Raw genomic sequence first — 69,741 nt, 5'->3', positions numbered from 1 at the left:
GATAGCCTTATTTTATCGGCTCTTTAGCCGATTATGGAACTGTCTAGATCAAAAGCTGGCGCGATTACTGATTATTTTTTTTTTCTAATCAATTGCAGATCAAATTAACTGTATGCTCCTGAACTGAAGTTAAGTAGATCCTTCAGACTTGTCCACGCTGCATAGGGACCAGATTTCTACATCACGTATTGTTAATCCTACAAATTTTTTAGACAGTTTCATATATATTTTTAAGATACAGGGAGTGTTGGTTCAGGAGACTAAAGTTGTTTAGGCCGTGTTTAGTTCCACTTCATTTTGTCAAATTTTTCAATATTTTCTGTCACATCGAATCTTTAAACGCATGTATGAAGCATTAAATATAAATAAAAAATAAAACTAATTATACAGTTTAGACGAAATCCACGAGACGAATCTTTTAAGCCTAATTAAATTATGATTGGACACTAATTACTAAATAACAACGAAAAACGCTACAGTTGTATTTTACCAAAAAAAAAAAAAAAAGTCTCATCTACACTGGGCCTTAGTTCCTGTACGTTCGGATGCTACCTGTGCGTTTGTTTCCGGCCGGCCGTACCATTGTCCCGTCGCACGCACGCTCCAAACCCACGCGCAGCGTTCGGCGAGCCGACGCGTCGGCGACTCGGCGCGCGCCCTGGCCCACTAGGTCTGCGTCGCGGCATGCAAAGCGGCATCCGGCGGCCACTGGTCCCACATGTCATTCACTAGTCATTCAAACGTTGGGAACCACGCCCGTCAGTTCCACCCACCCGCATTTCATCCCCGCTCCTGCGCAGGTTCATCTCCCTCCCCTCCCCTCCCCCCTCCCGGATCCCCCATCCTTTCCGCTGATTCTCGGCGAGAATCGGTCGATTTTATCTAGGGTTTGTGCGCAGAGAAGGAGCTCAGTGAGGAATCGAAGGCGGCACCCGGTCCATCTCCGCTAAATCGCAGGTTCGTGGCATATGCATGGCGATTTTTTCCTCTACATGTGGATTGCGATGGGTGTGCGGGGCATGTGACCTAGGATTTTGCTTTTTTTTTGCTCATATGCGTGCGGGATTTGCCGCATTGGTACAGCGAGACCCCTTCGTCTGGGCTGCACGGCGAGCGTCGGGTGGTGTGGGAGGTGGATCCGGTTCAGAGGAAGGTTCAACTAGCAGCTGGTGATCTCCGTCCAGCAGAATCAAGGTGAGTTTGCGAAAACCACCCATTATGATGCGATTTTTTCCTTTTTTGCAGTGCTTGGCACGGTAGGGTTTCAAATTTACCGGCCATCCCCATGCGATTTTTCGTGATGTCCTGTGTTCTGGTTTATTTTTTTTCACAACTGCATCCCTATGTGATTTTTTGCTCTATGGGGGGCATTTTTTTCGGTTGGATTTGTGCAATCAGGTAGGGGGGGCGGGGGTCACATTATTGTAGGTCATCACGATTTTTGTCCACATAAAACTGGTGCTACACCTACACTGTATGGTAAGAACACGCCCAAAGCAAATTTGGAATATGTAGGAGTTCAGGATGGCGTCACTGGTGTTGATGACTTCAGAAGTTTGGCTGTCGGCGTCGTCCGAGCTTGTGCCGCTGGAGCTTGCCTGCCCGTCCGGGCTGCTAATTCTAGGCGCCAGCTGTTCGCTGCTTGCTTGTGGAATGCAGGGTATCGTGTAATAGTACTTGTACTAGTAGCCTAGTGTCCATGACTTCAGAAGTTCTAGAGTAGCGTCATGCAGGTGTTATTCAGTGCACTACAGTGGTGTAGGCAGGATGTTGATTTTCAGAAGATTAGATGGCTTTGGGCTTCCAGTAAATGATACATAACAATAGTACCAAAATGTACATGAACTTGCCAACATATATAAAGCACAACACTGAATGGTGAGCACAGATCACTGAATACAACTGTAGGCCGCTAATTTGTGTCCATTTTTCACATAGAAATAAGTGAAAACTAATATAGCTAATTAGTATGTAGGAGAAACACAGTTATAGATTAGCACTTAGGTTTATTAGAACCATACAAAAGTTAATGGCCTGAGCAGTCCGGTGGGATTAAAATACATGAACTTATGCCTAATTTTATTGTGTTAGTGTCCATCTGCTGAACACTTAAGTTGAAAAGAAAATCCATAACATATATAACCAATTGACAATCTGATATCCAATCACCTTTCTGTCCCAGGACAAATTGTGCTAAACAATGCTTTTCATAGATGATTGAGTTGCCTGAAATGGCAGCTCATGGATGTCAGCTTGCAGTGTACTGAAATTTTCACATACCTGTGCTCTGAATTTGCTTTGTTCAAACCTATATATTAGCCCAATCAAAATACCAGATCTGATGTAAGCATTATATTTTGCCTATATTTCTTCTTTTGTGCACGTGCCTGTTGTAGCTTGTGTGGTAGGGTACTGCTTTACTGACATTTAGTCCTTCCATATATATCTCTGGCTGAAATGGAGTCCATTTGACAAGCATTTGAGCAGCAGCAGAAGCACTGTCTTTTTACCAGTCCTGTGTCCTAACCAAAATGGATTTCGGCAACAACGGCATATTGTCCAGAACTCTAGATCAGGCAGCTCAGGGATCTCAGGGAACACTGGTGTGTACAAATGGGTATAATGTAAGGTCATTAGTTGTGGAGGCATTAAACACAAGGTGAATCTTACATTGTTCTGGTAGAGCGAAGTAATATGCTGTTGAATCCTTGCACTTTAGGACTCCAAATGAGCCAAAGTACTTTAAAGGGTGTTTCGGACATGGTTGATGATTGAGCATAACCAACCTGAAATTTGTGGGAGAATGATGCTTATAAGTTTGCATCTTCATTTTGTTCTGAACCCAACTCATTGCATCTTCATTTTGTTCTGAACCCAACTCAGTTCATTCTTGAGATAAAGATTTTAGCCGCCCTTCCTAGAGCAGAGTGTTAGGATAGAACTATTGGACTAATGCAGTTGAGGCATAGTCCTAAAGTTAGAATCAGTGCATATAACACGTTAAATGGTGTGCGGCTTGATGAAGTTTGATATGTGATAAGCTCAGCTAGGTTCCCTTTGAGCCAAACAAGCATGCAAAATTCAAGAAGAAACTTCTCCAGACAGTGATTCAGCCTAGGATTAATAAGCTGGATTTAGATGCAATCTAATATCCAACAATCTGAATAATTCTTGCACGAAAGAGCGTGTGAAAAATCCTGTCTGCATTAGACTTTTTAATATTGTGATGTGAATCACACAATGTGGATTTACTTAGCAGTCAGGGGTGCAGTGAAGGGATGTTGTAGAGCTAAGAGAAGAGTATTGCATCCATCACATTTAGGAAAGCCACACCCCCCCCCCCCCCCCCCCCCCCCCCCAACACACACCCCCCCCGCGTGCCTCGTCGAGCACCATGCATCATGTACTGGCAAATAAAGGCTGAAGCAACCCAGGTGATTTGCAGTGTTCCTGCTTGGCGTGCTGACATGCATGTGGTTGTGGCTGGGGATATATGCTGATATTTTTTATTTACACCATTTTTTTTCTTTCTGATATTGTTTTCTATAGGAGGAATTACATGTAATTTTTCCTGGAGCTAATCTGGTTCTTATGCTATTCATTTAGAATTTATTTTTTTAATGCTCATGATTAAAGCAATCGTGCGTCTTAATGGGTATGCTAGCTTGTTAAAAATTAAAAGTTTTGATTAATTTCATTAGGCAAAACAATGATTAGTTTTGCATTTTTCTTAGGAAAAAAAATGCACCCTGTGCCCCCTATGTCAATTTCATAGATGAGTGAGTTGCCTGAAATCGCAGCCTATGGATGGCAGCGTGCAGTGTACTAAAATTTCACATACCCAGTTCATACTCTGAATTGGCATACTTTTGCTTTGTTTCACTTGCAGGCTTCTAGGTGACGGCCGTGTTGCACCTCACCCTGACCACCTTCTGCCTTGCAGCCCCCTATCACGTACCTTGCAGTGGTGCCCCTGTCCCGTGGCATGAGCGCAGCCCTGTCGTTGACCGCAGATTTCAGGTGAGTTTTCAACTGAACCTACTTTTGTTGTTATGCATGCATTGATTTTCTGTATTACGGATGTGTTCATGGGTATGGGAGGGGGGCCTGGGGAGACGGTTGATTTGTTGCCAGCAACGAGGCATTCTAAGGAAGGGCAGGCCTGGTGTAGTGGTGAGAGCTGTCTCACTAAGTCACCAGGTCGTGGGTTCGAAGCAGCCTCTCCGCAGATTTTGCGGTGGGAAGGCTTGCCTCAGTTTTTCCCTTCCCTAGACCCCACTCATGTGGGAGCCTCCGGCATTGGGTCTGCCCTTTTTTTTTAACGAGGCATTCTAAGCCCATTTAAGATTAGTATACTGGTTTTTGACACCGCAGTTTGTATTCATTTATGCTCCAGCTTTCACTTGTGCTCGCATCCCAGATGTAAATTAGAATCTTGCTGCTCCGTAGTGCAGCGTTTTATATTACAGTGTAAATTAGAATCTTGGAGGCTTATGATTTTTTTCCTGACAATTTTTTTTCTAGCTACAGACTATGGCTTGCGCAAAGAGGGGGCACTGGTGGTGGTTCTACTAGCGGGGCACATGGGGTATGCTGAAGCATCATTTTCTTCTTTTTGTCTTTTTTTATTAAATGTATGCAATCTTATATCATTACTGGGGGATTTGCATGACATAGATAATTTTATTTCACACAGGGCATCTGCAGCAATGTCTTCAAAGGTATGCAAATAATAGATATAACTTATACTAGTGTGGAGTAGAAAATTATAGATCTGCTTGTTTCTTTTCTTTTTTTTGTGATCATTGTGTAATGCTGCTGTTATGGCAAGTAGAGCCGGAGCCGGCCCAGGGGCCCATGCGGTACTGTAGCGACGCGGTACTGTAGCACGTGATTAGATTATATTAGATTGTTTGGTTTGTTAGGAAAGAGATATGTGGTTTGGTTTGTTAGGAAAGATATATGTTAGATTGATTCGGTTAGGATATTTCCTTAGGGGTCAAGTCAGTCATCTCTATAAAAGAGAACCTTGTATCAGTTATAGTCAAGCAGAAAGCAACAATTAAGTTGCTGGCTTCCCCTGGGAGCCAGCCGTTCCTGCCCTCTCTCCCTCGCGTGAACAGTACCCGCGGGTACTGTAGCTCCGTCGCCGCCTCTCCCTCTCAATCCTAGCAGCCACATAACAGCTGCATTATTCATAGGGCGAAAATACTAATATGCAGTATGCAGCTTATACTAGTATGGAGTAGAAAATTATAACTTTGCATATTAGGCAACAATATTGTTTTCATTTAGGCAATAATAGGGTCTTGCATTAGGCAATAATACAGTTTACATTCAGGCAAATAATAGATGTATGCATTTGGAAACAACAGTCTCTCCCTCATATGGATCAACCTCTCCCTTTTTTCCCTATCCTTTCTCTGCCACCACCCCCGTCAGTTCTGGGATGGCGATAAGAGGACCTTTGTCGTCCCATCGAGCAATGGATCCATCACCACCCACCCTATAGCCAAGCACCAGGCACAATAGTTAGGCAACAGTTAGGAGATGAGATTTATGGGTCTTTGGCTGTTAGCTGGCTTTTTTTTCACTCAGGTCTCTTGTGTCTATCTACACACCCCTCACTCACACACAGAGGCTGGAGGTTGAAGAAGAGAAGATCAGAGCACACACGCATATCAACACACGTGAAATGGAGCTGCTGAACTGAGGCTGCATCTATGCCTCTACTGGTTTTTAGTCAAAAGTACATGACAGAGAAAGGAGTGGGGCATTTTTGTTCAGTCAATAATCATTGTTGCTGACAGATCATTTTTTTTCATTTTTTTCTGCTGTTATGCTGATCATTTTTGTTCAGTCATTAAACTAGTCTGCCTTTTGTACAAAACTAGTTTTTTGACGTCATCACCTTGCCTCTGTTTTGATCTGTATTTTTGCTCGTTACACAAACAGGTGCGATGCATAAAAAATAAAAACAAAGCTGTGTATTTTTTTTTTTTTGCAAATAAACCAGGGGTAGGGGTGGGAGTGGGAGTGGGGCTGTGGGTTGCAAATGAACATAAACACTACTTGCTTATATGTATGATGCTATTAGCTTCTGTTCTTTGCAAGTTTCAGTACTCTGTCAGTAGCTATCTCTGAAGGTCATTCTATTCTGCTCCATTGAAGACGTTGATTCTCCATTTGTTTGGGGTTCTCCCACATTTGGAGCAGTGCCTAGTTACTGTTGATCGTTGATTCTTGAATTGGCTGTGGTGTTAGGTTTTATGGAGGTGTCAATAATCAGCATTTAGAGCAATTAAATGTACATTTGCATTGATTAGTTACTGAACTTCATTGGGAATAAGCAACTAAATGTACTCTGACCAGGCAATATTCTGGCAAGATCAAGGCAAAATAATTCAAAACATTAGGCAATTTTTACATCATTCTTTCTCTAATCTCTATTTGTTTTTCTGTTCTTAGATTGCAGGTTAGTTTCGCTTCTCTGCTTTTCCCACAAATTTCCAGTGGGTTAGTTCCCCTTCTCTGCTTTTCCCACATATTTCCTGTGGTTATGTATCCATCTGGGCAACAAACTTAGAACTAAACATATTTTTGTTAAAATTATCAGCCTATCTTCCCTGGTGAAAGTGTTGTGGAACAGCTTGTTGAGATAATAAAAGTACTTGGTTGTTCTGCGGACTGCACTATATTAGTTCTAAAGAAATGTGCTAAATAGTGTTTTTCTATTTCCATGTATTGAATGGATTTGCTTTTTGCTGACAGGTTCTTGGTACTCCAACACGTGAGGAAATCCAATGTATGAATCGAAACTACACCGTGTTTGGATTTCCTCAGATCAAAGCTCACCCATGGCAAAAGGTATGTGAAATTTTTTTATCACATTACACTCACCCTGCATCGCATTGCATTGCATTTTTGTCTGAACTTGGGCATTCTGCTGCCTGTCCCTGCAGTTCACGATCATCCTGCTGCTGAGGCACATGGTGACGGTCAGAACGGCCAACCAGTTCGCCTTCAGCCTCCTCATAGTGAGTAGTCCTGCTCTACCCGAATGAATGAATGAATGCTTCTTCAATTCGCACGGCAATCTGAATTTCTTCCTTGGCTTGGAATGGAAGGTATACTTGCTGCGGGCGAGCAGGATCTTGCTTCCGTTTCTACGTTGTCATGAGGCTATACTTGCTGCGGGCGAGCGGGATCTTGCTTCTGTTTCTACGTTGTCATGAGGCTCATCTCCGTGATCCAGCAGGGACAGAGGCAGTACCACCTGCAGCTGCTCCAGGTTAGTCCATCGATTGCCACTTCTGAATAAATATCTTTGGGGGGCTATTCTGCTGGAGGAAAGCAGTGGTCAGGAACAGCAGCAGCAGCAAGAGCATGTCATCCTAGTTCGTTGAGGAACAAGGCATTTCATCTAGTGAACATGAATGCATATATTTCTACAGCTTTCTGATCACGTTACTGATGGTACTTGTTTACGATTAGGCAATAATCTTCTATGAATTAGGCAATAAGGCAATAATATGATTTAATATAGGCAATAATCTTCTATGAATTAGGCAAAGTGCTATCTCAATTAGGCAAAACCACTATCTTAATCAAGTAAAAGACATGCTACTACTTAGGCAAAGTACTCTTGAACATGCATGTTTATCCACACTAATAATTTTAGGACTGACTTGATATGAATCCTAATATTGTTTAATCAGTACCTACAAACTTGAATCTAGTATTTATTTAACGGCATTTTTGGTATTTGCCATGATCACGTTACTGATGGTCCTTCTTTTTCCTTTTTTTCTACTGTTATGATGATCCTTTCTGGTCAACCATTGAACTAGTCTGCCTTTTGTACAAAAACTAGCTATTGACATCATCACCCTGCCTCTGTTTGATACTATTTATTTTTGTAAATAAACCGGGGGTTGGGGGTTGGGGTTGGGGCTCTGGGTTGCAAATGAACACAGATACTATACTTGCTTTTTCAGAATACAAAAATTGCCTAATTAGGAAGACATTGTTGCCTAATGAATGACACTTAAATTGCCTAGGAAAATTGAATCAACTACAACATTAGTAGCAGTAACCTGCTCATCACCAATAGAAGCTCTAGGAACATAAGCATCCTTTTTTTATCTCCTAAAAAAAGGGTAGACCTAGTGCCGGAGGCTCTCACATGAGTGGGGTCTGGGGAAAGAAAAAACCGAGGGCAAGCCTTCTCCCCGCAAAATCTACGGAGAGGCTGCTTCGAACCCACGACCTAGTGACTCAGTGAGACAGCTCTCACCACTGCACCAGGCCTGCCCTTCCTTTTTTTTTATCTCCTACCAGCAAGAAATTTTTGACACATGTTATCTTTTTTTAACATGCAGAAATGCAGACCATGTACAGAGAAGCAAGATGCGAGCCAATATAGAGAATATGTGCAAATGTGTGGGATTAGCGCCCTGATCGCTTGGCTTATAAGCCGTACTTTTTCGGCCAACGAATAATATTTTTCTATCATAATAAATCAGCCAACAATACTTTTAGCCATGGCTTATCAGCCAAGCGAATAGAGCATAGATGTATAGGGTTATGTTTTTTGAAAAACTGCAGATGCAAATGTATTCTTTTGGTGAGATGTGTTCTTTTTTCTAAAAACATTGCCTTTTTGTGAACGTGTATATGTAGTACCTAAAAGCATACGTCTGGGTCTTAATTGCCTCTTTTTTGTGAACATATAGATGTGCAAATGTGTGGTCGGTTTCTGGTCCTGGCCACATTCTACCAAAAAAAAACAAACGCTAATTAGTATCCTTGCCCAAAAAGGAATAGAATAATTGCACTTTTACCAAAAAAAAAAAGGAAAGGCTGTGCAAAATTACGGCCGGACGTAATTTAGCCGCTTCCAAAAAAGAGACAGCCACTAACATATCTAGTCGGGCAAAATGAACCCTCTACCCTAGTTGCTTGAATAAGGTATTCCAAGAGCCGTTTACTTAATTTTTTTAGAAATAAGGATAACATTTAAAGCAAATACTTTTATGCCAACAAAAAATGGTTACACTTGCACGCTACCACAGAGACAATTTTTAGAGAGAATCAAAATTGATTTTAGAGGCAGTTTTTGAAACAGCTACCACGCCCCCCATAAAAGTGGATTGTCAGTGGCAGATTTATTATGAATAAGTCAGTTGCCTTTAATTTTTAAAAAAAATACAAAAAGCTAATAAACTGCATTAAAGAAATTAGAAAAAAAATAGAGCGAGGCGCATCAGAATGGTCATAGTGTCTCAAGCCTCAAGTATTATTTTTTATATATTTTAGCAAAAGTGTGTCCATGAGGATTCAATCTCATGACCTCTTGCCTCATGTGAGGCCCTCTTACTACCACACCATACAATCTTGTAATCTTTTTTTTTTTGGTGATTACATAGTACAACACATACCCTCACATCTTGTAACCAATTTTAAGATGCTATCCTTTTGTATTATTAACTCCTACGAAACTTGTATTGAATATTTTGGCCCCAAAGGTCTCAAAAAAGTTTCAGCTATAAATGGTATGTTCGCTTCTCTTATAATTCGTCTTTTTCAGCTTGTTTTTTCAGCTGTAACAGTGTTTTTCTCTCACAACAAATCAGCTAAAACAGTGTTTCGGCTTGTTTTTTCAGCGAAGCGAACAGGGCATTTGACTATAGGACATGTCTTCTGAAGTTGTTAAAAAATTTGAAAATTAAATTTCAATTTTGAGAACTTATTAAAATGTAAATTTAGGCCCTAGACTATCTTAAATAAAAAAAGTCATCAACTACAAAGTTTTAGCATCGAGCTCTACAATTTTGAGATAAAGTTTATCTTCAGTCAACTTCATTTGAAGAAAGTATATGAATTTATTTGTCCGTCACATAATTTTAGGGGCGGTTGACTTTATAGAAATACAACCATCGTGGGAAAAATATAGTAACCATCTTGGGAAAAATAGAAAACGATTGTAAAAAACCATTTATATAATGTAGTAGTGATAACACTCTCGTGGGTTTTTACCGATCAATTAGCAATCTCACCGGTCACAAAATTTTGCCTGGCTAGACTCCAGAGGCAGCGGAGGGATGAGACTGTTGACACGTGGCAGGGGGGGGGGGGGGGGGGGGGGGGTTGAAATGGAGTCACAGTAGAGACGATGGTCATTGGATGACGATGAACCAACGGCCTTTTTTGACTATTCGGATCATGGATGGAAGAGAAGTGGAGTCATACCTAGAGATAATATAATTGTATGCCTTTATGAAGTTTGTACATGAGAAGTTCAAAGTTTGGATTAGAAAGAAATAAGAAAATGAGACTTACATAACAGTTTGAATTAGACAGGAAAGGGGTGAACAGTAACCATGCTTTTATATGACATTTTTTTCTCTATGAAATAGCAGTGTGGTAATGTATTTTGCATGAAGTGGTCGCAGTCATCTAACCCTAGATTCGCCCCTGGACTGGAATGAAAAATATTCACACATATAAAATCTATAATCCCCCAGCTGCAACCTCAACCCTAAACCTCCTCTCCCCCCCCCCCCCCCCCCCCTCCCACCTCTCTACCACCACGTGCTCTCTACCTTTCTCTTTCTCATTATGATGAGTAGGCGACTCCTACCCTTGCACTTTGCTTGTGCTCTTTCCTCTCATGGTGATAGTCGTTATATAGCTCCACACCATGTGACCAGGTTTTCTTTAGGCTCTTCGCCAGCGGTGAGTACCACCACGTACACCCACCTATTTGTCTTATCTTCCCTAAAGGCTTGTTTGTTTACCCTCCAATTTGAGGTGGTTCAAGGGGATTAAGGGGAATATTGACTTGCAAGGGCTTGAATCCCCCTCAATCCCCTCGAATTGGAGACTAATCGAATAAACCTGACATGGGATACAAACACCCAAATCTTAGGATGGCAATCGTTCACTTTCGGACCCGAGACCAAAGGGTTTTTAGATTTGCTGGAAATGAGGCAGGTGCAATTCTACACCCCATGGGGCTATAGCCTCGGGGCTTTGAATCGGATTAGGGTGAAGACAAGTTTTGATTTTGAAAAAGTCCCTTCTACCTCTTTAAACTATTGTCATAGTCTGATTTTCTTCCTCAAACTCCAAAAGTACACATTTTACCCCCCACCTGGAACTCTTAAACCGTTCAAATTACATCATTGCCTTGGGTTGAAGTGGTTTCGAAGGTTGTTTTATTTGGATTTTGTGTACCCCAACCTATCTTCATATTATTATTTTTAAAAAAATTGAAAGCGTAAAGACATTTTCTGTTGTTTAAAAACCTTAAGTATTTACCGACTTTTTAATAACTAAAAAAGAGACAAAACTACCTTAAAACCACTCCAAAGTAGGGTAGGGAGATAATTTGAACAGTTTAGAGAATTCAATTTTTTTTCAAAAATTTTGAAAGCATAAAGACATTTTCTGTTGATACAAGTCTTGGATAAGAATCTACAACGCACTAGAACATTCTTGTTGACGATTCTTTACTACGACAGCATCTAGCCTATCTAGGGTTCCTCGAATAATGCGATATCTCACACCGGGTAAATCCTTAACCCTTCCTCCTCTTACTAATACTACAGAATGTTCTTGTAAATTATGGCCAATACCAGGTATATAAGCAATGATTTCAAATCCAGAGGTTAATCGTACTCTGGCAACTTTACATAAGGCAAAGTTGGGTTTTTTGGGGTTGATAGTGGAAAAGTCGACAGATAAGTCATCCTTACTGTCCCTCTACAGAACCGTACATGAGATTTTCACCTCATACGGCTCCTCGTTCAATTCTTTCGAAGGGATCTTTTTCCTCATTTGAGAGTCTCCGCCCTTCTTCCACTCCGTCCCGAAGACCAACTAAGACCAATTGAGTCACGTTTTCATGTTCTAATTGAACACTTTCTATTTATGATTAAAGGAGAAGATTGTTCTTTTACCAAACATATGCAGATCAAATCACGTCTTATAATAACAAGAAATCTTTCTCGGTATCAATCCCCTTGTCCCTCATTCTTTGAGAATCAGAAGGATCCTTTCGAGTTTCCATTTCTTCATTTTGAATCTAGGCTCTTCTATCTTCGACTTATTTTTTGGCTTTATTCTTTATTTATTTCATTTCGATTTTTCCCTTTTCCTCTATCCCTATCCTCTAGGTACAACGTTTGCATTAATAGAGAACTTTTCCTATGTATGAATCGATATTATTCCATTTCAATTTCTTCCCGAAACTTCCCAAGAAAAATCCCAAATTGGATCCAAAATTGACGGGTTAATGTGAGCTTATCCATGCGATTAGGCACTCTTCAAATAGGGATCCATTTTCTAACTGGCTTTCGTGCTTTGGTGAGTCGTCCGAGATCCTTTCGATGACCTATGTTGTGCTGAAGGGATATCTATATGATCCGATCGATTGCATAAGACCCGCGGTAGCAATAGAACGGAGAAAGTATACAGAAAAGACAGCTCTTTTCAATTTCAATTATCTATATATTAGTTCGTTTCTATTTCTATATATCTATATATTAGTATTAATATCTATACATTAGTATTAGTTAGTAGTACTATTATATTGTTAGTGATACCGGCTCTGAGTTCTTTCTTCCGTGATGAACTGTCGGCACCAGTCCTATATTTTTTCTCTGTGGACCGAGGAGAAAGGGGGCTCATCAGGAAGAGGATTGTACCATGAGAGAAGCACAGAGGTCAACCCGCTTCAAATATGGAACATGGATTCTGGCAATGCAACGGAGTTGGGTCCTCATATCGATCCGAATGAATCAGTCATTCTACAGAGGTCAATCTTTGCCTATTAGGCAAGAGGATAGCAAGTTCAAAATTCTGTCTCGGTAGGACATGGATTTCTATTACAATGAAATTCATAAATTAGTTAATGGGAGGGCTACCATTATCCTTTTTCTTGTATGTGTTCCTAAGAGAAAGAATGTGTCCATTTCATGTTTCGAGGTCTCAAAAAAGGGTGTGGAAACATATAGAAACTCTTGAATGGAAATTGAAAAGAAATGTAGCCCCAATTCCTTCAGAAATGGTAAGATCTTTGGCGCAAGAAAAAGGGGCGATTCATATCATCTTGACTTAGTTCTGCTTCCCCTCTTTTTTAAGAATACCGAGTCGGGTTCTTCTCCTACCAGTATCGAATAGAACATGTTGAACAAGATCTTCTTCATGGAAACCCACACGATTTAGATCGGGAAAATCGTACAAATTTTATGAAACCATGTGCTATGGCTCGAATCCATAGTCAATCCTATTTTCGATAGGACCGATTGACAATTGAATACAATTTTCCCATTATTTGACTGTCCATAATAGTGCGGAAAGAAAGCCCAGAGGAAGAGTGGCCTGGCCTTGCGTTTCTCGCCCCTTTGCCTTAGGACTCATTAATTCTCTTTCTTGATGGGACGGGGAAGGGATATAACTCAGTGGTAGAGTATCACCTTGACGTGGTGGAAGTCATCAGTTTGAGCCTGGTTATCCTTAAACCTAATGTGAATTTTTCTATTTTTACTTACTCCCCTACCATGATCGAACGGGAATGGATAAGAGGCTTGTGGGATTGACATGATAGGGTAGGGTTGGCTATACTGCTGGTGGCGAACTCCAGGCTAATAATCTGAAGCGCATGGATACAAGTTGTCCTTGAAAGGAAAGAAAATTCCGAATCTGCTTTGTCTACGAATAAGGAGGCTATAAGTAATGCAACTATGAATCCCATGGAGAGTTCGATCCTAGCTCAAGATGAATGCTGGCGGCATGCTTAACACATGCAAGTCGAATGGGAAGTGGTGTTTCCAGTGGCGAACGGGTGAGTAACGCGTAAGAACCTGCCCTTAGGAGGGGAACAACAATTGGAAACCGTTGCTAATACCCCGTAGGCTGTATTTACCGACTTTTTAATAACTCAAAAAGAGACAAAACTACCTTCAAAACCACTCCAAAGTAGTGTAGGGAGATAATTTGAACGGTTTAGAGAATTCAAGGAATAAATGTCTGAGTTTATTTAGAGTTAGAATGAAGAATATCATACTATAACGATAATAATTTAAGAATGTATGATAGAGTTTTTCCTTTTGATTTTGCTCCACCGTGACCACGGGCCACAGCTCTCCAAAATTGAAGTATAGCGATCAATTTAGCCCACTAAAACAACCATGACCGGCCAGCACAAGCAGTTTTCTTTTTTATTTTCAAGAAATATATCAGTTGCAATAGTTTTTTTTGGTGCCCCGGCAACGGTGTTGCCGCATCCACGCCCTAGTCGGCCACGCCCCCAGCCGCCGCCGCACCGTCGCTAGTGCCTCATATGCGTAATAGCTACACCGCTCCACCGGCCCCTCATCCTGCCGATTACATCATCCTCCGGTCCTCCGAAGGTGAGTGCCAATCCCCAACCACAATTCATAAGGTTTGAATTATGTAGCAGCAACAACGGACACAGTTTTGTAACATTGGGTGTACATAATATATTTTTAAAAAAAAATCTTAAGACTATGTCTAATAAATAAATGTTAACAACAATACATATGACATTATTAATAGTTTTTAAAATTTTCATCCTCTACTTTTCAGTGCATTCAAACCGATCTCCTAAATTTCCCCTACTTAATATTGGACTCTGTTCATCAACCCCACTTGTCAGCTTTACATGAAGAAAGAAAGGAGGTAGGGGGAAGGATGAAAGGCTCCTAAGAGTCTAGGAGAGAGAAATGAGAGTCCCTCATCCATTGGGGGCTGGCTGAATAGGGGTCGGTAAGAGAGGGTTTTCATGTGTTTGAGCTCTGAAAATGGAATGAGACCTCAAGTAGGGGCTTGGATGGAGTTGTCCTTATGACTCTATTATTTATGGTGGCTTTTATGGATGTGTGGTCACTATGGTATTACAAATATATATGCATATATTTTTTCTAATACTTATCTATTTCTTAGATATTTTTAGCATACAAGAATATCTAGAGAGTATCCTAGTTTTTGCTACGAAACATGACAAACATGTCTCATGTATACTCATTATTTATCTAGAAAGTTCCACAAATATGCATCGATATCTTTAGCACTAGCATTTGATGTATACTTATCTCCATTAGTCATGTATGATACTATCTTTAAATCTTTTATGCTTTGCCATCTTGGCCTCCTACCCTAGTGACAAGTTCTCCTTCATCTCGTACATTTTTTATGTGAACATCACTCCTTTGGATACACATGATGCTCCTCAAATTTGTTAACAAAAACATGAGATGGCACACTTGATATGTGGATCCATCTGTCAGTCTATAGTCTTTCTATTTTCTTTCTTCTCTCTCCTTAATCGATTCTTCCTACTCCCGATCCATCTGTAGAGGGTGGCAGCTACCTCCTCTCCCCTCGCGGTCGAGCTCGCCCCAATGTTCCATTGGGTGCTCGCCTAGGCGTGCTTATGCGCTAGTCGGAGGGGCACCGCCTTGCCTAAGGGGGTAGACGGAGAATAGGCGGTGTGCCCCAGATCCAGGGCCGTGCTGCTTGATGGAGGGACGACAGGTGGTGGCGGAGGCAGCAAGCGCGCCTGGAGGAGGCTATAGCGGCAGGCTCGGCTAGGAGGAAGGCGCGCTATGGGCGCAACTGGAGGCTACGGGCGGATGATGGGAGGAGGGCGGGCAAAGGCGATGGGCGCGAGGTTGCATAGGCGACGATCGTAGCCTGAAGGAGATAGAGGCAACGCCGGCACGTGAGGAGCGTGAATGAGAGGAGACAGGTACTGCGGGAGGTGGATGGATAAGGTTAGATGGAGTGTTGACTTAGGTCAGGAAGGATAAGGTGTAGTAGGTAAGGTGGACTAGGCCTTTTTTAATACTTCTATTTCTATATAACTTTAAGTTCATAATTTCTTGTTTTTATTTATTTAATAAGATAATAATATATGTAGACGTATAGGACACTAGAGAATGTCTAGGCATGCCAAAGCTCTAGACGGGTCACCTATGGATACTGCCTATCATTTTTTCTAGGATTAATTGGATATATATCATTACAAATATCACGATTTAGAGATATACCATTACTATTTACGAGATTAGAAACGTGTCATTATAATTTCACACATCTCCAAAATACACCACTACTTACCCCTTTCATGCATTTTATTCTAATTTTGTAGACTAAATTGCCTTCGTCTTCTTCGTTTTCCTCCCTTTCCTCTCTCTCGCGTTTTGTACGAGATGCACCACTGCGGCGGCACGCTGACCGGCGTGTGATGTACCCGCACGTGAAGTTGGCCACAAGAAGCTGAGAGAGAGGTAAGGTTAGAAATTTCTGGACTAAATTGCCCTTACCCGCACGCTAACCTTGCTCGACCCTTGCCCGCCGCCTGGACTCGTCTCGCCCGCGGCCGATCTCCTCCATCCGCTCGCCGCGCCGCAACCCGGAGAGGAGACTGCGCTCGGTCGAGCACCACCTGGGGCCCAGCGTCCTCGCGACCATCTCCGGCACGGCGTCCGCCCTCTGCAGCCCCGGTGTCCCTGCGACCGTCGCTGCTGTCCCTACTTCGCCACTCGCCACTTTGGCCGGCGACGAGCACCACCAGGACACTAGGTATTCCCTCCCCTTGGTCCTCCCTTCCTGCTGTGCGAAGCCGTGCGCCCAAACCTTAACGTAATTCATAGGTAAAAAAAATCGTGCGCCCAAACCCTAACATACTATTCGTAATCCGATCTGAATCTAATTACAGGTGTATATGCATGGATATGCCTACTAACTTCGATTGCTTTGCAAAAAATATTGGGTGTACATGTGTACACCCATGTCCTTTACTGGGTCCGCCCCTGTGTAGCAGTAAATCAGGAGATCTCGAGCTCTGTTTGGTGGGAAGGGCCACATATTCTAGATTCGAATTTGCTCCATGCGCATGGTCAGGATTGTCTAGAATCGCATATCTGGCTCTGTATTGTGTTGTTCTCTTGAACTGATGACTAGGTTAAGTTGAACTGACCCATATTTTCAAGACATGAACTGTATATTCTAGTTCCTATCCTGTATCAGCAATATTATAGGAGTACCAGTTTTCTCATTTCTTAACAATTCCATTGGGGCCAAACCTTGTTTCCGAGTCTGATCTAATTAGAAGTGTATACATGTACTATGCCTACTAACTTTGATTGTTTATGTATTATGACTACTTACTAACTCTGATTGTTCAAAAAATATCGGGTGTACATGTTTGCACCCATTCCCTTTAATGGGTCCTCCCTATTGTAGATGACCACAAAACTTGACCATTCTTCTGCGGAGCATCGCCAAGCAAAATCCACAGCGCCATCGTCTTTGACCCCCAAGATCTCAATGTTTGGGGCAAAAGCTGGATTCGTTATACCTAAGAACAAGCTAGCCGGCTCACTCGTAATCCGGAGCACCAGTGCTAAGAATGAAACGCCAGCTGCATCCAGCGAAGATAGCAGCAGACATGTTCAGAGAAAGACAAAGTGGGCGCCTGACCTCGCTTTGGACCCCGTCGTGTGCAAAGGAAGGGTTTTGGCTTACCAGGTATCGTACTATCTCTTATCACTCCCCTCTTTCACCTCCATGGGTTTACGCTTCTAGCCTGCTCTATCTCTTGGCATCCATTGTTATATGCACCACTATCATCTTTTGCATTTTGATTGATGTGATATGTTTAGTTCAACTTGTACCTACTGGTTACATTATGCTACCTTTTCTCAGTAAAAATAATCCTTGGAAATAGCCTGAGACAGTTCTAAATAATTCCATATTACTTCCAGTCAAAAGGATGTCTAACTTGAGTGTCTTTTCTTAAAATCTCTCTTTCTCTTGGTAGCCTGGTACCTGTGTCAATCTACATTAAAAAATTAAGCAAGGATAGTATGCACACATTTTTGTAACCCCTTTAGAAATTTAGGACTTGCTTCATACTTCACTTCCTTTGACTAGAACGGGACTGCTGAACAACTCACTATTGAGTGAGCATTATTTTGGAGGGTAGGCTAAAAAATATCATTATTTTAATACTTTTATTGAAAGGATAAGCCCAGCCTTCCCACTGACTGGACAGAAATGGGCATTTTTCTTGCGATTCTCTCATGTACGATGCTTCGATTGCCAGGTGTCATTAATTCATATTAGTTCATGAACAGACTCGAGTGGAGCAAATTACCAAGCAGCTGAAGTCTGGAACTTTGGATACGTCCGAAATTGATGGTTCAGTGTCTGCTGGAAATGATTTGAATTCTATTGGTTCTGACATCTTGAAAGAGAACGAGGTATTCCCAATTTGAATGCTGTCACCACTACATATGGTCTACACTTTGGCAATTTTTTTGGATGTGAGCCCATAGTGTGTCAAGATAAAACAATTATATGCTCCCATTTGGTAATCATTTTTTACTCTTTTTGCAGCTGGGAAATGTTGAACTATTAGAACTTGAAAGACGAGAACTTATTGGTCAGAGAAGCTATCCTCTTCTCCTGTATTCATGTGCTTCGTTTAATTACTGAAGTGAAAATAAATGTGCCTGAGTCAATGCATCTTGGTGCTAATGGGGCCATGGGGTTCCTTTATCGAGTAGTATCTTTCTTGATAATGCATGTAGTTGCTTGAACAAAAATATGTTAGGTTCTTCTTAATTGTTATTGGCCATGTGAAACATATTTATTTAGTCTCCAAGAAAATCTGTAGTCCTAACTGTGGTGCATATTATCTGTAGGTGAAATACTCCGTTTAAATCCAGGATATAAGACGCCTGAGAACTACAAACCAGTACTTAAGGAGACAAAAGTCCCTCTTCCGGTATGTAAGGTCACTATCTCATCATGCTTATTGCTTGTTTTAACCTTTAGCCATTAATTAGTTGTTTTGCTTGTATGCAAAGATGCCGTTGACCTTTTGGTTCTTTTGCCACTATATTTCTGATACTCCAAGAGTTCCTTGTACTTTTTTTCTGACAAGGGGGATTCCCCCATTTCCATTAAGAAGATAACGGAAATACAAGAGTTTATAATGTTTGCAGACGGGAACAGAAAGCCCCAGAGCAAGACTTACCACCCTTACCGAACTTCCTACTCCCCATTAACCAAGTTACGAGGTAGCAGAAACCTAACCCAGCACAAGTTTGACCTATATGCATATAGGCCCAGCACCATTTGAGACCAGCTACACCACTGGCCAATATTACAGCAGTTATCACAAAAAAGGCTGGACTCCACCTGGGAGCAGCAATTAACAGTATCACAAAACAACTTTTTGATCCCGTCAGTGATGCTGATCATCATCTTCCTCCTGCTAGGAGTAGCAGCTGGTTGTTCCCCGGCGTCTTCTTGCCTACGAGCCTGATGGCGATCTGGAGCATGGTGTTCACTCCATCTTCTAGCGCCTTCCTGTCTTCACCATCATATAGACCTGCCCAGTAACTCATCAGGGCACACGCGTAGCATACAATAGACACAGGATGCTTGATAGCTTTGCCTTCAAAACACACTTGATTACGGGTTTTCCAAATAGCCCAGCAAATTGCTGCTATTCCCAATACATGAAACTTCTCACCCGAAGGAAGCCATTTCTTGGCCCAAAGCCAACAATGATCAAAATTAGTGGGAATGTCCTGAGCCCCTAGACAATGAGCAGTGATGGCCCATACTGCCTTTGCAGTACTACATTGAAATAGCAAGTGAGAAATGGTTTCATCAAGTGAACAAAAGTAACATGTGGGCTCACCCAGCCATTTCCTTTTGATCATATTGTCTTTGGTTAGGATTGCATTATTTGAGATTAACCACAAAAAGATTTTGATCTTGGCTGGTACTCTACTTTTTCCAAATTTTCCTATGATAGGTGCCACATTCACTATCTGAAAGCGCATCATATACCGACTTCACACTAAAACGTCCCTTAGGACCAAATTTCCATGATAAAATGTCATCCCCCTCTCCCAATTCAACCTTTACTACATCATTAAGAATATTTAACCAATCATCTCTCCAACCATCAACCAGCCACCTAGAAAATGTTAATGACTGAGGATTGATCTTAAAGTCATGTACAGAGATGCCCTGCTGTTCTTAATATTTAGCCTTTTGTTAAAATTTGATAGATTTTTTTTAAGTTCTCATCATGTCCCTAGTTAGAGGGGCGTGCAGAACGTTGGGTGATTGTGGGTGGTAGGGTGAACGGATGCCGAACCGAGCACTTGGGATTGGACACGCTGGGGACGGTGGCCAATCTCAAGGCCTGGGGGCTGAGGTAGATGAGGATATCTCCTGGCAGAATTTTGCTTACTTACAATTAATACAACTCCCCTTTTTTGTATATATAGAGAGATTTACTTGACTCCTAACAAAGGTGGCTAATCTTCTCTCTAATCCTAACCCTAATGAGCCTTCCTTACTTCCGATCTGGCCCATAAGGTCTAGCTGACTGCCCATGACATTTACTGTCTGCTGTTGGCCATTGCAGGCAGAAGCACATCCAGGACATAATATTATTGGAGTTCTTCTAGGACCTGAAAGCAGTACCCAGAAGCGACTACATGAAGTATGGTCTATTCTTGGAAATCTTATGATATTATTTTGTTGAAACATCCCTGAGAGCAGTCTCTTTGTTAAACTGTTGGCTTCATTCACACATGGCAGGAAACTGGAGCTGTCATTCGAGTATATGGGACTAAGAAAATCAATGGAGAAAAGGTATATTTTGCTAAGATAATTTTCAGAGCGATTTTTAGATGTCCTGTTCCATTTTGCAGTCCTTTTTGTCATAATTTTTTAGTTATCTTGATGTTCATTCTACAGCACATCATTTTGTTGTGCTGTTGTCCTTATAGTAAATAACTTCTATAGCAACTTCAACAAAATAGACAAATGAAGCACCTTTTTTGTCATGCTCAGAGTGAGATTCGTCATCAAGACATAAATGAAGCACAAGATGCTTATGAAGACCTATACATCAATGTATCGGCTGACTCTTATGATAAAGTAGATGCTGCAGTTGTGTTGATTGAGCTGCTTCTTGCTCCTGTTTCCGTAAGTCCAGCATGCCTTTCTTCCCCCTCAAAATCAGTTTGTTGTCAACTGACCATGGAGTCATTTGGACCTTTTAGGTAAAGTCAACAGCTACTTCAACAACTACTGCTGTTCCTTCAGCAGTTACCTCCAAGGATGCAGTTTCAGCAAATGTGCAACTGGTGCAGAATACCACTTCACAGCCAGATTTACTTCATTACCAATCACACAATCCTCCTTGGCTGCCCACACCCCAGACCAATGCTCCATCAATACCTTCTACGGGGCCTGTTTTGAGTACATTACCTAACAATTCATTGCAGCCACAACCGCCTGCTGGTTCTTTCAGTATGCCTCCATATACAGGTCAACCTCCTCACATGAATAGCATGCCAAGAAATCCATTTCCTGTTCCTGGGCCTCAGCAATCAACACCAAGCAATCAACAACATCCACCTCAATTTCGAGCTAATAACTCCTCAATTGGGCCTTCTTTTGGTCAACCGCCTGGTATTGTAAGCCCACACATGACACCATCTTCCTCAATGCCACCGCCAGTTAGATCTCTTCAAATACCCCATCCATCTTGTGGTTGGCCACCTTTTTCTCCTGTTACGCCGCAATCTCAGAGGCCTTTGCAAGCTTCACCAATTTTTATGGCAATGAGACCTCCTATTTCTGTCTCTCCTGTTGGTGCAACTCCAACACAAGGTCCCATTGCATTGATACCATCAAATATGCCCACCATGTATCGCAGCCAGCATCCACCAGTACCAAATTTCACTGGTTCAGCACCATTGGTTTCCAGGCCTCCTGGCGGAGCTCAATCTTTTCCTACAGCTGCGCCTCAAGGTCCTTCCTCAGTAGCATTTACTGGTGGGGCATCACTGCAGTCACCTTACCCTCCGACACCTGATCAAATGAGAGGGCCACCTCCAGCTTTCTCTCCAGTTGGATCAACTCCTGGCATGGTGCCTCCATCAATTGCATCTTCCGGCGCGCCTGCCCCAGGTCCTGCAAACACAAGCGGCAGTCAGGCACAAATAGCCCCTTTGAGACCTCCACTCCCAGTCACGGGCGATTTTACTTTTCGGCCTGTCGTATCACCAGTACCTACTCCAGACTTTGCAGCATCAAACCATCAAATGGGAATACAAGACAGAACTCACCCTGGACCATTCTTCCATCATAGTAACCAGAACCCCAATCAAGGTTTCCAAAGGCCTTTTGATGGCAGGCCCATGAATATGATGGGTCAGGCTCAGATGCATCCTCCACCTCCACACTTCCATGGAGCCTTCCCCAGGAATCCATCTCCTCTCGAGTTCACTGCGGGGTTCCGGGGGTTCCGGCCAGCAGTACAAGCACCTCAGATGCCAGCGCCATCAAATCCATCGAGTTTCCTGCCTTCCCGGCCATTTCAGTTGAGGCCACCAGCCACAACAGGATATGTCTGGTGCAGGTGGAAACAGGCCGGGTGGCAATCAAATCTACAACCCTTTTGCACCAACGGCAGCTCAGAGGACAGAGGCTGACCCTGAGTATGAGGATCTCATGGCATCAGTTGGCGTGAAGTAAGAGACGACTATCCCTGATGTGCTGGAAGTCGGTCCAAGCTGTGGTGACACAAACACAAAGGCTACTATTGCTTGCCAAGATGTGCGAGTTACTAATCTCCTATGTATCTCTAGATGTTTAGATAGTGAATTCCATCTCCTATGTATCTCTAGATGACTAGATAGTGAATTCCATCAAAGGCGGATGCCTGAAAAAAAAATGAGTGGACGTTGTTTGAGACATGCTGTTGGGTGTCAAGGTTGTTGCTGTTGTGGCATCTCAAAATCTCATGCATGTTACTCCCGGCATCAGTTGATGTTTATTTTATGGAGAGGAATTTGTGAGCCTGTTATTAAAAGAGCTGGAAGAAAATAGAGTTTATAGTGCTTGGTATTATTATATGTATACACATGCAAGAATGGAGTGGAATATGATAGAATTCGGTATGTTTTGTGATGTCCATGTTTTTTTATTATTATTCCATGATGTCCATGTTAAGTGAATGAATCATCATGATAATTTAAAAAAAATGAGTAAATGACTAGCGCATCTGACTTGTATGCAAACTTGCTTGCGTTGTACTGTGACTTAACTTGTTTATACAGGAAGTTAGATCTAGCCAATCACAAACACAAACACGTTAATTCATCCTCTTGCTCAAACACAAACACATTGGCACGCTCGATTTCCAGATCGAGGAGAGGAGAGGCTCGCGAAGTCGCTGAGAAGAGGTGAGAATCGATTCACCGAGCTGAACGTGGTTGTCGTATCAATGGGCTTTATTATCATGCTTTTCAGCCCATGACATGCAAGTGCCCTCAACCAATGCTAACCGTGACCGTGCGCTCCTTCACGATGTCAGAATAAGGACACAAGAAATTAAAGGTGATATATATAATTTAAGTAAAGGTTTTAAACTAATATACTTATTAAAACCCCACTGATGCGCAATATAAATAATAAAAATACAGTAGAATAAAGATTATAGAGTATCTATAAATCAGTATTGTGTTACCAAATGAATAGAGAGAGTAGAGATAATCACTTTTCCTTATTTGTATCTATTAAATTTATCCACAATTTTTTCATTACTTATGTAGTGTAAGGTTCTTGGTCATACTAGACTATGAGTTGGACTGATATAATAGGAAAATATTCTTGCAATTGTGAAAACCCCCTTGAAACATATTTCTAAAAATTTAATTTTTTTTGCACATCCTAGTGCATCTATAGATGTACATTGTTACAAATGATGAGATCTAAATTCAGTATAAAAAGTTCATATGAAAATAACGAAACTCATGTGATGTGCGCAAGAAGACAATATCTGAATTCTGTCTTCTAGCACATATGCATCTAAAGTTTGTCATTTTCATGTGAACTTCAGAAAATGGTTTTGCATCTTAACTTCTGCGATTATGTACATTTATGGATGCACTATGGATATACATCGTTTAATTTTATTTAAAAAAAAACCTTCTAGGTATGTATACTCAAGGATTTTCATAATTATACCAAGTAGTTTACACCAGATATTTCACCCGGTATGGTCAAGATCAATTGAAACCGTTAACACTCTCTGTCTCTCATAAGTCCAATATATCGTGAGTCGTACTACACTCTCTGTCTCTCTGCAACCTAAACAGCAGATTTTTTTTGACAAACAGAACAAAGCAAACAACAACACAACGTAAACTACGGGGGAGGAATTAGGAGACAAAAAAAAAAAAAAAAAACAGAAACGAGGACTTAGATCATTTCTAAAGATTATATCCATTGATCAAGCTGAAAAGAGACTTGATTTCACTCTCAGACCCACAAGTTTCCCTTCTCGGAAGAAAACGTGCATGCAGTCTTGCAAACTGATTTGATTTGCTTTGAAGATTAACTCATTCCTGGCTGTCCATATGGTCCAACACATCAGGATGATTGCCTCCATGAAGAACTGATAGTGCAACTGGTTTTTGATTGCGTTGAAATTGTCGATGACCCCACTTTCGGTTGAAATTTCCAGATTGATTAGACCCCAGCATTGCTGTGCAAATGAACAATGAAGGAACAAATGCTCAACCTAAACAGCAGAATGGAGCCGTTGCAGAAGAGACAATTGGCTCTTCCAAGAATTGAGCCGTTGGAGCCCCACCCGCCCCCTCCACCCCCTCCACAAAATCGCCTAAATCCACCACAATCTTCCCTCAATCCCGCTCAAATCCTTCCTTCAGCTTCGGATCCGTTCCCTCCTCGTGCTGATCTATCGACTGGTGGGTCTCTTGCCTCCGGTCTTGGCTGCTGTTGTGGTGGCGCCTCCCCTCCGGCGGGCGGCCAACGGCTTCTGCCAGCCGAGCAGCCTTCGCCTGGAGCGGGTGGACCTGCGACTGCCGCAGTTGCCGATGAGGGTTTCGTGACTGCCGGCGTGCCCGCCGCCGCGCATCCTTTGCTGTCATCGCCGCCGTCCCGGAAGGGTGGGGCTGGGCTGGGCGCATCCACGGCCACCAGCTCCAGGTTGTTGGCGTCACCTGGTCGCCCCACTCTCTCCCCCGACGCAGCCTCGTTCTTCCCCGGCCACCTCTCCGCCGGCAAGTCCAAGCGCTTGCGTTGGGAGGATGGCTCTCTCTCCGGTGACTCCAACCTCGAGCGCTCTCCTTCCCCATCGCTGCAGGCCGCGCGTTTGACTCGCTCGGGCGCTGCTCCCTCCTCGGCGAGCCCCCCACCGATGGCAGTTGCGGTTGTGGCTGCCATCCCGGTGCCGCAGCGCCGCAGGCAGCGTCGACGCCGTCACCGACGCCGCTGGCAGAGGGTTGCCACGGCCGCAACGGGTGACTGCGACGCGCCACGCAGGGGCGGTGCGGCCCCGCCCTCTGAGGCTCCGTGGATCCCAGTTCAACTACGGCTCGGCCCGCGGAGCAGGGTATCCGCCCTTGATGCTGATGGGTGGCGGTGCATCCTGCCTCGTTCTCCAAATCATCCCGTGGGCAACTAGCAGCTGTGTCGAGGAGGCGGTGAGGCCAGGCTTCAGCAAGGCGCCCCACCGGGGATCAGACCCTGGATCTTCCCGGCCGATTTTCGGGGTAGGTGCTTCAACTGCCTATCCCGGACTCACTGGGTGGCCACCTGCCAGCTCCCCCGCCGCTGCCTGCGTTGCAGCGGGTTTGGGCACATAGCGCGTGACTACAAAGCGGCTGAGGTCAAACATTGTCGCTACCGCCTCCATATGCCACTCCTCGCCGTTGATGGGTGTATGTGCGCTGGGTGGCAGAGCATGGTCGTGGACTGGCTCGCTTTGCTTCGGCAGTGTTACCGTCAAGGCCACCTCTGGGTTGCCCGCTGATTCGTCGGTGCCCCACGCCCCATCCGTGATTCCTGCTGCAGGCGAGGTTGCCGTGCACTCCTCTCTGCCTCAGGTTTCCTTCGATGACTTCTTCGACCCCATCGCTTCCGAGATGCAGTCCGTGCCGGCCCATGAGCGATGGGATCCCATGCGCTCCGAGGGGTTGTGTAACACCCTCGGTGTTACATTGTACTGTTTTGTTAAAACACTACATGAGCATCTTACTTATGTACAAATGTGTATAACATGAATTATAAATCAATGTTCGGCACTTGAAACATTTATGCGAAACAAGAAAACCGACGTTACATTTCATGTCGCTTAATATCGTTTAGTATTCTAAGCAATTTTTTATCGGATAAAAAATGATGTAGAACGTTTATGCGAGCTCTAATAAAGTTTATAGTATGTGCTTCGTAGTCGACGATGGTGCGGTTGAGGACGAGGATAGCTAGCTAGTACATCTAGTAGGTCGGAATTGGAATTCGACGCGAAACCGTTCGGAGTTACGTCATTCCGCGTAAGTTTAAGAATGGGTCGACGAAGCCACTTTTGGGAATTTTTGTAGTGAGATTGGCTTAAGAAGTGGTGTGGTGTCGCGGCTTAGGTCGATAGCTCTATGTACCCACTGAAGTGGAGTATGGAAGTAGTTTGGCGTTTGGACCATTGGGTAGGATTTCGTGCCTGCTTTAAAACCCGTGCATGTCACCTATTTCGAACAGAGCTGTGCTGGCCGCGGTCACCACTGCTGCCTCGGCTGCCTGCCACCGCATGCATGCGCACTATGCACGGGTCCTGTCAGCTCTGCCTCGCCATCGCGTCGCTCGGTACCTTGGTCACGTTGTGCGTCGTCCACCGCCACCGCGCGATAATGCTCCCGTTGACCAGCCACAGTTGCGCGCATGAGACGGCCGCCTGCTCCACCGTCACTTCGGCATCACGTTGCGTTTTGGCTTTCCTTGTCCGACACCGTCCGTGGTGACACAGGTCCGAGCTTCGTCGGCTTGCGGGTTTGGCCGTGCGGACAGCCGCCTGGGCACACCTCGCTGTCCCTGTCGTTTGTGTGCGCTAGTATTTCTACATTGACGACCGTGGCTGGGCCAAGCCAAGCGATGCCAAGACTCCCCTGTCTCCGCTGTCGTTTTGGCCGGCGTGACCGTGTCCTTCGGTTTGCCATCGTGGCAGCGCCGTGACCCAATTAATCAAGTTCTCAGCTCTACTAGATAGCCAGCAGCTCAACTGACCCCACCTCGCCGCTTGTAGTGCCTCACTGTGCCTCAATTTTGGAAGTGCAGCTCCACCGGGCCCATAAGACCGGGGTGGTCTGCGCCGTCGTCCAGCCACGGAACCAGAGCTTGCCATTTCAATTCATTGCACTGCTAGCCTCTCCTTCAGCTGCTTATCGCCCTGCCCACCTCATTCGAAGCTCCACCGCCGTATAGCGTCTTCTCCGTGGCCGGCGAACCGAGCAGTCACGCGACAGCAGAGCAGCCGGCGGTGCGCACTGTTTATCTTAGCTTGCTGACGTCAGCTCTGCGGTATCTCTGCATCACACCGTTTTATGGCCGTTTTCTTGTAGAAAAACAAATTGGTGAATACACTGGAATACGCCGCGGCCTGCTCTGTTCGCTGGGCTAGCTCGCGCCGTGGTCTGCGCTCCTGCCTACGCCGCTTGCGCTCGTGTCGCGCGCCCACACTCGCGCCCCCGCCCGCCTGTTGGGCCGCGCTGGGAATTGAGTTTTTCAAATTCCAGTAGAGTGTAAATGCTTATTCAATTTAGTTTCAAGCTAAACTTTGATAAATTATGGTAAATCTTGTAGATGTCCAAAAATGGTGAAACCAAGTTTGTTAGGTTCGCAAAATTATCATCTACTTGTTAGTAAAGTTAGATTACAGTTAGCCATGACGATGGTAGATTCATAAATCCAAACTAGATGGTTTAGTATTATGTAGGTTAATATATGTAGGAATTTTTGTGGTAAATTGGTATTGGATATAGTTATGAAAAATTTACAGTAGGCTCACTAGATTGTTATGTACTTGCTGTAGATTTTGTAGCCTTAGAACGAGTTGCTAAATAAAGTAGTTATTACCCTTGCTTTATCGTATATATCGTAAATCAGCATTAGGAGTAAGAATATATGTAGTTGTTATAATAATAATGAATGTCATATTGCAAACTTGTTATTAGATAGCTTAGCACCTGTCGGTAGCCCTATCTTAGTAGGTAAATCGATGTACTGTTATTTTAAGAGTTGTTGTTGTTATATTCCTAAGCATTGCATCGTCATTTTATGCATATAGATCACGAGCCGGTAGACTTCGTGCCCGTCGGTGAGCCAGAGTACGACGAGGTGATCGAGGAGTACGAGGAGGAGATCCTTTTGCAGAAGGGAGCCCAGGAGTCTGTCGGTGCTGACCCTGCTAACCCAGCGCCTGCCCAAGGCAAGCCCCGGTGCATAACCCCTATTTTAAATGAGCACTGAATATATATCTATGATGTGCATTTAAGTTACAGGCATTTTATAGAAACTACATGCATAAATATATCTACCCATGAGTCCTACTAGTATAGGTCGAGCAGCTGCTATGCTTAGGATATCGGTGGCGTGAGTAACCTATCGTTACTCGCAAATAGGTAATAAAATATGATCACTTATGTTAAAATGGTAAAGGTAACTGATGACCGGACAGGGATATGGTTTGGGTATTGGTGGGTGTAAGGGGTTGTGTCCTGCGGCTAATAGGGCATAGCTCGGTTACACTTTTTTCTCTATCTGTGTTGATTAAGGACCGGTCGTTGCATATGACTCTAGGCAAGTCACAGATTTATTGTCCCGAGCGCATACTTGGGTATGGGCGCAGAAAAAACTTGTTGCACTCTTGTCGCGGATCCGGCTCTTTCCGGACCGACTGATTGGAGGCGGAGATGGTGGAGGTCCTTGCACCACACTGAGTCCGGGACTCAGGAGTGGGGGCTTGGAGTCCAAGTTTAGACGGGGACCTAGACACCCAGGACAGGAGAGTGATGGGTTAGTCCTGCTTGTGCCTGGGGTACAAGCGGGGCATGTGTTTTTGGGGCACCCAGCTGGGCACATTGATTCGCGAATCGCAGAGAAATCCGGTACGGCTTGTCTGCGGTTTAGCACCATAGTAAGAACTGAAAGTTGAAAGGAGAAAAAATAAAACTGATTGTTCAACTCGTGCTTAAAAGTAGAACATGTGCTTATATAGACTGGCTAGATGATAACTTAATACGGCTAATAATAAGACATGAATAAGGACTCACTGATTGCTTTCTGCTAAAGAAAACCAGTAAACCATAAAGCCTATCATATTCTTTGGAGTCGGAAAATTATTCCCACTAGTCGGATAAGTCTTGTGAGTACATTGTATACTCAGGGTTTATTTACCCCTATTACAGGTGATGCATGAGAAGTACCTTGTGTGGAGGATTCTTCTGGAGGGCTCAGATGGATCCTCGTCCCTATCGCTAGATGTATATTTTTAAATTCCGCTGTTTATCATTCCGCACTCTGGTATTTGGTATTGTAATAATGTACTTTTTAAGAAACTCTGATGTATGAAATGGACTTGTATTGTAACTCGTTCCTATTATTGGATCTTTGGAAAAAATGTGGATCTTTTAGGTTCTCCCTTGGGGTGTGCCCGACGGATACTGCCCGATGTAGCTGGCTTTCAAGGTGCTTAGTGTCTGGTGAAAGACGAGCGCCTCCGTAAGTGCGCTATTTCGGACGGTTCTGCCACAGGTTGGTCGTCATGGAGAAGCCTTCGGGTGTGGGGGTCCCAGCAGGAGGGTCGCCCCTTCCGACGCAGCTTTGTGGATCGCCCGACTTAGCCGCGTGTTGCTCCCCCCAGGGTAGGAAACGGATGTGGACGCCTGTGCCGGATTCGGAAGCGGTGGAGCTTGAGCCGTTGAGGCCTAGCCGCGGGTCTTCGACTGACGACGAAGGCCATAACGCTCAACCTCTATCGGCTGATGTGTCCCTATTGACACAATTGGAGGCGCGGTTATGCATCCCGCTCGAGACCCCTTTGATCAGCAATCTGAGGCTAAGGAGGTCCAGGACACCTTCAACGGTGTTGTCGGTGCGTCGGAGTGGGAGGCTTGCTGCTAAGGCCAAAGCCTCCAACCCCGACTGTCCAGGCACCAAATGTGCTGAAGCAAAAGCTAGGGATCGCAGACATGGCGCAGAGTCCGGAGCCTGCGGTCTTGGACAGTATCAAGGCCTTCTTCGCTGAGCCGTTGTCGCCCTCCAAGCTGGAGGCCCTTCAGGCGCTCTTCGCTCTAGATTTTGATCCGGTGGCCATGGAGCTCAACCTCACTGGCTTCGAGCAGGATGCTCTTTAGCCGCTGGGTTCAGGGCCTACTGTGTTTGTTTGTCCCTTTGCTTGGTCCTCTGTGCGGCCGCTACGTAGTTTCTTTTGTAATCACAATTATGTGAGCTCTGTCGATGTTTGGTTCGGTAACCATAAATTATTGTTCTAGTTTTAATAATTTATAAAACTCTCCTTCTGCTTAATGAATACCGTGCCATTCAAGAAAAAAAAACTAAACAGCATATTCTTGCAAAAGATAAAAAGAATATTACAAGGACATCATATTCCACGTGAATCGCGGGACCCGATTCTCGAATTACCTGTGTAGGCTGACGCTAGAACAGAACGGCCAATGTAGATCCGGCCATCATTCATCGTTCATCTAAAAAAATAAAGGCCATCATTTTGTAGATCTGGGTCGTTTCTAAAGATTTCCCTCTGATCTTCCGTGCATTATATTGGCCCCGATTCGCTGAAAAAACAAACCGAAATACTGTTTTGATTGATTTGTTGTGAGAAAAAATATTATCCTAACTAAAAAAACAAGTTGAAAAATAAGGATTATAACCAAGTCTAACAGGGCCATTAATTGCGAGTATCAGTCCTCCAGGATCATATCGTGTCGTTGTGTAAACGCACTGTCATGGGATCTTGTCCATGTCTCCAAAATGGATCTGCTCACCACGTGCAGGATTTCCCAGTTGCTGTACAGTGTACAGCACTCTTCCTGATCCTCAAATTTGTTGGGATGCAGCTAGCTGTCCCTTTTTTATTTTTTTTTGAGGGAAGTCCCTTTTGTATTATTCCTTTCCTTCTTTCAAGAACAGAATGCATGCATCCAAACACAATAAAGAGATTAAAAAAGAGGCAAATATTAAGAAGAGAAGATCGTCTTCTGGAGTGGATGGCGACAAATCCTTTAATCCCTGGAGTCAGAGAAACGAACTTTCCGACTGGCAAATTTTGCAGATGGAGATACGATACTACCACCGTGTGTCATTATTTTTTTTAAAGCGAAAGTCTGCAACTCAGTTGAATTGTGAAATAAAGTAAGTACATAACACACGCGGCGCAGTCTAGCCCAAGTCAAACTATCTTTTAACTTTGACAAAGTTTACAGAAAATAGCATCGATATTTACGACTTTAGATAGATATACTATGAAAATATATTCTATGATAAATTTAATTACATATATTTAATGTGTTAAATATTGATATACTTTTATACAGATTTGGTTGAACTTAAAAGGTATGACTGATCAAAACTATTCTAGAATCGACACACCGGTAGCGAAGTACTTCCCTCCTTTCTAAATTATAAGATATTTATTTTTTTTTAGATATATAGTTTTTGTTGTACAATTAGATATACACTATATTTAGACATATAATAAAAATACTCTATCTAGAAAAGTTAAAACGTCTTATAATTTGAAACGAATGGAGTAGATTAGATGATCACCAATTGAGTGTGCGACGTTGCATGCTCATCTGGTAATGTTTCCCTAGATATCTTAGGCCACATAACCCCTACCACGTCTCCATGGATGTAAGGTCACACTTGAAGCATGAACATTATTTTCGGGGGAAGAGACGGGAAAGTCTCCGATCGATTTCAGAACGCAATCCTCCTCCTCTCTGAATAATTAATTGGTCATGGTCATCCACTCATACATCCTCAGTGTAGGATCGGAATCCACGCGCGTCGTCGTCGCATGCTGGGATATGATCGAGATGGAATGGAAAACGGTGAGCATCTTTTCCTTCTTCTAGATGGATGGCACGTAGACTTGACGGAGGAAGAGGAAGAGGAATTGAAGCAGCAGCAGTTGCTTCAGGGAGCGAACAACTCCATCGTCAGTCACAGGTCGTATCTGTGTGTGTGTGTGTCATTTCTCCGGCTGCATGCCTACGTTGGTATTTCTGGAAGACGACTAGGAAAACTCAAAAACATGTGCTACGACTTGCATGCACCATACCACTCTAAAAATACACATTGGCTGCTATAGTGGATTCTAGAATATATATACATATATATTGGCGGCCACTGCTTATATATATTTAATACATGGTCTACGGTTTCAGAACACTATTTTGGTACTGTTCTCTGAGTCAAGAGTCGCCAGCTCGCCCGCCATGGACGATGCTTTCTTCAGTTCCATTTTCTATTATCCTCTTCAGCTTACTACTACCATCTAGTACCCATTATTATTCCAACTCACATTCTTCACATATAACTATAGCTTATATATAAGCTACACTGGGTTTATTTTGTGCAGCTTATAAGCTATACTTATATATCTAGAACAAGTTGCAACTAACAGTACATCGAACAATACATTCTCTATTTCTGCAGCTTCTTCAAATCAAATAGAAAAAAGCTAAGGTCAGACCTGTTTATTCTGCACCCTCTTTTACTCCGTCCGTATAGCTTATTTTCTCCGGGAATCACTTCTGTGAGAAACTGTATACTAACAGGGCGACTCTTATTCTGATTCTGGTGTCTCACTGGTAATGGCTGACGAGTCACGTGTCACCATGGATGCCTCTTGAAGAATTTCTTGACAAGGAAAACAAGAATCTAATTAGGAGTAGGACAAAACAAAAACAGCATCGTGTCGTGTCACGACGTACAGCACACTCAGAAACAAACAGCATTACTTATTATATATAAAACCCACCCACACAAAGCCGGGCGCCTTTCTGAATTCTGCGAGAGCTCTGCTCGTGCTCGGCGATTCCGGGTTTTCCTGCCGCTGGCATTCTTCAGGCTCAGGTATCGCTCTCTTCCTTCCTCGTCTGTTGTTGTTCAAGGATGATGATTCCTACTCTCCATCGCCATGGATGGATGCCTTGCGTTCAGGCTTGCTTGCTGTTTCTTGCCATGTGGCAGAGGCTCCTGTGTGTGCCTGCTGCCTTCTACAATCCCTCTGCATTCAGATTCTTGTGCTTTGTGACTGGCTGCAGATAGATCCCTGATAGCTGTTCATCTTCAACCAGCATGGGAAGTGAAGAGTTGGAGCAGGCCAAGGTAACCTTCTCAACCACTTCTCTGAACTGTGTCTGTACTCTGTAGTAGGATCTTTCCTTCAGAACCTACCGCCATCTCTTCTTCGTCCTTTGTGTTGCTATGGCGTATCCATTTGTTTGTTTGGTACTGACAGTTTGTGTTCTTGGATTCCTTTTTTTCAAGCACTTTCTCATCTCTTCTCTACAACTTACCCATCATGAGATGAGATGTTCCTTGGATGATCTGCAAGGATATTCTCGATCTTCTCCAATCCAACCACCTCTATCCTATCCTCAGCAACCAAACTACTAGTCTGACATGACTGTTCCTTCCTGGTTTATCTAGCTGCTCTCGGGCATCGACTGCTCACAGCCACCAGCAAGAACTTGGCAGAGGAGATTCGACGATGAAGGGAAGAAGGTTGCCATGTACAACTTGACCATGAATGACTTGATGGCAATTGTAAGTTACACACTAGTGTTTGGCTTCAATTATTTTTGAACAAAGGGCTTTATTATCTTTTATATACAAGGTGCCAATTTAAGTGGTCATACTGGCTCTTTCCTACTATATATACTATTTTCCTAGGAGGAGGAAAATGCCAAATGCTCAGCTGTCATGATCGCCATAATTGCTACTGACTGACCTGAAAATAGCAGCTGTACTTCTCATATATACTAGGATGCAACTGATTGATTACGCTTAGTCATACTCATACCAACAATTATCAATAAACAGCTGTTACATTACACTATATTCATGTGGAGCAATAAGTGCACATTCCTTTTCTAGGTTGACAACACTGATCAAACGGTTTGTGGTGGCATTGTAGGCGCCCTTGTTTGTCAAAATACTGAAGCTGCGGATTGAAGAACACGCCAAAGGCCGAGTGGGTTACCCCCCTTTACCACCAAACTTTATGATTGTGTTTGTTTTCCCCGAGATCAGCTTTATGATTGTGTTTCAGTGCTGAAAGATGACTTAGATTATGCTGTCCTGTCACTAAATTTTTTTTAAAAAAAAAATCTCGCTTTTCCAAAAGGTTGATGCTTATGATCCTCTGAGGAAATGGATGGACAACTGCTACCGCGGTGTACCGCTCGGTGGGATAGGGTCAGTTTCCTCAGCCTTCTATGTATAATAAATCCTAGAGAAGCTAAATTCAATATTTGAGCACCTTAAATTTGCCTATAGCTGATGACAGACAGTTTTTTCAAACCGGCTTTCGTTATATTTCATCAGTGCAGGAAGCATAGGGAGAAGCTACAGAGGGTACTTTCAGCAATTTCAGATATTCCCTGTGACGCATGAAGAGAAACCTATCCTAGCAAATCAGTTCTCGGTAACCATTCTGTAACTCCATTCATGATTTTTGCAATGCCCAGCTGCACTCACTCGACTGTAAACAACTTCTGATAGCCAACGTTTTGTTACCTAGGCGTTTGTTTCGCGCCAGAATGGGAAGAAGTACTCCACGGTATTGTCAGCACCGACTGCTGATCTTCTCAAGTGAGCAGTGAAATCCTAAAATTGTTACTTATATTATGCACTTGAATAGGCAGGACATATCATGGTCATGTTAAAAATTAATTTGCAGGGGAGTCGATAAATCCGGTATTGGATCTTGGGACTGGAAGCTGAAGGAGGACAAATGCACCTACCACGCCATGTTCCCAAGATCATGGACAGTATATGATGGTAAGTTAGTTGCAGCATTTCAATTTCCGAGTAGCAACTTTAACCAAACCATGTCAGTTAGATGAAGACATTTGAAAATTGCGATGCAGGTGAGGCTGACCCTGAGATCAAGATCACCTGCCGTCAGATATCGCCCTTCATCCCACACAACTACAGAGAGAGCAGCTTCCCAGTTGCGGTGTTCACATTCACGGTACAGTTTGTTTTTTTTTCCCTCTCATCTAAGTACAAAGTACAGCTTAAGTATCTGTTCGGATATAAACACACATGCACACCTCACACACACACACCACCACCACACACACGCACACCTCACACACACACACGGTACACGAACAAGCCTACAACTAAGGCAACTGAAATTATTAATGGAGAATAAATCTCCGAGGTGAGGGACGAGTGGTCGGCACGGAGCAAGCCACAGGCTCCTGCCACTCGCACTACGCGCGGTCCTCGTACAATTTGTTTTCTTGTCCTTCTGTTTTTTCTACAGATTCAATGACTGAAATCGAGTTGCAGCATGTTAACAAATAATAAGTAATGCTGACGCCTGCATTTCAGGTGCATAACTCTGGGAGCACAGCTGCAGATGTGACACTGCTCTTCACCTGGGCAGTAAGTGCAGGCCACCGCCTTTGCTTGTTCTTTTCAGTACAAAGGGGATGGAATGAAACATTTGGGAGAAGACCTGACTTTTCATCTTGTATCCTCTTGTAGAATTCAGTTGGCGGGAAATCAGAACTGACAGGAAACCATGTGAATTCCAAAATGACGTAATGAACAGCATCACATTACTCTCACCTCCTGCTAATTCAGTGTAACAGGAATCACCGAAACTGTCGTCTTACTTGTTGCAAATGTGTTCTTGGTCGTTTGCAGGGAGCACGACGGCGTCCATGGCGTTCTCCTCCACCACAGGTGCGTCTGATCTGATATTCCATGGCGCTATCTTCGCTGCATATCCGTTGTGTAAATGCCATTGCTTGACCCTGACGCTGACGCCAATGCAGGACGGCGGGAGGGCACCCTCCGGTGACGTTTGCGATCGCATCCCAAGAGACGGACGGCGTCCGCGTCAGCGTCTGCCCGTCCTTCACGATGGGCCCGTCCAGCTCCGGCGAGTTCTCGGCGGCGGACATGTGGGACGAGATCAAGAAGGTAGACACCTCACCTCTGATCCGTCCATCAATCGATCCAGACATCCTGTTCTCTGCTGAGTGCTGACACGCGTTTGCTGCAACAGCACGGCGCGTTCGGGCACGCCGGCGCCGGCAACGCGGCGAGGGCGGCGTCGAAGGCCGGGTCGTCCGTGGGCGCGGCGGTGGCGGCGTCGACGGCCGTGCCGGCTGGGGCGACGCGGGTGGTGTCCTTCTCGCTGGCCTGGGCGTGCCCCGACGTCAAGTTCCCCGCTGGAAGCACGTACCACAGGTGAGTGCGCCGCGCGTCTTCGCTGACCCTGTTGCAATGGCTGGCCGGCGGCTTGTCACTGACATGGAGTCGTGTTGTGGATGGGGCAGGAGATACACCAAGTTCTACGGCGTTGATGCCGACGCAGCTGCAGAGCAGCTGGCTCATGATGCTCTTCTTGGTTAGAATTAGAACCTTTTCCTGACTGAACCGGTCCTGCAAAAGAATTTCATTTTGTTTGACCCTTGTTTGAATTTTGAATTCACTGTATGACTAGAGCATATGAACTGGGAGGCCCAGATCGAGGAGTGGCAGCGACCAATCTTGCATGACAAAAGGCTACCTGAATGGTAAGAAGAACTTCAGTCAGATCAATGTCATGACAATATGAACAAAAACTGACAATGCAGCTTTTGGTCTGAAATGCTGAATCATTTGGTGTCATCATCAGGTATCCAGTTGCCCTGTTCAACGAGCTCTACTACCTCAACGCTGGAGGCACCATCTGGACAGGTAATATAACTGCGCCGAGCTAATGATCCAGTCACAAATGATTTTTTTTTGTGAACAGCAAATGATTAGTCAGTCACTGAAGACAAAATCCAATTTTTTTGTTCTTGACTGAACTGGGGACTGATGATTGATGAATAACAAGAGATACTATGCTACAACAGACGGACAGCCTCCGAAGAAGGCGGGCTTCGCTTCGTCAGAGCCGTTCTCGATCGACACGCTCCTCCCAGTCGCAGCAGGCGGCAGCGCGGTGGACGGCGTCGTGCGCGCGGTGGCGTCGGCGACGGAGCGGTCCCACTCCGCGGCGGCGGCGTTCGGCTCGTCGCTGCTGCGCGGCGGCGAGGACAACGTGGGGCAGTTCCTGTACCTGGAAGGCATGGAGTACAACATGTACAACACCTACGATGTGCACTTCTACGCCTCCTTCGCGCTGCTGTCGCTCTTCCCTTCGCTGGAGCTGAGCCTGCAGCGCGACTTCGCCCGCGCCGTGCTCCTCCACGACCCACGCCGGCGGCGCACCTTCGACGGCCGGACCGCGCCGCGCAAGGTGCTGGGCACCGTGCCGCACGACGTCGGGCTGAACGACCCCTGGGTGGAGATGAACGCGTACATGCTGCACGACCCGGCGCGGTGGAAGGACCTCAACCCCAAGTTCGTCCTCCAGGTGTACCGCGACGCCGTGGCCACGGGCGACGCCGCGTTCGCGGAGGCGGCGTGGCCGGCGGTTTACATGGCCATGGCGTACATGGACCAGTTCGACCGCGACGGGGACGGGATGGTGGAGAACGAAGGGATCCCCGACCAGACGTACGACATGTGGCCCGTCTCCGGCGTCAGCGCCTACACGGGCGGGCTCTGGGTGGCGGCGCTGGAGGCGGCGGCGGGCATGGCGCGCGTCGTCGGGGACCGCCACGCTGAGGCCTACTTCCGCGCGAGGCGCGACAGGGCGGCGCGCGTGTACGACGCCGAGCTCTGGAATGGCGCTTACTTCCGGTACGACAACAGCGGCGGCGCGACCAGCGAGTCCATCATGGCGGACCAGCTGGCCGGGCAGTGGTACGCGCGGGCGTGCGGGCTGGAACCCGTGGTGGAGGACGCCAAGGCACGGAGCGCGCTGGCGACGGTGCTGGACTACAACGTGATGAGGGTGAAAGGCGGCGCCGTCGGGGCCGTGAACGGGATGCGACCCGACGGCGCCGTCGACGCGTCGTCCGCGCAGTCCAAGGAGGTGTGGCCCGGGGTCACGTACGCCGTCGCGGCGGCCATGGTCCACGAGGGCATGCCCGAGGCCGCGTTCCGGACGGCCAAGGGCGCCCACGACGCCGCCTGGGGCAAGGACGGCTTCGGGTACGCGTTCCAGACGCCCGAGGCGTGGACCGAGGAAGGCGGCTACCGGTCGCTGCACTACATGCGGCCGCTCGGCATCTGGGCCATGCAGTGGGCGCTGTCGCCGCCCGAGCTCCACAAGGATCTCAGGGCACCCGGCGCTCGGTCGGAGGAAGAGTCAGTCGCCGGCGGACGCCGCACTCGGGCAGGCACAGTTCGAGAAGGTGGCGAGCATGCTGAGGCTGCCGGAGGAGCAGCAGCCTAAAGGATACCTTTGGGCCATCTACAACATCATTAGGCAAATTGTGCTCCCAGCATGAGAGCTGAACGAATTCTTACTTCCATACCTAAAGCAGCAGTATCGTTGAATGCAAATTGGATCCACTATTATATGATTATATAGAGATGATGAAACTTTTATCTTTCATTTCAAACAAAGACCGGCATTTTCAAAGCTAAGGCTTTTCCATTCCCATGCTAACTGTACTAACATGATTCGGTCGGATCAAATACAAACAAACCCACCGAGTTTGGACGAACAGCACAACTGCGCTGCATAAACAGAATTATTGCCAACTCGCAAGGGCACTAATCATTCTATGAATATGAACCACGAAACAGAAAGCCAAACGCCAATATTTTTATCTATAGAAACGACAGGGCAAATTTAGTCAAAATTGAGATATTTTGACTCTCCAAGTCAAAATTTAGTAAAATTTACAGGAACAGCACAAGAGCAAGCCGGAAACATAATTATTGCCAACTCGCAAGGCCACCCATCATTCCATGAACCACGTAAGAGAAGCCAAACACCAATATTTGTTTACAGGAACAACAGCGCAAGAGCAAGCCGAACATAAAAAATGACTCGGGTAAACACAGATCCAAATATTACTAGACAAGCTGCGAAGTAGCGAAACAAGGTTTCATTCAAACTGAATAGGATGTTTAAAGTCACATTAACCAACTACTAGTAGGTACTACAGAGATGCCAAGTATCACAAACTCAAGGGGTTACAATCTCTTTTGATAACGAAGTCAAAACCCTACCCGATGCATCCACAGACATCCAAAAGATGCAAACATTGGAACAGGCGCCAAAAGCGGTATCCAACACAATCTTGCTGTCAGCAAAGTTTGAGAGACGAGGCTCATGCCGTCCACTGCCCACCAGCACCATATCCAGCAGCAGCAGGCTGTGGCGAGACCCCTTTTGCTGCAGCAGGCTGTTGTGGATTTGCAGGGGGTGCAGCATAGCCGCTCTGAGTCGCTGCTGGTGCTGCAGACTGATCATAACTTGGAGGATTTGTAGATGGCTGTGTGTATCCTGCCTGGCCATACGCAGGCTGGCCGGCTGCTGGCGCAGAGGAGGCATAACCAGCCTGACCAGTTGCCTGACCAGGAGGACCATATCCTGGCTGTGGGTACGCACTTCCATAGTTAGGATCTGCTGGAGCTCCCTGGTACCCATAGTTAGCTTGAGCTGCTTGATCACCATATGCTGGTTGGGTCTGCGGGTAATGTACATAGCCACCTTGCTGTGTGCCTTGCTGAGGATAGCCTGGAGCTGCTGGTGCACTCTGACCATATGGAGCTGGTGCTGGCCCACCCTGCTGTGGGTAACCCTGTTGCGCATACCCATCAGGTCCAGTTGCTGCACCGTATGTTTGCCCATAAGCAGGAGGCTGCTGAGACGGCGGCCCATAAGATGCAGGTGGCGCCTGGTAGGAGCCATCTGCGGCCGGAGCACCCCTGGGCGGCCATTGTCCAGGTCCACCGTATGGAGGCCTAGCATAGGGATCTGGCTGTTGAGGATAGCCTTGCTGCGGGCCCATTGGTGGCTGACCATAGTACTGCTGGTTCGGAGGGGGAGCATTGTATCTAGGATCACCATACCCATGGCTGTAGTTCTGTTGAGGCGCATGTTGCGGATACTGAGGTTGGCCATAGTTAGGAGCCTGGGATTGCCCATAACTGTTGTAATTCCCTGGCCCAGGAGGGTAGCTTGGTGGCTGGCTATCATATGGCTGAGATCCCTGCTTGTAGTAGTCAGAACCACCACCACCCTGGTACGAAGGATGGGGTGGAGGGCCCTGCCTCTGGTCCCAGCCCATGCCACCTCTTGGTGGTCCCTGCGGCGGGTAGCCACCGTAGGGTGCGTTGTAGTTTTGAGGTGGAGGCATACCTCTAGGTGGGTATCCATAGCCATGATTCTGAGAACGTGGCCCCCACTGAGAACCAGCACCATGACCCTGAGGGCGGTAACCTTGTGGACCATATCCGCCAGATTGGTTTGTATTCTTTGAAAATGTCTGTACAAGAAAGCATGTTAGAAACCAAAAGGGGAAGTAAACAACAGACACTACAAACTAACATAAAGCCAAAGGTAATAGGAAGCCATCAAGGGGCAGCCAGACTACATTGCAGTTAAATAAGAACAGCATTAATTAAGAATATATATGACTGCATAGTAGCTCATATCTCATACTTCTTAAACACTGTCCAGCATTAATCACTAATAAATCGTTCAAGAAACAATGTTTAATAAAGAAATCCGTTAACAAAATCTCCACAAATTTCTGTGCACAACATTATGCAACACCATTAATACAATAGGAATATCAACAATACCCTTGGTTAACCATCATTAAAAATTGCAACAAGAAATGTAGAATAAAAAGAAGGGTTACTTCAGAATTTAACATATAGGTGCATCTCATAAACATAAACAGCTTCAATAGAGGACACAATAATATCGAGATTAAATGCACTGCATCACACATTATCAAATAGCAACCGTTACTAATGGGGGGGAAATAACGCCAAGCAACCCAAACTCTAGTTAAGAGTGTCATACCAAATAAGTAACAATGTGTAAATCCTTAATCATTTAGCTATAGCATATGGAAGTTGTGTTTTGAAGACAACATACAGTCACAAACAATTCAGTTTAGCAAACCTATACATGGTGATGTAGTAGCCTTGTCATGGCAATGATACACTTGTTGCAGTCTTCCAATGCCATACCATTTCTGTTTCCTTTCGGAAATAGGCAGCCTTACCAGTTACCAACTACATAAACCATGCAAGGGTAAGGGATAATGATCAATATCCCTCTTCGGTGCAAGTAAACGATGACCCCCATGAAGAAAGCTAGCTGTATCTGCATTAGGATGCCCAACCAACTCCAAATTGGCACCTTCAACAAAAATCATTGACGGAAACTGGAAGCGAGTGAACTTGATGTGTCAGTTCAGACTGCTTATGTAGGAAACAGAATCATATCTTATCTAGCAACTGGATAATCCGCTGGTATGGTAATACAGCACTTGCAAAGCTATAGTCATGGACATTGACACATTGTGATCCATTTTAATTCAATTAAGCATGCCCATGTTTATTGTTAAGGGTGATAGATGAGGAAAGTCCTACTCATAGTGTATGTCCTACGAAGAATAGTAAGCTAATGGGATCAAGAATCCAATCAGTATCCAGATCTCCCAGACGAATCATTTGCTATGTATTACGGCTCAAAAGTTCATTTCTGAATTGTATGCACTCTTTTTGACTCTTCAATAATTCATATTATTTAACAAATAAATAATTCAAGAACTTTGCTCCAATAGACAGGTATGGAATGGAAGCATGCATGATCCAGTAAAAACGAGAAGAGAAAATAAGCCATAAAAAGTTCACAGTGCTTAGCACCCAGGATAAGGGATTTTGACGAGGGAAAGGAAGTGAAATATTCATTGAGGTAATGAATCTGATTTACAAATTTTACATCCTTAATCTTGAGAAAGCAATGGTGTCGCGTTTGCCTTTCATCAGAAGATGAGAACTCAAACATGAAGAACTTACCTTCCAGCCCAATTAGGCACTGCTATATATCAAGATGGATACTTCATACAAGGCCAATTGTAGAGAAGAGTGATTAGTTTAAAACAAATCTTAAAATTCAAGGGTCCAACACTCCCCAACAAGAGAAATGGCAATATATCCACAGTATGAATAACAAAGTACGGAAGCAAATTGTTTTTGTTTATAACAAAAAATATCAGTACACTTGGGACACCTATACAAGCTAGAAAGCTTATCAGGAAATTCTCAAACTTGGACTTGATCAGAAAGATGGTACGAATTGCATGCAAGGCATATTATGAAACCCAAATATCAGTACACTTGGGACAACTATACAAGCTACAAAGGTTATCAAGAAATCTCAAGTTTGGCTTGATCAGAAAAGATGGTATAAATTGCATGCAATGATAAAGCAGGCATATTACAAAACCCAAAAGCTAAGAAACCAATCGGACAATAATAGCATTGTAATAAGGCCATGTTCTCAATAGGCATGCCACGAATTTGTCTTGGGTTAAAAAAATACCATGAAGACAACATTGAATTTGGTATCTACATCACAAAAGTAACCATATCATGAACCAAGAACAATCAATCATGAAGCATGATCACATCATCAGCAACCATCAGATCACAGAATGCATGAACAACCAAAAGCATAAAGTAGTACTTAACAATGAAAACACAAATTCGACTACCCAAAAAAAAGGACAAAGGAAGATCACATCACCTGATTCATAGCTTGCTTGATCAAATCCTTTACAACTTCAATCTGCTTCTTATTCCCAGTAACACGTACAATTCTTTCAGTCAATGTAACACCCTCTGGAGGATGTTGGGGTATTAACTACAAAAAAAATTCAAAGTTATCTCCTTAGACCTCTCAGTATATATGAGTTGTAGAAGTTTGATAATGGCAAGCCACCATGACAAGTGACATATCCACCTGAATACGAGCACCAGATTTGGTCTGCATGCCTTTAATTGTCTCACCCCCTTTTCCAATAATGAGACCAACCTATGAAATAAAGGTAATGGTTGAACATATAAAATGGCACACTATAACAACATCATTAGCACCAAGAAAGAACCTTGTTATCAGGAACTGTCATCTCAAATTGCTCTGATCCAGGCTGTCCACTTCCAAATCCTCTAGCTATTAAGGCAGGGGAACCGCCAGCCTCAGCCTGGAATAGAGGGTAGAGCATCCAAGGAAAATTTTAGAACTAGCAGTGCAGGTGAAAATATAGCTCAAAGGGCAACTCAAATTAAGGAATCAGCACATATTCAGTGTACCTCAGCTATGACACTCTTAATAAGCTGCTCTGCTTTATCAACACTTCCAAGGGTTCCAACTAGTTCAACTGACCGAGTCAGGGCATTTGAGTCCACATCGGCGTCCTTGGTGATTTGGATCTGTGCACCCGAGCTCGATTGCAAGTTCCTAATTGTCTCACCAGATTTTCCAATAAGGACACCAACCTGCATGAATTCCCGCAATTTGAATAGACTGAACAACATGTTTGTAAAAGAAACTGTAGTTTGCTACAGTAAATGTTCTTCTCTCTGTCATTCAGTTCTCGACATTCAGTGCAAGACCTCGCTAATAATATAAGCAGAATCTGACAGTAAACAAGCTTGTTGGGATTAATATACCTTGCTGTTGGGCACTTCGATCTTACGAGAAATCTCCTGTGCATCAGTTGCTGCATCACCTTCCTGCTGGGGAGCTACAGCTGCTGCTTCAAGCGGCTTCTCATCAGAAGCCGAATCCGGAGCAGGAGCGGCCGTGCCGTTATCACCATCCATCGCTGCCCCATCGGTCGGAGCAACCTTATCCTCCGCAGCTGCGGGCTCCTCCACATTCACGGAGGACCCATCGTTCTGTTGCTCAACCCCTGCTCCCAATCGAGAGAAACGAGCGAATCAATCAATTGGATGAGCCGCAAGCTTCATCTAGAAGTAAAAGCGCACGCGCCAGCGATAAACCATAGATTCCAGACAAGGGGGGACTGAGAGATCCACCTGTGGCGGCGTCGGGCTCGCCGTCCACGCGCGGGCGCTTGGCATCCTCGTCGGTGCCGTTCGCCTCCGCGTCGGCGCTGACCTCCTCCAGCTTCCGCTTGTTATCGACTTCGGCCGTCGCGGCCTCCTCCTCCTCCTGCGCGGCGACGGCGGATTCGGCGGCCGTGGGAAGCTCCTCGGGCGCTACAACCTCCCGAGGCGGCGTTGGCGGCGCGGCGTCAGCGTCCGCCATGGGGAACGAAAGGATTAGGGTTTGAGGGTTTTCGCCGCCCCGTTTTTTTTTTCTTAGCACGGGTCGGCTTGGATGTCCTCCGGGTGACGAGATGCAGCCCGTGGATGTCCTAGCCCATTTATATACAACGGGAACTACGGGCGTTTCTTGCTGCTTATAGTACGTGTCATATGAAGAGAAACGTACTCGTATTTCAATGTTGTGCTCTTTTTTTTTGGGGTGCAATGTTGTGCTGGTTTTGTTGGTGAAAGTCAAAGCGTATTCAAGCGTATTTGTAATATTTATAAGCTACTCCATAACGTGACACCAAAGTAAAGCACTCCCTCCATTCAAAAAGTTGTATTGTAGATTTGGTTAATTTAAGATAGTTTAATTTTGACTATACCGCAAATTTGACGGAGACAATACTGAATACTATATATAATATATATATGAAGTATAAGCTCGTCCTATTCCAATGGCCTCTAAACGTGTCGACGTCAATGTGAGCCATCACTATATGGTCTATTTGATTTTATGTACTTTTGGAGGGGAAAAAAACTTATTTTTGCATGTGCGTATGATGAGTGTTTCATATGCACAGCCCTATTCATTCTTCAATGTGCGGTCTCCTTGTGCTCATGAAGGCGCACTCACCCATCAACATGTCAAACCCCCCCCCTTCCCCTTCCTCGCATCTCTCTCTCTCTCTCTCAAATCTAGCGATCTCGAGATTCAGTACCTGACCAAGGTTAGGGTTTTGAGGTTTCGGGTCGGGGATTGGAGTTTTTGTGCTCTCTAGCTATAAACGATAGTTTGGGAGGGCTGGTTGACAAGTGGTGGTGGCAGTCGAGACAAGCGACGGGGTGGGTTAACAGGAGCGTTGCACATCAGAACATTTGGAGAGGCCATTTAGGCGCTACACATCCAACTGTCATTAATCAGGTAAAACTCATCGGAAGCAAAAAAAAGGGGGGGGGGGCTAGATTCTTCACTAATTGGTAGTCCAAAATGATTGTGGATATTTTTTTTAGTACACATAGTAATGGCACCCCACATTTGTTTTTGTGACGCTAATCAATTTGGACGGCAAATGATGACTAGAACGCAAGGAACCGCCGCAAGAGTAATGTGATGGCAACGAGAAGATGACAATATGTGGAACTATGGCGTGTTTTCCTTTTGCACGTGGAGGTTCTATAAACAGTTTTTTTTTTGCGTGAAGATGGGATAGAGTGACAGTTCATCAACGTAAATGTGAGTTCAGGAAGCGACAAATCTAGCTAGGCCTGAAATTAGGTTCCTTTTATTTATTGGTTGCTGTTGGAGGTGGATTTTGAACGGTCTTGGAGTTCCTTAAACTTATATATAGTACCCCTTCATTCCAAATTACAAGATGTTTTAACCATTTTTTATACATAATAACTTTTGCCACTATATCTAGTAAAATAACATATTATATCTACCAAAGTCAAACGTCTTTATAGTTTGAAATGGATGGAGTATAGTATATAAGACACCATTTCCTTTAAGTAAAAAATTGCAAATCCTTCCATGTCAATGATGCTTGTCCCATCCAAAGTCTTCTTTGCTTTCGAAACTCACTGAAAGCACGGTTGGCTTATGTCATTTGTGAAATTCTCTCATCTCTACCCTTTTTTATATATTATATATAAAATCTCGTTGCGCTTATGTCATTTGTGAAAGCATCCTCTCATCTGTCATTTCTACATGTTTTTTTTATAAATATATAAAAACTCATCGCACAGAAGTTGTAGCCAAGGATAACCAAATTTGAAAGGCACCTTGCGAATTCGAACTTTCTACGTTTTCAAATCAAATCAAAAAACAGAAAACGGATTCGGTACAACTACTGGCCCGACCGACCAGTCACCCATGGCGAATTCCCCATGGCCATGGGGGTCGGACTTGCAGTTGCAGTTGGGCTCTTCTGATTCGCCTCCCGGGCGGCACATTCCCTCCGTCCCGTCCCGTGACTTCCCTTCTCTCTTCCTGAGGTGGGGGCCCACCTCGCCGTCCCCACCGCCCCGCTACCCTTCTCTCTTCCCCGTCTCCGACTCCACTCCTCCCCTTTCCTCGCCGCCGGCGAACCCGAACCGGGAGCGGCGCGCATGGCGGGCCCGGATGAGAGCTGGGGCGCGCGGGCTGGCAACCCGGGGGACGCGCACGCGTCGACGAGCCGCGCGCCCGCGGGCCCGGGCCCCGCTGGGGAGGCGGAGGGCGCGTCGCCGGACTCGCTGCGGAACACGCCCTCCAACATCGCGCGGCTGGAGGACGCGATCGGGCACTGCGCGGCGCGCCGCAAGTACCTCGCGCACACCAACAGCCCCTCCGACGGCAAGGACGTCCGCTGGTACTTCTGCAAGCTCCCCCTCGCTGACAAAGGTGCACCGCCCCCCGTCCACCCCCTTCCCCTCCCCTCGCCCGTATTTGACTTGGGCGTTTCGGTTTCATGCGGCGCTTCGGCTCCGCAAGGTGATCAGTGGCCCCACGTACTTAGCTGCTTCCGACCAGCTCACCCACCATGGTCCATGGCACATGCCAACTGCTTGGGGTTTAGATGTCACAAAAACTAGTTACTATTCTGGGCTAATAACTCATGTGGAGGCTTCAAAAGGATCGGTCCCGAACCTGCAAATTGGGGTTGCAATTTTAGTCCCATGTGACGTCTATCTACTTTAGGAATTAGAATCATTTATAATTATAATTGAATAGTAGCAGAGCATGTCTACACAGTTCAGCACACCTGCTATTATTGTAGACTTTTTTTTTGTTGAAAATATTATTGTAGACTTGCAGCTGATTGGTCTCCTGAAGTATCACATTGTCGATGGTTCAGGTTAAAGGTTTACTGATTCGACTCTTAAACGATCGCATGTGGTTTATTGTTGATGCAGTGCTGTCTTCTTCGGTACCACGGACAGAGATAGTCGGGAAAGGAGACTATTTCCGGTTCAGCGAGAGGGACTCTCTGGCACTGGAGGCGTCTTTCTTGGAGGTTACTATCTCAATCACGCATTTGGATGCCTAAATGTTTAGTTAGAAATTAAACCATCTTATTCATCTGAAAATTGATAAACATTGTCAGGTAATTGATCCATGATGGTTACTTTTTTGTTTAATTTCGTGTGTTTATTTATCTACAGTAGTCTATGTTGGCGCATTTGTTATTTTAGACTTGTTTTGCTCTTTTTTTAACATATCTGATACAGTATAAGAAGAACTGCATCCATTCTTAATAACTTTCTCGAAATTCATGTTATTTGGTTACTGTTTGTAGAGGGAGGAAGAGCTGCTTGCGTACTGGTGGAGGGAGTACGCTGAATGCAGTGCAGGACCGAGAGGATCCTTGGTTGAAAGTGATGATTCTGCATATCTTTATAAGGTGGAGGAAGAGCGGGTTGGGGTTCCTGTGAAAGGTGGACTATATGAGGTCTGTAATCTCTTTCCTAGTGTGCTCTATCATTACCAGAATGAATCATCATGTATGGATCATTGGGAAGCATTCTACCCATTATCGTTGACTGCTCTCAGTATGCTATCTAAGAGTCTGTTGTTTCCATAACAACCTACTGTTCTGCAGGTTGATTTGATGAGGCGGCATTGCTTCCCTGTGTACTGGAACGGTGAAAACAGGCGTGTCTTGAGAGGCCACTGGTTTGCTCGCAAAGGTGGCGTTGATTGGATTCCCTTGCGCGAGGATGTCTCTGAACAACTTGAGTTAGCGTATAATTGTCAGGTACAAACCTTTTGTGGAGTGTTCTTTAGTGACATTTGCCCAAGACTATCAGCATGCATTTTCAGGATTGCCAATTCACCATAACTGTCAAGGATTTTTGGAGAGTCATTTGCTTTAGGAATGATAACCAAGCTTGCCTCACCAGATCCAAATATTTTTAAATTATTAATCCAATGGGCTGGGCACTCAATCTTGAACTGTTTAAAGAATCTTTGGATAGTTGGATTTGTGCTACAAGGGATGACAAAAGTGGGATGGGAACATAGCTCTGAACCATGGGCATCATGATTGTGATGGAAAATGATATAACTACATATGACGGGATGTTACCTACACTGTGCATGAAACCATGAACCTTTCTCCCTAGTCATCTTGCACTGTTAGTTTCGTCCCTGTACTCATACTACCTTATCTGATTTTTAGCTCAGAAAACAGCTGAACACCCTGTTGTTGTCAAAACTAGGTCTGGCATCGTCGAAAATTTCAGCCTTCAGGCCTATTTGCAGCAAGGGTTGATCTCCAAGGAAGTACACCGGTATGTAATGCTGATAATGCTTCCTCAGAAAGTGAAGATTGATAATTTGGAGTCAAGCAAAAAGAAAATTGTGCAGGATTTGCATGCTCTTTTTACGGGAGAGGATGATACTTGGGAAGCTTGGCTTCTCTTTGATACTGGTCCTAAGCTTGGTAGCAACACAATCAAATTAAGGCGCGGATTTTCTCCTTCTGAATCTGCAAGTACAAACCCTTCACAGGTAACCTACCATGTTGCTGTTTTTTAATGCCATTATCTATCCAGTGTTTTCAGAATTTGCAAGTTGATGCTTTTACTTTTATTTTTTTATTCTAAAAGGAAACTGAAATCTTGATATTTGGTCTCGCGTTTGCTGCTTATTTGTTCTTTATTTTGTAAGCCTAAAATGTTGCATCTCAATGGATTGCAATTTAGCTATAGGAACAGGTTCAGACATCATGGTAAACCAATTACGTTATATCCTGTTGAACATGTGGTCTGGTGCTCTGAGATGAATTATATACAATTAGCAAGAGTGAATTTTCTGTAGTGCATAGATGAAAGTCACCATCTCACATCTCACTAGCCTAGCATTCTGCTGCCTGCGAGTTTGGTCGTACCTATGGTTTTGTATCTCTCATTCAGCAGGAAAAACACTAGCAAAATAAATCTGCTATTGCGGAAAAACTGCCTACTTCTCTATTTTTCTGCCTCAAATTTTGAAATGCACTACAATTTAGCCTACCCCAACTTGTTTGGGACCTGAAAGGCTATGTTGTTGTTGTAAATTTTGAAATGCACTCCTATTTTTGGTTTGTCAACTTGAATCGTATCAGATCTGTAAGTATGAATCTGGAATGAGAATAATTGCCTTTCACCATCTTACTGTAGCTGTACTCTACAATCAATTCTTGTTTAGTGTATAACTGCCATCTGATTCTTTGCCAGGATGAGTTGCGTCAGACAAAAGAAGAGGAAATGGATGACTACTGCTCTCAGGTATTTACTATTTGAGGCATAGGGACCTTTTCTTTCTCCATATCAGTAGTGTTAATTTGGAAGTGAGACTGGCGTGCTCTGTGAACTGTGTTCCCCAGGCAAAAGATTTAGGTATACTTAATTATTACAAGAAAAGGTACTTCAGAGTATCCCCCCCCCCCCCCCCCCCCCCCCCCCAAAATATTCTCAAGTTAACTTAATTCCCTTACTGGCAGGCTGTTAGCAACATTTTTGTTTAATATATCACTAGGTGGCATGATGTGACCTTTTGTACCCAAAAAGACATGAGGCCACTCGCGATGCTCCAAGTCTCCAACATGGCATTGTCTTAGGAAATAATTAGGTGTTTTGCCTAGGATAAAATAAAATATGAGGGAGAAGAAGCTAATGTGTACATGAAGAAACAAGCTCGGCTCAGATCTGAAACCACAAAACAAACATTGGGGGGGAAGGTGGTGTCCTCATAATTGGTTAACTCATTTGTCTGTTGGCCTTGTAAAGTACCATAGGCACTATGTATGGGCACTATTCAATGGGGTGTTTAGTGGTTTTTGCACTTGCTCAGCTCTTAGACATCACTTTGGACATTTTGCATTGGGATTGGCCTGATTGCAGATGATATAGTTCAATGGAGCACTTTTTCTATCGCCTAAATGCTTAGCCCTATCTATCAATCTTACAACAAAGGTTGCCACGTTAATGGATATCAGAGGATCATTGTGTTGAAAATATTTCCCATAAGTTTTACATGGTTTTGTGTGCAGCAAAAAACTTTGAAGTGATAATAAATTCTGTAATTGCTCCTTAATAGGTTCCAGTTGGTCATCTGGTATTCATGGTTCATGGCATTGGACAGAGGCTGGAGAAAGCTAATCTTGTTGATGATGTTGTTGATTTCCGTCGAGTAACTGCTAACTTAGCTGAAAGATACTTAACTTCTTATCAAAGAAGTACCCAGAGGGTTCTATTTATTCCCTGTCAGGTAAAAAAACTCAAAGTTAACTTTAAGTGATACATCCTGCTAAGATTTTTTTTCCCTCTCGAATAAGCAGGAGAGCTGCACATATCTTTTTCTTGTAAGAAGAGTACCCGAGTTCAGAAAACACCACTCTCGAACTACTCTTGTCTGGCTCTCACACAACCAACAGAACCCTAGCAATACAACGAGCGTGCTAATAAAGAATTTTGGACTCAGGCATCTTGAGTTAAGGGTAAACATGCAGTCCATAGTTAATCTCATAATGGACTACTTTGTTATATATTCTAACAAAATGGATCTAGCACTTGACATTATCACTTTTTCATATTGTCTGTGGTTTAACATGAACTAAGAAAACAAGATATGCATGACTGGTGGTTATCTAACATTCACAGGCATTTCGATCTATATATGTATATATACTTAGTCATACATTGCTACCGCTAAGTGGAAACAAATAACATTGTTTAGTTGTTGCTTATTTAGTTATTTATGTTATTAAGAGTAACAGATTACCAAGTTGATTTTTTCATTAGTCATGATATATCATATGGTTATATCTCCATTTGTTGACTGATTTCTATTTCTAATAATGATGCTTATTATCATAGTGGAGGAAGGGCTTGAAGCTCAGTGGTGAAAGTACTGTTGAGAAACTCACTCTGGATGGAGTTAAAGGTCTTCGAGTCGCGTTAGGTGCCACAGTTCATGATGTTCTATATTATATGAGTCCTATCTACTGTCAGCATATTATTGACTCGGTAATTTGCTATATTACTGCAGTACCTTCTGTTTGTTTTTTTTGGTGGAAAGTCCTTGATTTTGTTTCGTGGCTTTAGAATCAAATCTGATTAGTCTAAGCAACTGTGATGACACACTGTCTTTGAACTCCATCTTACAGCTTCAGTTATCCTCCTTTGGTGTACATTAGAAAACATGATTATTCCCATGCTATTTTTCTGTGCTGTATTACCTGATTGATAGAAAGCATTGTTGAACTTCGTACAACAAATTAGTGACTTGAACTTATTACAGGTCTCGAACCAGTTGAACAAGCTGTACATGAAATTTCTGAAGAGAAATCCTGGTTACAGTGGAAAGGTTTGCAGTTCAATAGTTCATGACCCGTTCACAATGTTCTTTATAATTGCCATTATGCTGATAATTAGACAAGAAATCTTTTGCCTTGCCCTATTTTGCAGGTTTCATTGTATGGCCACTCGTTAGGAAGTGTTCTGTCAGTATGATATACTTTGTCATCAAGAATCCCTTTGGGACCCTATTTCCAACAGAGTATCTGAACATGGAAACATCTGATCGGAGTCAAGGAGCAAAATCAGCCAACGATGTTGCTCTGCATGATTCAGGTGCAAAGGAACATGGTACTTCTACTCTAGGGCATTCTTGTGCTGATAATGCACACAGTGTCGTTGATGAAGATAGCACCATAACTGATGCGTCACATATGGACAGCATCCTCCCGTCATGTGTGCTCGAGGATTCACTAAATAACCATGAAACTGTTGTGCCACGTGGTGCAGTTGTTGCTGAGCAAAATGAAGAAGAAAATAAGGTTGTGAATCATCAGACGGTGTATACTGGGGAAGGGACAACTTTCAGGTGTAAGCACAAAAGATGCTGAAGGATCAAGCATTTCAAGATCTGCTGAGGAAGTCCATGAAGAGGTCCTTGATGAAGAAAAATTGATGGTCCTTGACAAAGACAAATTGGTCGTTTCACTAGAAGAAGAGGTGTGAATACATGGAGTTTGTCTGATTTGATATGTGCTATCTTTGAATCATCTAATTTCATCAGAAGGTCGCCAGTTGTTGATTGCCTTGAAAGAAATGATTAACATAAACATATATTTAATTAACAGTGAAATAAATGTATTATAATAAAATGACAGTGTTATCTTGCAGCCAAGCAAATAGTGCAATTTAAACTGACATAACAAATTGATGCCTATACTCTCCTTTATTCAGGTGAAACGTCTTAAAGCTAGACTAGATCATCTTGAACAGCATAATCATCTAGTGACTGAAAGCACCAGTGGTGTTGAGTATCATGAAGGTAAGTAGTTTCTTTCAATCCAAGGCATCTTGTTGAAGGCTTCTAGTGTGTTCCTTTTTTGATGTATTTATTCAAATTTTTATGTATATTTGTGGTAGGCAAAAATGACAATCATGCCTTGAACTCGAGCAAGTTTTTCATGGCGCAAGGAAGTACAAACCAGTCCTACTCACCACAAATCAGATACACAAAACTAAACTTTAAGGTGATATCGGCCTAGTTATTTTGAGTATTCTGTCATTGTTTTTTCACTTGAATTTTATGTCATTATTGCAATATTTTTGGATATTCAGGTTGACACATTCTTTGCTGTTGGATCTCCCTTGGGTGTTTTCCTTTCCCTGCGTAATGTCCGTATTGGTATTGGTATGCAACCTTTGACTGATAATAATTCATGTTTATAAGGGTTATTGTTGGAACAACAATAAGCCCTATGTGCTCCCCACCCCACTGTTTTACAGCAGTGTTGATGTCTTTGTTTTGTCTGTTTTTGGTTTTTACAAATTTAAATAGTGCTCTCCTTAGGTTTAGATTGTATAGCGCTTCATTACCTTTTGAACTACCTGCTTGATAAGGATTCATCCATGAGTAGCTACAAGAAGATTGTTTACCCTTCGTTGCATGGTAGCCTGAACAAAGACTTGTGGAATTGTTGAAAAATTGTTCCTATGTATCATCAAGGATTATGTTGATAGTGGCACATGCTTCAAGCTACTGTCAGCATTTCCTTGTGTGCAGCGACTTACAAGTGTTCCTGGCAACTGGCTAGTGCTTCCATATTGCCAGCTGTTCCATGTTTTGTTTGTCTTATATTATTCTATGATTTGTATCTGAATTCTATACCTTGTTCTACAGGCAAAGGGAAAGATTATTGGCAAGATGAGAACATAATTGAAGAGATGCCATGCTGCCGGCAGATGTTCAATATTTTTCATCCTTTTGATCCTGTAGCATACAGGTTTGTAGCTTTCTTACACTTTTTTCTTATCTCATGTTTGGAGAGTTTGTAAAACATACAATACCACAGCAGAACTTAACATTGGCAACCTGATATGAAAAGATGTGCTTAACCTTTGTTAAATTTAGATACTGTTTTTTTGTTGCACTGGAAGACAGTGCACTTATCTGTTGCGTAGTGAGGAATATGTCATATGAATCTAGGTGGGCTTTTATACAGAGTTGAACCACTTGTATGTGAAGATTATCTAAAGAAGCGTCCTGTAATTGTTCCCTACCATAGAGGCGGAAAGCGGATACATGTTGGAGTGCAGGTGGGTGGTTCATCATTTTAATTGTCTGTTCCTAGCAGAGAATGCTATGTTTTTACTTTGACCGATATTTGGGTTGATATATCATGTAGGAGTTCAGAGAAGATATTTCTGCACGTTCTCAAGCCATTGCCCGTCAATTGAAGTCACTGAAGGTAAGTTCTTCACTTCTGCAGGGGTTATGTGAATTTAGTGCATCCTTTTAACAAACAGTGTTGTCATTCTCGTGGTTTTGATATATTAAACAGTATGTGTTATGCTTGAGAATGGTCTAAAAGTGAACGCTGTTAATATAGCCTTAGTAAATATGTGCTTTCACCTCTTCATTTTTTATCTTCTATATATAGGTCAAAGCAGTAGCTGCTATGCTAGCATTGAGCAGAAATGACACAGAAGGTATATATTTTTCTTTGTCTTTCATATACATTTAAAATTACAAAGAAAAGAGATTCTGACATAATGATGATCTTTATTCATCTAGAGGATGGTGAGAGTGCTAATGAGAAAGAAAGATCATATGGTTCTATTATGATGGAAAGGTTGACCGGTTCACCGGATGGTCGAATTGATCATGTACTTCAGGTGATAAATTTTGCTCTTAGAGAACTCAATCTGTACTCTATATTGGTGTATTGCAGTACAATGGGTCACTGCTGACACAGGCCCACAATCTCACCTTTATCTGTGAGGACCTGTGGGTTCCACCACTAGAATTACTGATTACTAAGCTGTGGTTTGAGAAACCTTACAAAGGGTTGTGCAACTCTGAAATTACGTTCTCATCATTTCAAAGCGCCATACAGATACAGTACTTTATTGTAACATTATTTGTAACTGATTAGCACATTCGCCTTTGCATTTAAGCCTGTTGGTAACATGATCCACTTCATCCATATTTTTGGCTTGGCTGTTCCTATATGCTTTTACGTTTAATGAGTATTCTTTTATCTTAAAAGTCTTAAATTCATTCAATTTTTGCAGGAGAAAACATTTCAGCATCCATATCTATCTGCTCTGGGAGCTCATACGTGAGTTCAAGCCTTTCCTGTTGATTTAACTATCGTTGCCTGTTCAATCTGAGTTTCAGATTTTCACTGACGTGTGGATGTCCTGTAGCAACTATTGGCGAGATCATGATACTGCTCTCTTCATTCTCAAACATTTGTATCGTGATATACCTGAGGATCCTCCAAGCGATGTCATTGAAAGGATGCCTGTTAAACTATTTTATGAGAGAAATCCAGTTGAGGAAGAAACACCCGTGACATTTTCAGATCATGCAGCAGTTAAGGAGTTCTGCAGAAAGGTGAGAGCTTACTCAAGAAAAACAGAGGAGGATGGCAGCTGCTAAAGCCTCTTGATGGTACGTGTACATGATTATCGTTCTCATTTCCCCTTAGTCTTGTTGCGTACGTATTTTGGTTAGTTAATAACATCTCGCCTAGTTTTACTGTGCTGCTGAGGTACTTGTTTATTTGAATTTAAAATCAAGCTTAATCAGCGAATATCTGATTCAGAAAAAGATGAGCAAATTGTGGGGGACTAGCAACTTACCATAACACGCAATACTCATTGGAACAACATGTGTGTGCGCTGTGGGTGGGATCTTTTGCTTCGTTTGATTGAACACTAAAACACTAAACCCTGTGCCTTTTTTTTGCCCCCAGGTGTCATCTGATGGAAACCATGCTACGACCCCACGTTCCCCACCAAGCAGGAGTAAGATGCAGACATGGGAAGGAAGAACGATTCCGTAAGATCGTGAGAGAACTCCACGAAATGTAGTTTCACACTTACACCAGAATTAGGGCACTTCGAGAATGTTGTACAGAGTACGGTCGGTCGGTTGCGGCAGGTTCCCTTTCTCGTTCCTATGGGCCTGTTTAGTCACCAAATTTCCAACTTTGGCACTATGCAAAAAGAAGATTCCCCGTCACATCAAACTTGCGGTACATACATGGAGTACTAAATGTTGACGAAATCAAAAACTAATTGCACAGTTTGGTTGTACTTTACGAGACGAACGTTTTGAGCCTAATTAGTCAACGTTTGGACAATTATTACCCAATAAAAACGGAATGCTACAGTACCTACTGCAGCAACAGGAGCTACGGCGGCGCCGATTCTGGCCTCAACTAAACGAGGGCTATATTTAATGCAATGTTGTAAGTAGAGTCCGGCTGTAGTTTTGTGCGTCTTGAATGTAATGCTGCCTGCTGAATTAGGCTCAAACGACAGCTTATAGCAATACCAAGCTGAAACGAAGGTCGCAACCGTTGCTTGCATCTTTTGCTTTTGCATTAAATATATTTGTGGGTTAGCAAGCAAACCCGCTTGCATCCCTAGTGCGGCAATTGCAAAGTGGCTTCAACTCATTCGCATAAGCAGTTGCACATTCTGCTAGGTTAACCTTCTACATTTTATACGATTGCGGCATGTCTAGCTTCTCATGCAAACCATAGTTTCAGAAAATGTAGGAAGTGCTAACCATAGTTTCAGAAAATGTAGGAAGTGCTGAAAACTACTTCAGGTTGTTGATCATAGGCTCAGGTCAAAATACTCTGTACAAAAGAGACTCACGAGAGTGAAGATAACTTGACAATGCAAACAACTTAGGGCCTGTTTAAATGACAGCTTTTGAAAGTTGCGGTATCACAAAACTGTAGTTTCTATAAGCCGAAGAGATACAAAACCATAATCTAAAAAGAAAGAGGTCATGAGTTCTGACAAAAGCACTTTTTTTTTTGAAGAATGGCAAAAGCACAGATCTAGAAAACTAGATTTGATACTCCCTCCATCCCAAAATAGATATCATTCTCACATGAGTTTTGACAAAAGCACGGTTTTAGAAACTAGATTTGATACTCCCTCCGTTCCAAAATAGATGTCATTCTCACTTCTTGAGAAATCAACACTTTTAACTTTAACTAAATATACATAAAAAAATCAAAATTTATAATACATAATTAGTATTATTAGATAGATCATTGAATATACTTTCTAATAAACTTATATAGAGATATAAATGTTGCACGCATTTTCTACAAACTTAATTATGCACGCATACCATAACGACTTTTTGGGACAGAGGGAGTATATCCAAACAGTGAGCAGGTTTTAAAAACCAAAGCATATTTTACAAAAACATTTGAAAATACTTTGCATCCAAACATGGCCTTATTTGGTACTACAGATCAAATAATAACTTGTACAACCATCGAACCATCATAATTCCACAGGCCACAGCTAATAGAATATACAGGACAAAATCGGTGAATATATGTAAGTTGCTACCAATGGATAAGCTATACAAAAAATCCTCAAAAACGAAAAAAAAGAAAAGATACCATCTCAACAGACAACACTCACCGCCCACAACACTTACATGAGATGAGCATAACAATCTCAATCTATAAACACAGCACAGGGCACTGCATAATTCCAGCCACCGCATCTGCCAATGCCAACCCACAACAGTCAACAGGAGCCCAATCACGATGATGGGTGTAAAAGGTGTCGCTTAATGTACACTACAACAAAAGAAAAAAAAATCAGAAGGCTATCTCCTTGCTGAATTCCCATGTCTTTGGCTGCGGAAGTAGCTCAGAAGCGCTTGTGCCTGCACAACAAATAGCAAATCAGAGTTCGTCAAATCAGCATTAGCACAGTGATTAAAAGTGTCTGCTGAATTTTCTAAACCTAAGAAATATAGCTTGTGGGAAGCTGCGAACCTTCTCTCTCGCCCGCGGTGTTCCTGACTGTGAAAGGGCGACGAGCGGGGGCACTGCGCCCTCTTGAAGAACTATACTGCAAAATCTGTTGCTGTTTGTACAGAGCTGAAGCAAGGCGGCCGCAGCATTCTCCTTCCCTCTTGCAGAACCCAACTCAACAACTTCAACAAGGGCTGGAATGCCACGTGCCTGCCCAATCGCATTCCTTCCTTCTGGTATCGTAGCGAGGTTTGCCAACACAGCCACAGCTTTGTCGACCATCCCAGCAGCAGGATCCATAAGCTCAACCAGGTGCCTCACAGCATCAGCTTGCACGATGCGAGCTTTATTCTCATGAAGAATAGACAGATTAAACAATGCAGTAGCTGCATCTTTCTTTCCTCGAGGGGTGCCATTTCCTAGCAAGTCTACTAGAGGCTTGATGGCACCAGATCGTCCAATCTTCACTTTATTTTCTTCAATAACCGAGAGACTGAAAAGAGTAGCTGCTGAATTCTCTTTAGCTTCAGGGTTCCCAGTCTCAAGGACATGAATGAGAGGATCGACAGCATCAGCATTTGCAATAGCAATTTTGTTGTTGTCATTGATCGACAAATTCAAAAGAGCAGTCACAGCATGTTCTTGGGTTTTGGCATCTGGTGAATGAAGAAGACTAACCAGCAAGTTTACAGCCCCACAGTTTGCAATGACAATCCTATTCTCCATGTTGTGCTTAGCTAGAGAACGAAGATCTGATGCTGCTGATCTCTGAACATCTATAGAATCACTTTTCAAATCATCAATCAGCTTCCGAACCTGATTCTCAATGGCAGAGAGATCACTCCGTGCATCCATCGTTGAGGAAGATATAATTCTGGGGAAACCCCTATCTGATGGTTGCCGCCTGATGAATTGTCCTCTAGTACCCAATCTTGGAGGGATTAAATGTTCCCTTTGAGGAACAGAAGAGGCTACAGGCGCACCACCACCATCTGTAACCTCTCCAGATGCATCGCTACTGTAATTTGTCCTATCACTTGGAACCCTTGTAACCCCATTGTCACATTCCCCATCAAGTTGACCACTATTTGGAAGACTACCATTCAATGAAGAACTAGCCAAGTTGTCCTGCAGATCCCTATCCAAATTAGAAGATTGAAATGCTTCCTCCGTAGAATGTCCTGACATTTGTCCAATCGAACCACCACGCCTTCCTTCCAAACTAGACTCTCTTGCTTCCGAACTTGCAAGAGATAACCTTGAAACATCTGGTGCAGAACCATTTGCATTTTCTGAAGTTTGACTTGTCGAGACGTCATGACCAGGACGGTTTGCATGCACATGAGAATTCTGATTGGCCAAACTATGGGGAGGAGATGCTCCATTCAAGTTTCTCAAATACACATCAGCTTCTGGGGACCCAGGAATATTAGCCCTTGACACAACACTAGGATGTAGAGGGCTGCCATCTGCAGCACTCGAATCCTGAAGGGAGGAGGCAGCAGAAGGAAAGTTCAACTTCAATGATTTCATAGGATCAGGAAGCCTGATGTCATGCGATTCACACCAGTTAGCTATCAGAGCCTTCACAGTATAATTAGGTATTAAATTGGAGTGGCCAAGTCTTTGGCGTGTTTTTGGGCAGATAGTAAAACCCTCATCAAGCCATAACTTGATATAAACCCGCTCATAGGTCTGTCCAGACGCTACAATAACAGGATCAGACATCAGCTCCAAGGAAAGGGGACAACAAAAATCAGCAGGAATAGGCACCCCATTGATGCTAAGCTGTTGTTTTTCCCTGAGAAGATGGTCATGCATATAGTTGACCAGTGGAATCATCTGCTCAGCTAGCTCCAGTTCTTCACGATTCTCACTGCGTAGTGCCCTTGTCCTGAGATTCTCAAGGGAAACAGATTCCATGTATAATTCCATGTTTGTTGACAAGCTCAACAAACTTGACAGTTTCAACAGATTCTCAGAGCCCACTGCATTTGTCTCTGCAAGTTCCATGGCAACCTCCTTAACCAGATCAAACATGTGCTCATAATTGATGTCCTGGAGTTTCTACAAAAGAGTAGAAAATCATAGATGAGTTAGATTGGGTGCGGAAGAAAAATTAGGGTCACAAACAGAAATCCATACCTATGTCTATATCTATATATCTTAGCCCCACTAGCTTTCAATCTCAACATGCAGGCTATCCACATCATAAGCTATCCACGTCATCCCCCACTAGGTGCAATTACTATATTCAATCAATCAAAAATGCAAGGCATCCAAATAATGTTATTTGTTTTGCCGTTCCATCATCTTATAATTTGATCGAATATTCTATTAGTTTTTTTATTGGATTCTTTCATTACATTGCCTAATTTTGACCAGAACTGATGCAAGAACATGTAGATCCAACTCATAAATGCAACAGATTTATTTCTATATAAGAAAGTCATGCAGCCAGGGTATCCTTCTAGTAATAATAAAAAAGAATCACTTTCAATTACCTCAATACACGTGCAGGCACGACCAGTCAGAGAAGGCAAGAGCGAATTCACCAGCTGACACAATTGAAGGGAACATCCCTGAATATCTGATATTACTGACTCAATTTGCCAACCCTGTTTAAGGTAATAAGAACATTACCAAATCAGAAATGCAGGAGTAGCTTTCAATATTTATGGCATTCATCAAGTTTGGTTAGCTAAATAGCTAAAGTTTGCAATATACAAAGAAAGCAACACGTCAAGTTTAGTGGCGAATCCATGAGCATGAAACCATTCAGAATTCAGATTTCACCTACACCAACATGAACAGAAAAGGGATCCATGTGTAATGGCATAAACATCAAGGAATATCCAGTAAAAAGGACAAGTACGCTTTTCACTATATGTGATAAAACTGAATCACCACCAACTCGTTCAAGTTCCCTCCTACATGAATGCTTATAACCTTATGATGGCTTCCCCATCTTTTTTTTTTCTGTATATACTACATACTATGCATTTACATGCTGCTTCCATTGAACAAGTATGCTAACTAGATAAACCATATTATTAACTAATAAAAATGCCAAATGCACATGTAAAGCTATTCAAGCAAGTCTGGCTAGAACATCTTGGCTCTTTACCAATAACCAAGGTCAACGCCCAGCACACTTCAAAGGTTATGTACAGAGGAATGATAATTTTATTTAACACAAGACATGGCCGACTAAAATTAGTGTTAGCCTGAAGGTTGAATATCTCTTCAAAATGCTTTAGTCAAGTATCTATGCTACTAACAAGAGCTAAAAAGTTATGATATTTCAAGGGCCCAGAGTTCAAGTTATTAAGATGATAGCGCCAGCCTGATGCCTTCTGTTGTTTGTGTAAATGCTAGACAACAAGAAAAAAGAGAGGGAGAGGAAGGCTAAATAGTGATACTAACAGATAATGTGAAACATTTGTATCTAGCAAATGCATGTATGATACTGATTTTTCACATCAAAGAATCAAAAGAGAACCAGCTTCCTAGAGCTTCCTAGTAAGAACCGGAAAGGATGCACTGCTGTTAAAAACGACAGATTGATTTTCCTTGGGAAGCATAAGTCGAAAACATAAATACATAATATATGGAAAGAGGAGTGAAGAGTGAGTATATTGACTTGTATAGTCGTATGCACTTACGAAATATACTTTGCTGGTTGTCTGGTGCCAGTTTCCAATAAGTCCTGAAGCTTCATTGACAGCGGTGTCAAGATCTTTTAGGACCTCATTGAGTTGCTCTTCAGGAGACTTGCAAAGATCCTCAACAAGGGGATTAACGATGCTTGAGATATCATATACATTTTTGCAATACTTCTGAATAGGCTTGGGTCTCACGGTAGAGACATCAGATGTTAAGGCGCCAAGACACGAGATACTGTTGAGCAGAGTGCTTGGATAGAGATTATCCATCAACCCTGTTCAAGAACACATACATGTGAGGGTGAGGCTATGTGAACTCACGATTACTAAAAATGAAAGACATCCATATATGTTCTCCAATGTTCAAAAAGGCGACATTAGGCGTCCGCCTAGGCGCGACTAGGCACTAGACGAGGGGGTCCTGCCTGGCCTAGGGGGTAGGCGGACCCCTAGGTGGCGCCAATTTGTCGGCGGCGCCGGTGGGGGAGGAGGAGCGCCTATTGGAGGTCGCCGGTGACAGAGGAGGAGCTTCGGACGCGTGCGGGCGGCGGCGGCAGGCGCGTGCGGGCACGTGCTGCGGAAGGGAGGAGGCTGGCCGCGGTGGAGAAAGAAGCAGAGCCGGGCGGCGACGGAGAAGGGCGGAGTCGGGCGTTTGTGGCTGCGGAGGGTGTGTGCGGCTGGAAGGAGACGTGGATGGATAAGGATAAGCTGGTTCCTGCGGATGGAAGGGGCTTTTTTCTTTTCTTTCTTTTTTTATAAGAAAAGGATGGAAGGGGCTGGGAGGAGTATGGATAAGATGGGCTGGGCTCTTTTGATGGGCCTTTCTTCCAACTTTAGGTCCACATGTCTCATATTTCTTCTTTTATTTAAGATAATCTAAGGTAATATATGAATGTGTATTAATTAAAGTTAAAACATTAAAACGCCTAGAAAAACGCCTAGGCTCGCTTAGGCCCGCCTAGGCTCTAGGCTATGGGTCATCGCCTAGCGCCTTTTTGAACATTGATGTTCTCTGTAGCTCATTAAAAATATACAAGATGTCCTCACTAGGCACATACTATTACCGGTGCATGCTTATCGGTAGTAATCTCAATGTATCTGATTTGCTAAGCTATAATCCGTTTCCATCTGCATCGTGACATTTGTTTTTGATCCACAATAATGTAGAATATGCACATCCTAATTGGCACTCTAGGTGTTAACTAATAGCGCGTGTGCATAAGAATGACATGTTTTTTTTGTAGGCACAGATAGTTGTAAGTCCTGATTTGCCAGAAAGAATAAAGCTTTGAAATCTGCGTGTGCCGACTCTGAACAGACAACGGTAAGGGTGTGAAGAACAAACAGAGAGAATATTTGTACTAACTTTCTGTTTTGGTGCACTCCAGTTAGCTCTTTCTGATTCATTAGCATGCCAGAAAGGTCAGAATGCCGTTACGGTTCCCGGGTATGCCGGCAGCGCAACACTTACGTCCAAACAAACGAGATGCTGGAGGCTGGAGCTGAAGACCAAACAATGTACCATTACACGTAAACGCTAGAGAAGCTATGTCGGAAGCCGGAAAATAGGTAACCGACAACAATTGAGCAATGGACGTCCTGAGTAAGGCAGATAGCGCAAGCAAGAACAGCTCGGAGGGAGGGGGCGAAAAGCATTTCCCATTGAACATGTGGCAGTCGCAAGCAAAACAGACGTAATATTGCAATAGCAGGCGGCAACAGTCAGCAGTAGTGTTGCTGGCTTGCTGCAATGGCAGCCAGGGGCCTAAACAGGAGACCTCCAGCTAGTGATGATAAATAAACTAATAGTTGAATAGCACCGTAATTAACCTAGGATTTGAATGATGGTCACTTGAGACAATAAGAGGCTTAAAGAGAAAGAGAAAGGTTTTGAGCAGCTAAGTACTCGTACGTTCCTACCTTCCTTGCTTAGTTCAGGGGTTGTTGGATGCAACCCATTGCGGGGAGGGTGCGAATGCTGCGCCGCGGCTGAAATGAGGCTGAGCGGGGCAGCGGTCCCGTGCTGAAGCTGAAGGGATGGCGAGGGAATGGGGTTGCTGGGAGATTCGGGGCCGGGGCCGGGGCCGGGGGCGCGGAACCCTAGGATGGACGTATGGGGCGGAAGGTAGCAAAACCATGGGAGAGAATGAGGGAGGTGATGATCAGCGCGGGTGGCAGCGAAGTAACCCTAGCGGGCAGGCAGGATTGAGGGGAAGCGGGTTTGAGGCGCAGGTAGTGGGGAGGGAAGGTGGAGACTGACCTGACCTGGAGTCGTGTCGGCGACGGCGGTGAGGACGGAGGAGATCCGGGAGGCGGAGGTGACGGCGGTGGGTCGGGTCGGAGGGATCCCTCTCCCCCTCACTCACTCCCCTCCCCTCTAGTCTGGTGACGCGCAGCGGAGGCGGAGCCGCGGAGGCGAGAAGCTGACGACGAGACGAGACGAGGAGAGGAGGAAGGAGAGAGAAGGGAGGAGGACTCGTCGCCGAGGAGGTGGAGTGGGAGTGGTTGGGCTCGGCCGTTCTGGTTTGGTGGGCAGGTCGGGGGCGACCCGGGCCGGGCCTGCTTCGGTGTACTGGATTGGATTATTTCAGGCAACAAGCCTAGCGAGAAAGAGAGAGGGACAGGGTGGCAGCCACCCAGACAACGACGCGGTCGCCGGTCGGAGTGGAGATAGCCAGCCAGCCACACTCGGTCTCGCCCATGTGCTCGCCAGCCTTTTCAGTTTTCACCGACGACGACTGATCCGTTCCGTTGACTACGAACGTTGACCTACGCGTTAAAAGCTCAAAACAATGATTTTTTTATTATATATATTATATCAAGGGGCATGCTAAAACTTAGGTGCTTCGATTTTAGCTTCCTTGCAGGCGATTGCATGTATTTTATATTAAAATTATAGCTTTAGTTCGTTGCAAATTATACGCAGGCATGATAATTTGCAATTTTCGGTCTTGAGAATAAAAAAAAACTTTAGACAAACCTCAAACCCGATAAAATCTCTTTGTGTTGGCACAATGACAATTAACAATTTATAGTTGTTTCTAGAGTCCGACAAGGATAAAAATTTTGATACGTTATGATACAAAGATAAATAACAAATCACAAAAGTAACAATTTACTTCTACTAATTTGGTTGTACAAAAATGTTGCCTCAAAATATTTTAAAATTCACACACTTGAAATATAGAAGAAGTGAAAAAGAACTCCATGCTGTCTCTTCTCTTCGTCTATATAAACTTTGGTTTTGTCATTGTTATAAAGAGCACTTTTAGAGGAGACGGTTACGCCCACCTCTATCCATTTGTCTCTACAAATTATATATATTTAATAATTGATATCAAGGGCCTATTTGGATCTCCTTCTCTAAACTTTAGAGCTCTAAAAACTTAGAGCATCTTAGCTCATTTTTTAGGTCTAAAGTTCTAACGTGAGGTGGGCTAAAGTTTAGAGCTCACTTTCGACCATCTATTTAAAGCTTTAGCTCTAAAGTTTAGATGAGAGGATCTAGACATGCCTTACAAGTTGTCAGACAGGCCTTACAAGTTGCAGCATATTTGGTTCTCTCACCCGCTAAACTCGCCTTGCCTTGCCGAGCAAAGCTAGCCTTGTCAGGGCAGGAGAGTGTATTTGGCTTGCCTGACTCTGACTTGGTAAAGAAAAAGCTTGACATCACAAGAGTCGAAGCAGCGAGCAAGCAAACCAAACGCCTCTATGTTTGCCCAGCGAGACAAGGCGAGGGCCAGCGAGGGATCCAAACGTCTGGTGAATCCACATGCATATATAGAAATATAATGATTGGCTTTTATAAAATATATGAGGGGAATTGGAAAAAGAGAGGACAACAGCAGTCAATAGATCTAAGGTGAACTGTGAACATAAAGGTGTTGGAGTGGTGAAAAAGTAGGAGATCTCGGGATCTAGTAGATTACGAAAGCTAACATTGTGGTACGGTGCAAAAAGGTCAACAATAATATCTGGTGTTTCTCGTTCTCTTGGGCATTAAGGGGGTATTTGGTTTCTACATGAAAATTTTAGTCCCTGTCTTATCGGATATTTGACACATGCATGAAGTATTAAATATAGACAAAAAAAAATAACTAATTGCACAGATTGTGGCTAATTTACGAGACGAATTTTTTAAGCCTAATTAGTCCATGATTTGACAATATGGTGCTACAGTAAATATGTGCTAATGGCGGATTAATTAGGCTTAATAAATTCGTCTCGTAAATTAGTCTCCATCTATGTAATTAGTTTTATAATTAACTCATATTTAGTTCTCCTAAATAGTATCCGAACGTCCGATGTGACGTGGACTAAAATTTAGTCCATGAAACCAAACACCCTCTAATATTTCGTGTCAATCTCCCTTGCTAGTTGTTAACATATATGATGTGTGATTGCTGAAATTGACGGTCGATGTAATGGCCTAGACCAGTCAATGCAGAGCAAATGACGTACTGAACGTGAAGTAGATGACTACCAACCGTCCATGGTGACTTTTACATAGAGCCTCTAGTCAACGGTGTCGATGGAAGGGACATCAACGCAGGACAAAAACAAGCAGCTCGGGTTACGGCGTTGCCCGTATCGCAGCATCGCTCGCAGCCAATTCGAGCTTGAGTCAGCTGGTCTAGGATGTAAGATCACTTGGGGTTGGTGCAGCTTTTTCCTTTGCCCCACGTTTCTCTTCTTTTTTTTTATGAAAGGAGCCCCTACGGTAATTTATTCAAAACATAAGAAACAGGTAGAGGTACAAAAACAGCTTATGGCAGTTCAAGAAACCAAAAAAAAAGAGGAATAAAATATGAGCAAACAGAAAGATTACAATAAAATTTGGATCATAAATCAAAGATAGTAGAAAGTCTGGCCTTCGCTCTCAAAGAAAGAAGATTCATCTTCTTCTTGAAGGCTCCTTTTGCTGCTCGCACATTTTTAAGATAAGATCATTTCTTACTGTCAGATTGCCCAGCACATTAGGATGACGACGATAAGACCATGTATGTTGTGTTTGAAACCTTGTCTGATTTTATTATTTGTATTGAGCAAATATTCCTTATCACCATTGTTCTGCATGGAAGCTGTAGGTTCTGGAAAATTAGAAATTAATACTGGCCATTGTTTTTGCTGTCGAACTTGTATTTGACGTTCGAATTTTTTAGCAAGTGTCCCATCGCGCTTCTGGTTTACATTTTGCTCCCTCGTGACAATATTTTCACCAGCTGCTTGGGTTCTTTTTCTCTCTCGATATTGTCGCTGGTATGCACGATTCCTTGTGCGTAGTTCCTCTTTCTTCAGATCAATGGTCCCCAAAGTTCCAATGCCAACAACATCTGAAGCATTAACGCCCATCAATATCTGACTGCACTCATTTGGATTTCCATCTGCAGAACCTAATTGTTTCTGCACCAAAAGTTGGCATGAGCTGCATATTTAACAGAATGTCAATTACAAAACTAAGTTTGGATTCAGTGATATCATATTTTGACTGACATCTCATTTGCTGTGTGCAAGCTAAGCCGATTTGTGTCAAACCCAGGAGATGATCACTGACGTGCTCTTCAGAGAGTGATGCGCTATCTAAAGGGCACTATGAGCTATGGTATTCGTTATACCGGACATCCGAAAGTGCTGGAAGGTTATTGTGATGCCAACTGGATCTCTGATGCTGATGAGCTTTATGATACAAGTGGATATGTGTTTTCGCTTGGAGGTGGTGCTGTTTCCTAGAAGTCTTGTAAGCAGACTATCTTAACGAAGTCTACAATGGAAGCAGAACTCACAGCATTAGACACCGCTGGCTCTGAGGCCAAGTGGCTTCGTGATCTCCTTATGGATTTACCAGTTGTTGAAAAACCCATACCGGTTATTTCTATGAACTGTGATAACCAGACTGTGATTACGAAGGTTAACAGTTCTAAGGATAACATGAAGTCCATAAGGCATGTTAAGAGAGGACTAAAATCTGTCAGAAAATTAAGAAACTCCGGAGTAATAGCGTTGGACTATGTTCACACATCTAACAATCTGACAGATCAGTTCACTAAGGGTCTGTCACGCAATGTGATAGAAAGTACATCGAGAGAGATGGGTTTGAGACCCACATGAAATTTACTATAGTGGTAACATATTCTATGTGATCAGAGATCTCGTAAAGTAGAATGGTGAAACAAGCTAGTAGTAAATTATGAGGAAAGATCCTTAGTAAGACTCATTTCTGATGCATATCTTTCCTTTCTATAAGGCAGGTTGGTTTTTTACCTTAATGTGTTTCAAGTGGCTTGCTAAAGCAAATATGTTGTCCTATAAAACATCTTTTGAGGAGCACACCTATATAAGTCAGACTGCTGATCACAATCTATGAGATTTGGGTGATCTCTAAATACTCATGAAAGGCATTGAAGTATGACTTATATGCTTCAAATAGAGAGGATGTGTTTTACAGCCAAGTATCAGCTAAGGACTTTAGTGATATTCACCTCACACAAAACTGTCAATTTAAGGCTGAAAGGTCCTTGTTTGGTTTTGGTAATTGAGTGACAACTTAGGTGGACTAATTGTGTTTATGTGAGATATACAGGTGATTAGTCCACAGGTACATGTGTATGAGCAACATATGCCATGGAGGTGAAAATGGCTTGGAGATGTTGCAAAGCTCACACATGTGATGATGAAGGAGCTTAAATGCACATGAGACATGACATTGAGTCATGTGATCAAGGTGGAGAAGATCAAGACAAGACTTGGCTTGATGGACCGGTTGCAAGCGTGAAGGGCAAGTCGAAGGCTTTGGAGTGATGGACCGCGTGGCGGTGAAGCTTGAGCAAGACTTGGCGCCGATGGACGATGGCAACGGTGAAGAGCAAGTAGAGTCAAGATCGATAAACCAATATGATCATATGATGATATGAAGTGGATCATATCATTGTTGATCGTGTTGGTGCATGTGTTGCATCAACATTGAAGGAGATGAAATGGAATGCGCAAGGCAAAGGTATAACCTAGGGTATTTCATTTCACCGGTCATCGGTGTGTAGAGAAGTTTATGACCGGGTTTAGGATAGATGGCCGTACTATCAAGAGGGGCAAACTTGTTTGCATATCGGTCATCTAGTGCCACTCGAGTGATCTAACTTTGCATTGTCGCTAGGATCGAGTGGCGTGGCAAGTTGAGTGGCTAACATCCTTTGGGAAATGATTGCGAAAATGCTAACACACTTACACATGGTGGTGTACATTTGTTGGTGTTGGCACATTTACAAAGGCGGTGGTGTTTGCAGGGGTGAGATAGGTTTGGGTCCCTCTCTCCCTCCCGCCGAGCTTGCGAGGCGGGATTCGGCGATTTCGGGAAAATAGAATGTCTATTTTCTATTGCGCCAGATGCAAATTCTTGGTGGTTAGCACATTGGTGCAAGGGTGAAGAAGTTAGAAGTGAAAACGAGTTGGTCGCGAAGATGCCGGCGTCGGTCAACTGACCGGACGCTGGATCTGAATGCACCGGACGCTGAAAGGCTGCGTCAGGTCAGGCTAACGTACGGTGATGCAGTCGCTGGAGTGTGACCGGACGCTGGCTGCGTCCGATCGCGTTCGACCGGACGCGTCCGGTCATGCTCGGGAGCTTACTGGAAACGACCGGACGCTGGGGGTTCAGCGTCCGGTCAGTTGAAGCTGGAGCGTCCGGTCAGGTCAAGTGACTGTTGGAACCGGGACACGTGGTCGTCTGCGAGCGACCGGACGCTGAGGTCCAGCGTCCGGTCAACACGACCGGAGCGTCCGGTCGGCCCGACCGTTGCCCAATGAAGGGGTAATGGCTAGTTTAGCCCTTGGGGCTATAAATAGAAGTGACCCTCGGCCATGGCTGGTGTGGAGCACCTCAAGGGACTTAGTGTCCATGCTTGTGAGTGCTTGGGAGCCCTCCATCACACACATACTTGATAGTGATCATTCGATTGTGTGAGTGAGCGATTCTAGTGCGATTGCATCGTGAGGTTGCATCGAGTGGCACTAGGTGGTCGAGTTGCAAGCCGGTGGTGCTTGTTACTCTTGGAGGTTGCCACCTCCTAGACGGCTTGGTGGTGGTCTCCGTCGAAGCGCGCAAGAAGCTTGTGTGGCGCTCCAGAGAAGTGCTTGTGAGGGGCATTGTGCTCGCCCCACGGGAGCCACGAAGAGCAACTGTAGTAAAGCGTGTCATTGAGCTACCCTCACTCAAGGGGTAGGTTCTTGCGGCGCCCGACGTGCGGGCTTAGCGGGTGATGCTAATTAGCCGCCGAACCACCAAGTGAGCGGTCGACACAACGGGGACTAGCGTGTTGGCAAACACGTGAACCTCGGGAGAAAAATCATCGTGTCAACCTTGTTCTTCCCGTTGGTTTGTATCCCCATTACACAAGCTTGCACTTACTTTTATACATATTAAGCTTGTGTAGTTGCTCTTGTAATTAGATAGCTTGTGTAGCTTGCTAATTACC

General features: G+C 43.8%; 6 protein-coding genes and 1 pseudogene across 21 annotated transcripts; 5 read left to right on the top strand and 2 right to left on the bottom strand.

Annotated features, from left to right (window-relative positions):
• Positions 1–619: 619 nt before the first annotated feature.
• On the top strand, positions 620–8,522 carry LOC136476602 (shaggy-related protein kinase theta-like). Of its 14 annotated transcripts, none has more exons than XR_010763664.1 (11): positions 640–800; positions 900–957; positions 1,084–1,194; positions 3,890–4,020; positions 4,531–4,588; positions 4,697–4,721; positions 6,469–6,667; positions 6,772–6,867; positions 6,963–7,037; positions 7,128–7,291; positions 8,382–8,522. XR_010763664.1 is itself a non-coding variant. In XM_066474502.1 (10 exons), the coding sequence occupies exons 5-9, from the start codon at positions 4,584–4,586 to the stop codon at positions 7,233–7,235; spliced, it is 309 nt and encodes a 102-aa protein (XP_066330599.1). In that variant the 5' UTR covers positions 714–800; positions 900–957; positions 1,084–1,194; positions 3,890–4,020; positions 4,531–4,583; the 3' UTR covers positions 7,236–7,291; positions 8,382–8,522. The 14 variants fall into 14 exon arrangements, 6 of the variants coding, with proteins under 6 accessions (XP_066330599.1, XP_066330600.1, XP_066330594.1 ...); XR_010763665.1 differs by having other exon boundaries at positions 704–800; positions 4,525–4,588; positions 6,469–6,516; XR_010763662.1 differs by having other exon boundaries at positions 714–800; positions 6,469–6,516.
• A 7,694-nt stretch (positions 8,523–16,216) lies between these two features.
• On the top strand, positions 16,217–23,040 carry LOC136476597 (branchpoint-bridging protein). The gene is given in 10 exon segments (XM_066474495.1): positions 16,217–16,611; positions 17,275–17,559; positions 18,168–18,293; positions 18,430–18,475; positions 18,738–18,820; positions 20,483–20,560; positions 20,659–20,712; positions 20,914–21,048; positions 21,126–22,462; positions 22,464–23,040. Coding segments are annotated over 9 exon segments (2,286 nt in total). The 5' UTR covers positions 16,217–16,611; the 3' UTR covers positions 22,606–23,040.
• Positions 23,041–24,634: 1,594 nt separating this feature from the next.
• On the top strand, positions 24,635–25,564 carry LOC136469293 (uncharacterized). The gene has a single exon (XM_066467537.1). The coding sequence runs from the start codon at positions 24,635–24,637 to the stop codon at positions 25,562–25,564; it is 930 nt and encodes a 309-aa protein (XP_066323634.1).
• A 6,880-nt stretch (positions 25,565–32,444) lies between these two features.
• Positions 32,445–38,635, top strand: LOC136476596 (uncharacterized; annotated as a pseudogene).
• A 484-nt stretch (positions 38,636–39,119) lies between these two features.
• On the bottom strand, positions 39,120–44,426 carry LOC136476594 (uncharacterized). The gene is made up of 7 exons (XM_066474494.1): positions 44,095–44,426; positions 43,726–43,967; positions 43,366–43,551; positions 43,161–43,256; positions 43,016–43,087; positions 42,800–42,916; positions 39,120–40,520 (listed from the first exon to the last, which is right to left on the bottom strand). Exons 1-7 carry the CDS (start codon positions 44,324–44,326, stop codon positions 39,360–39,362), a joined length of 2,106 nt encoding a protein of 701 aa, XP_066330591.1. The 5' UTR covers positions 44,327–44,426; the 3' UTR covers positions 39,120–39,359.
• Positions 44,427–46,207: 1,781 nt separating this feature from the next.
• LOC136476593 (phospholipase SGR2) lies at positions 46,208–56,069 on the top strand. The gene is given in 25 exon segments (XM_066474493.1): positions 46,208–46,711; positions 47,224–47,324; positions 47,607–47,759; positions 47,910–48,065; positions 48,529–48,600; positions 48,677–48,820; positions 49,528–49,578; positions 50,390–50,560; positions 51,169–51,318; positions 51,593–51,658; positions 51,760–51,798; positions 51,800–51,838; positions 51,840–52,172; positions 52,174–52,308; positions 52,543–52,630; positions 52,729–52,835; positions 52,924–52,996; positions 53,486–53,588; positions 53,808–53,901; positions 53,991–54,053; positions 54,246–54,294; positions 54,380–54,480; positions 54,880–54,926; positions 55,015–55,261; positions 55,566–56,069. Coding segments are annotated over 24 exon segments (2,844 nt in total). The 5' UTR covers positions 46,208–46,437; the 3' UTR covers positions 55,250–55,261; positions 55,566–56,069.
• Positions 56,070–57,069: 1,000 nt separating this feature from the next.
• On the bottom strand, positions 57,070–63,673 carry LOC136476592 (U-box domain-containing protein 4-like). 3 transcript variants are annotated; one of them, XM_066474492.1, is made up of 6 exons: positions 63,534–63,650; positions 62,640–62,775; positions 61,274–61,548; positions 60,113–60,226; positions 57,630–59,675; positions 57,070–57,517 (listed from the first exon to the last, which is right to left on the bottom strand). In XM_066474492.1, the coding sequence occupies exons 3-6, from the start codon at positions 61,541–61,543 to the stop codon at positions 57,458–57,460; spliced, it is 2,490 nt and encodes an 829-aa protein (XP_066330589.1). In that variant the 5' UTR covers positions 61,544–61,548; positions 62,640–62,775; positions 63,534–63,650; the 3' UTR covers positions 57,070–57,457. The 3 variants fall into 3 exon arrangements, with proteins under 3 accessions (XP_066330589.1, XP_066330588.1, XP_066330587.1); XM_066474491.1 differs by lacking the exon at positions 62,640–62,775 and having other exon boundaries at positions 63,539–63,673; XM_066474490.1 differs by lacking the exon at positions 62,640–62,775 and having other exon boundaries at positions 63,534–63,663.
• Between the last annotated feature and the right edge of the window lie 6,068 nt (positions 63,674–69,741).

Source organism: Miscanthus floridulus, chromosome 8, assembly GCF_019320115.1.
Source record: "Miscanthus floridulus cultivar M001 chromosome 8, ASM1932011v1, whole genome shotgun sequence".
Lineage (NCBI taxonomy): Eukaryota > Viridiplantae > Streptophyta > Magnoliopsida > Poales > Poaceae > Miscanthus > Miscanthus floridulus.
This window is presented reverse-complemented; position numbering and strand designations above follow the sequence as displayed.

What these genes read in the sequence shown, in the direction of transcription:
- LOC136476592 (XM_066474491.1), bottom strand. Translation starts at nt 61,543, where the DNA reads ATGGATAATCTCTATCCAAGCACTCTGCTCAACAGTATCTCGTGTCTT. An exon ending in CAACCAGCAAAGTATATTTC is followed by an intron (nt 60,227 to 61,273) that starts GTAAGTGCATAC and finishes TACCTTAAACAG; the next exon opens with GGTTGGCAAATTGAGTCAGT. An exon ending in GTGCCTGCACGTGTATTGAG is followed by an intron (nt 59,676 to 60,112) that starts GTAATTGAAAGT and finishes ACTCTTTTGTAG; the next exon opens with AAACTCCAGGACATCAATTA.
- LOC136476602 (XM_066474497.1), top strand. Translation starts at nt 4,584, where the DNA reads ATGGGGTATGCTGAAGCATCATTTTCTTCTTTTTGTCTTTTTTTATTA. An exon ending in AAGCTCACCCATGGCAAAAG is followed by an intron (nt 6,868 to 6,962) that starts GTATGTGAAATT and finishes CTGTCCCTGCAG; the next exon opens with TTCACGATCATCCTGCTGCT. An exon ending in TCGCCTTCAGCCTCCTCATA is followed by an intron (nt 7,038 to 7,127) that starts GTGAGTAGTCCT and finishes TTGGAATGGAAG; the next exon opens with GTATACTTGCTGCGGGCGAG.
- LOC136476594 (XM_066474494.1), bottom strand. Translation starts at nt 44,326, where the DNA reads ATGGCGGACGCTGACGCCGCGCCGCCAACGCCGCCTCGGGAGGTTGTA. An exon ending in TGACAGTTCCTGATAACAAG is followed by an intron (nt 43,088 to 43,160) that starts GTTCTTTCTTGG and finishes TTTATTTCATAG; the next exon opens with GTTGGTCTCATTATTGGAAA. An exon ending in AATCTGGTGCTCGTATTCAG is followed by an intron (nt 42,917 to 43,015) that starts GTGGATATGTCA and finishes TTTTTTTTGTAG; the next exon opens with TTAATACCCCAACATCCTCC.
- LOC136469293 (XM_066467537.1), top strand. Translation starts at nt 24,635, where the DNA reads ATGAAGGAACAAATGCTCAACCTAAACAGCAGAATGGAGCCGTTGCAG.